Source organism: Amphiura filiformis, unplaced genomic scaffold (genome assembly GCF_039555335.1).
Source record: "Amphiura filiformis unplaced genomic scaffold, Afil_fr2py scaffold_165, whole genome shotgun sequence".
In the NCBI taxonomy this organism is placed as follows: domain Eukaryota; kingdom Metazoa; phylum Echinodermata; class Ophiuroidea; order Amphilepidida; family Amphiuridae; genus Amphiura; species Amphiura filiformis.
The window spans coordinates 3271-60250 of record NW_027305629.1 but is presented as its reverse complement, the minus strand read 5'-3'; the positions used below and the strand labels follow the sequence as shown (position 1 = coordinate 60250).

The 56980-nt window shown below is 38.4% G+C and overlaps 3 protein-coding genes across 3 annotated transcripts; 2 read left to right on the top strand and 1 right to left on the bottom strand.

Annotated features, from left to right (window-relative positions):
* The first annotated feature begins 6320 nt into the window (after nucleotides 1-6320).
* On the top strand, nucleotides 6321-9349 carry LOC140145186 (neuronal acetylcholine receptor subunit alpha-9-like). Its single transcript, XM_072166960.1, has 3 exons — nucleotides 6321-6325; nucleotides 7334-7647; nucleotides 8823-9349. The coding sequence occupies exons 1-3, from the start codon at nucleotides 6321-6323 to the stop codon at nucleotides 9347-9349; spliced, it is 846 nt and encodes a 281-aa protein (XP_072023061.1).
* Nucleotides 9350-18138: 8789 nt separating this feature from the next.
* On the top strand, nucleotides 18139-40155 carry LOC140145185 (neuronal acetylcholine receptor subunit alpha-10-like). The gene is made up of 6 exons (XM_072166959.1): nucleotides 18139-18156; nucleotides 18967-19011; nucleotides 29565-29674; nucleotides 30139-30363; nucleotides 33682-33995; nucleotides 40055-40155. Exons 1-6 carry the CDS (start codon nucleotides 18139-18141, stop codon nucleotides 40153-40155), a joined length of 813 nt encoding a protein of 270 aa, XP_072023060.1.
* Nucleotides 40156-49479: 9324 nt separating this feature from the next.
* LOC140145184 (uncharacterized) lies at nucleotides 49480-52007 on the bottom strand. Its single transcript, XM_072166958.1, has 2 exons — nucleotides 51708-52007; nucleotides 49480-51303 (listed from the first exon to the last, which is right to left on the bottom strand). Exons 1-2 carry the CDS (start codon nucleotides 52005-52007, stop codon nucleotides 49480-49482), a joined length of 2124 nt encoding a protein of 707 aa, XP_072023059.1.
* Nucleotides 52008-56980: the final 4973 nt, after the last annotated feature.

Here is a 56980-nt window from a genome sequence, read left to right as displayed (position 1 = left end):
ACACTTTCAGGACTATTAAGTTTGTGCACTGATAACATGTGGGTATAGCCATATTTTTGTGCAAATAAGGCACTCTAGTTATTATTATTATTATCATCATAATTATTATTTAATGAAAATCAAAATTGGCCAAATTTAAAGTAAGCAAAAAAGAAAAGCTCTTGGGTATAATATACAATTAAGATAATTATTACTTGTATATACAATAGGTATGAATGCAACATATGGATTATGACAAAGAAAAGTGAAGATTTATTTTATGCCTATGCATAATTTGACTTATATTGCTTCAGATAGAATTAGTCTCTTCCTAGATGAATAAATTATGAATGATGACAAAGAAATACATTGCATGATAAAAAGTTCACTTAGTGTTTAATGCATCTGCTTTTTATTGCTTCCATTAGAGTAATAAATTATTTGTTTTGGTGTTATTTCGGTTGCCATTGTCAACGGCTTCCTTTTGCTATTCTGGAAAGGTCCCTAGCGACGAGATAACTGGTGTTGAAACATTAATAACCAGGTTTCAATTTAACAGAGTTTATAATTCATACGTGAGCGATTATTTTTTAACAAATTGACTGGCTCGCTTTTTCCTCAAAATGATAAAGAAACGATCCAAATCAGGTCAGATCTCAATCGCTAAACTCTAACAACACAAGTATGAAACACATAAAAATGATGATAACTGCATGCCTATGTATACATGTATGTCATGGCTTGAAATAGTATTGCCATTCATCAGAACTATGAAGTTTGAAGGAATTCGCCGTATCCAACTAATCACAATAATTCTATTGCTGTTTTACAATGGTAGGTATTAATTTGTAATTATTTTTCTATTTTACCTAAAATTGTCTTAATTTAAATGACATTTTTTGTCTGATACTACCAAACGTAATATATCATTGTTTTAGCAAATCATAGTTAACAATCATCATCATCATCATCATCATCATCATCATCATCATCATCATCATCATCATCATCCTGATCGCATGCAGAAACTTCTCCACTGTAAATGTTTTTGACACTACATGTTTGACACATTTGTTTGCTTGAAGCATATGCTTATCAAAACCAAACGGTTGCTGTCAAAAGACTACATCAGCACCTATTTGCTGATTACAGCAACGAATTTCGTCCTGTGCACAACAGCTCCACATCAACCAAAGTCATCATACGATTGAAATTCCGCAATCTACTAACCATGGTACGTAAGTAATTTTACACAATGTACAAACAACTGAATCCACAATCCCCCTATGGAAGATTTTGGCAATATTTTCCACAGGGGGAGTATGAATAGGAAATGGAATTAACACATTGGGGAACCCTATTTGAATTTCATACACCCTCTGAGAAATTTTCAACATGAATCTTCCACAGAGGAAGGGTGAGTTTCAAATGGGGCTGCCTAATGTGTTCATTCCATTTGAAATTCATATTCCCTCTGCTGAAGATATTCCAAAATCTTCCACAGGGGTAGTGTGGATTTTAAATAAAATAGCCCAATGCCACCATGTTTGCATGTTGCTCATGATGGGCAAATACTAAGTACATCCAGATTATTTTTACCAGACGCAAGGTATACTTGGATTTATACTGTGTAGTTATCTAACAGACATATTTAGAACGTTTTCATATATATTTTGAATGCTGTAAGACTGCAACACATAAGCCATTCAATGCATTATTGAAAGAAAACACACTGGTCAAATTAACTTACTTTTTTGTGGATACGAATGCATTATTTGCATTAAAAAAGAAGAAAAAAACAAAACAAACATTAGTTTGTTTACAAATTTATCTATATCATCACGCATGGAAACATTGACAGGGTGATGACATATTCACTTCATTGCAATTGTCATAACAACTTAAATATCCGCATTTGAGTTTTGGAAAAATTGTTTCTAAAAGTTGGAAAGTGTATGACAATAATTTTCTACAGCATTTTCTAAACTAAAAATGGTTCAAGAAAAACATAACATGAGATAAAAACCACCAGGAATCTCTTCGCCTTGTTTAATTTGCTATTATGGATTGCTTCGTTTTCTCAAAATTTCAATTATATATGACCATACTTCTACATTGGTTTAATTCTTCGTGTTTAATTTCATAAACATTGTAATATAAACTGATAGCATCATATGCAACTGTAAAGTCTCTATCGTTATATTTTAGGAAATATTTTCAATGTTAATTTATTTTTTTTTTCCATTTATTTTTAAAGAATACTCGCGAACAAATATTTTCAATACAGACCTGGTCCAAACTGGTAAGGTTTTTAAAACATTCTTTGTAATATCTCAACTCGTTGTCAATAAGTAAGAATAGTTAATTAATGATAAGAAAATCTTCTTTAATATAGCAAAGGCAGCTTAAAGCAGAATAAAATAATTGAATTACATTAACTTGAGACTTTGCGAAATGCAGTTCTAAAGTACAAACTTCAACGTCTACAGGATTAACTATCAGGCTATTCATTGTTATCCTAGTTAGCTTCTCTGCAATGTTTCTCTTGTCGCTCTTGAGCTATGCAGTGCTTGTACATTAGTTCAAACCATCTTCCAGTCACCCTCCAGACTTACTTGCGACTTAGAAAAAATGACTCGGACTTGGACTTGACAAAAATGACTTGTTACCAATACAAGTCTGAGGTTACTTTCCTGTAACATGAAATGCATGGATGTACATAGAATTGATAAATATCAGTATAATTACCAGTGGAGGATTCAAGGAAAAGGGCCATGTCAGCAAAATAGCTCGGGGCCCAATATTAAGGAGTTCAATTCATTGGCGTGCCTGGACCATTTGTAGGGGGCAGAGAAAAAATGCACAGACGCTATTTTACGTGCCTCCAGACATGTTCGTGCAGTGAGATTAAAAATCCGTTCAGTGACTATTGCAAATCCGTGCTTAAAATATGCAGTTAAGATGTAGAGTCCATTTTCCGTTTTCTTGAAAACCACATTTGATTGGGGCAGATGCATATATATATATATATAGAAACGGATACCTAAGAGCAGGCGCGGACACGGGCCCCCACCCTAAAAATAGAGAATAGAAAATGGAGGATCCAGGTTTTTTGAAAGGGGAAGCAGGGTGGTAAATAACAGGTTAACTAGGTACATTATTTTACCCACCCAGTCAATTTAGCTTGCCCATTGCCCCCCAAATACCCATTCAGTAAATATTGTTGTCCAAACAAATAATAGGCACCATATAATATCGTTAAATCATATATTAGCTGGCCTGTGCCTGATACATTCTCTGAGGTATTCAACCTACGCATTTGAAGTAATCCTTTCGAGATGGAGAAGCAGAAAAAACCCATAAACATGATAAATGAACCCATAAATTTTGCTTTATTTTCTGAAATTAAGTTCAGTTCTAGGAGTCCAGGAATTTTAAACCCCATCTTTAGTGGAAAGCAAGTATAACAAACCTATGTTTTGCCTTATATTATCGGAAATTAATCCCACTTTAGAGAACATCTTATGACGCAAGCAGTTACAAAATTAAATATGAAATATAAAAAGCTTGATTACTTCTGCTAAACATCTTAATTTTAAATTAAAATGGATGACAGCTGCACCCAGTCTTCCACTTCTTCCAGGTTCCACACCATTCTCTCATGTTCTGCAAGAAAACTGAAACTGCACAAGAAACACCTTCCAAGCATAATATATAATAGAATAATGGAAGAAAAGAGCCATATTAAAATTTCAAAGAAAGTATCACCGATCCTTCTCAACAAAGTAGGCCAGAACTACTTTTCCTTTGTTTCGTCAGTAAGATGGAGCATCCTTCAACTCCTGTAAGACGTCCCGACAATCCAGGGGAGATAGCAACCTATTGAACCTGTAAACTTATCCTTTGAAAAAAATTCAATGGCGCTTTTCAGAGCCACTGATGCGTCTAAAAAGAGAATATGATGCTTTGTTTATATGCTGTTTGCATATAATTTCCATAATGTGGTTATGTAATTAAATTAAATACTTTAACTATAAATTAGTATTATTCCAGTCCCTACATAACACAACTATACTATAAACTATGCTTGGCATTGTTTCTCTGCATTCCTGTTATAGAAAAATACCAGGATTGTCTTTTATTCACATAACTTGATTTTATTCTCACTCTCCACCTATCCCATAATATTTATTATTTAGTGCAAATTCACCACACATAACGGATCCTTTCAAGTGCCTGCACTACCAATCTCTTTACATTACCCGGTTAATTTACGCTTATTAGGGCGAGTTAGCGCAGTGGTAATTCCCTCGCTTTGCACCACTGAGGTCCCGGGTTCAAGCCCCGGCGCGGCCCAAGGACTCATGTGCACTTGGTTTATCCCGATCCATCGCTCTCGCAGGTTTTCTCCGGGATCTCCGGTTTCCTCCTGCTTTCAAAATCGGTGATTAGTTGTTTCGTTATCAAAAACTTCCTTCACCCAATGGAATTTGGGGAGCTGCAGAAAATGGGTGGATGTTACAATCTAAGTGCGGATAGGTTTGCGCCGGGTTCGGCTGCAACTAGCCTAGTTGATGCGATCTGATTGTGATGATTCACCACGCAGCGAAATTACAGCGCTTTGAATCCTCTGGGAAAAGCGCTATATAAATTCCGAAATTTATTTATTATTTATTTATTATACAACAATTTGTCATGATAAAAACAAATTGCCACCACATTTATCTAATTATTTACCGTAATCTAAATTTTAATATGTCCCACTTTTATCAATGAGATAGCCACATTTACTCTGACTTTTCTACAAGACTTCATTTGATTGTACTATTTTATACTACTTTACACTGTACTATCTCTCAACTTGGAACCACCTCAATGTATCTTATGAATATAATATGAAGCTGATGTAGAAGTTTAAGTATAGTTTCAAACTGCATTTCACAATCTCTCTATCATTTTAATGGTTTATCATGAAAAGCATATATCTAAATCTGATTTGATGAAAAAAAAACATATTTACGTAAGTATAAAAGACATGAAACTGAAATATAAAATGGCAAAATTCACAAAATGCAATAAACCTTTAAAATCTATCCAAGGGCCAATAAGTTGCTGGATGTAAGGGACACGCTGTTAGATCATGTAGGATAATGCGTTGAAAAAAGTATTGCGCAGTAAGTGCGATTTATTGTAACGTTAAAGATGCAGATTGTAGAAGATAGATCCAACACGGATGTACAGAACCTTATCCTTTTTTGTTCTTGTTATTGTTCTTAACTCTTCTTCTTCCTAGACATGGACTGACGAGTTCCTTACATGGAATCCTAAGGATTACGATGGTATAAAAAGACACACTGTTCCTGTTTCAAAGATATGGGTGCCAGACATAACGTTGTATGATAGGTATGTAATATAATTTTATCTGGGTTTTGCCAATACTTTTCTTTTTCCTTTTTTCCCATTGAATTTTATTTTAATTTCTTTTATTTCAAGGAGCCTTCCACTCACTTTCCTTTCTGAAATTTTTCGCATCTCTATATTGGTAGTTAGAGTAGAATTTTTGCGTACAATGCGCGTGTGTGACTGCGTGCGTAAGGCAAAAGTGAATCCAACCATGTGATTGGTATTTAAATAACTGTACCCAAGGTCATGTGTTCGCGTTGAAGTTTGAAATACGCGATTAATGATCGCGGTTGGATCGCATACAGTTGTTGAAACCTATGTTCATTCAATTGAAAGTTTTACTGTAATTGTTTCATTTTCTCTTTTTTGACATAATCAGCTTAATTCTGTGTCTCAATTGTCGACCTCCTTCCTAATTATATACTGCGCCAAAAAGATTAAACTGCAAAAGATTCAAGTTTTTAATATCTTGCAGTACTAGTTACTTGTGCTACTTGTTTTTACCTTGTAAAAGGGATGTTTTTATACTCCCGAAACGTCGGTTGTTTTGTCTTTTTAACCCTAAATTTTGGATGTTGTTGTACATATTAAACAGTTTTTAACATTTATTTTCCTTGGTTATGTGCACTACTTGCATCTTTTAAGATCCATTCAAAGTTTCCCTGCTGGTCAGTTGGTACTGTTTTCGTTTGCTTTTTTGCTATTTATTATTATTCAGTGCTGACATCGATGTTGCCTACAAAGCTGATACTGTCGCTAATATCTATCCAGATGGTACAATAATCTGGCATGCCCTAGCGATTTACACTTCAACTTGTAAAATCCATGTTAGATGGTTTCCGTTTGACGTCCAGGTTTGCATACTTCCATTTTGTTCGTGGAATCATGACGGTTTTGAAATTGATCTGTACCCTGAACATAGCTTGGATGCTACTACAATGGGGTAAGTTTGAGACCAGAAAATAATTTGAATACATCATCAGTTTTAACATGTTTGAACTTTGAATAAACATATTTAAAAGGAATACCTTTTAGTGCACCACACTAACATGTGAATATTAGAATCATTAGCAAGTTCGGTGTGTAAGTAAAGTACTTTTATCCCGTAAGTATAGCACACAGTGTCGACGACCTGTAAATAAATATTTTTTACCTTGCACTGAATCACGTCGTAATACTCCGTTGGTGAGCGACGAGCGATTGTATTTCACCGAACGCAAGAAAAGGAGTCCTATCTGATTGGCTAAAAACCGATCGCTAGATCGCTCAGTGATGAAGTACAAACTCAGATGTAGAGATGTATTCAATGCCATTTAAACCAATATTCTATTATTGACGCAGATAAAGAAAGTTGTACAGTGTCTCAGTATGGTGCATTGCATTTTAGACTTGTGATTTTATATTCTATACAGCACGTGGATCTGAGCTGAATGGGCAACCAATTCTGCCCCCAGTCAAGACGAAATGCAAATATCTAATTATGTTGCTACCGTTTTTAATTAGGCTTTATGTGGCCCTATGCAACGTCAAAATACACTCTTTCAGATGCAAACAAAAAGATACTTCCCTACTACTGTTGTGAGCTTGTTGTTTATCCCTTGTACCGGCCTATCAAAGTTTGTGAAATTCAAATGACTTTTGTGGCCGGATTAAATCGGGGAATAAATGCCCGGGAATTAATGGGAGATAAATGGTGATTAGCTTTGATGGACCTTGTGAGCCTGAGAATAATAATACCTCAAGGTACTTAAGGTTTCCTTTGTATGAAATCTTATTCTGGTTCTGAGGTCACATACAAATATATGAAAAAGGTATCAATATACATGTACATTTGCTTCCATTTCCAATGTATAATCATGCAAAGTTTGAAGAAGCTACCACTTACAGAACCAAAGTTATAAGGGCTTAGATAGAACTTATTGAATGACCCTTGTATGTACTACGTCTACAGGTTCTTATCCAATGGAGTCTGGGACATGGTAGCAGTGCGTACCAAACGAGTGGTAACTAAATACTTATGTTGCCCAGAACCGTTCCCTGAAGTACATTACGTCCTGGTATTCAAACGCCACCCTGCCTTCTACATATACTACATGATATTACCGTGTTTCTCGCTATCATTGTTATCGCTGGTGGTATTTTATCTGCCTCCTGATTGCGGAGAGAAGCTGACATACTCTGTCACCAATTTATTGGCTTTGATACTGTTCCAACAAATTATTGCTGTGAACATACCGCCAACCTCAGATGATCCTCCTCTCATTGGTATGTATGATATGTTAACGGGGCAGTATAAAATTAATTATACAATTTTCGTATAAAGCACATTGTAAGTGCCAACTTCTTATGGTGAATATTTTGTATATTCAGTCTCAAGCCATTGAAATGAGCAAATATTGTATCTTTCAAGTAAAACTCAGAACGGTAAAGGTCCAATTGTTCTTAGATGATTTGCTGCTTATAACCGTACCTCAAATACAACCCAAAACATTTAAAAGTTTAAGAAACATGATGTTTAGAATTTAACGTACTAAATTTACAACTTGATCGGATATTATAATATCCGATATCAACCCAGCAAATAAAAAACGTTTTTAACACGTTTTAAACAGGTTATATTTTGGGTTTTGGTTTAGATAAAAACGTTTTAATAACATTAAATGTCGGGTTGTATAAAGGTCAAGAAAATGTTTTAAAACATCGTGTATGAAAACAATATATATTTTTTGAAATGTGATTGTAAAATATTTTTTCCAATCATTTTTTGCCAAATATTTTGTCAATACTTTAATAACATTATGTTAGAATATTTGCAGTTGGTTATTAACAAAATGTGTTTGAATGTTATGAAAACATTTTATACCATTTACATGTCCTTCATATAACCCGACATTTAAACGCTTTCTGGCAACCTTTTCCAACAAATTGCGAATGATGTCCAAAACGTTGTGTTTGCTGGGAAGTAGCCTGTCTGATCCAACTTGCTCGCTTCATTTACCACTTGTAGTTGACACCAGGCACTTCAAGCCCAGCCCAGGTATAATGGACATACCTGTTAAAAGGGGGTACTACACCCCTGTCCAATTTTGTGCCTATTTTTGCATTTTTCTCAAAAATTAAAGAGCATTGGTGACAAGTAAGATATGTATATTATAGGGGCAAGGACTACAACTACTGCACTGGAAATTTTATTTCAGCACAGACAACAGATGTGGAGAACCATTATTTGATCAATAAATCAATAATTACTTGCCTCGAGTTGCTGAAATTTCAGTACAGTAGTTGTAGTCCTTGCCCTATAATATACATATCTTACTTGTCACCAATGCGCTATAATTTTTGAGAAAAATGCAAAATAGGCACAAAATTGGCCAGGGATGTAAAATTCTTAAGTGGTTGTCCTATTAAAGCGTGACACATTTCTATTAATTATTTTGTAGGAACCTATTTCTTGTGTATGATAGTCATGGTGTGTGTCTCGGTGATAGCAACTGGCATCGTCATGCATGTGAGTGCTTTATCCCAGCCTGTTCCTCGATGGGTGAAATGTGTATTTCTTCACTTCTTACCCCGTGTGTTATGCCTATCGCCAGATACAATTGAAGAAAACTCGGACGGAACTAAAACGTTTCTGATTGAGAATCCAAATTCGAGGGTATCGATCGAAAATGGTGTTGAAGAACTTCGGGCAAACCAAGTATTATCTGTTGTTACTGATAATAACATCACCTCGACCTTGATAGAGCGATTAGACAAATTAGACATGAAGCTGGATTTGGCCAATAGGAACGCGCAAACATTTGAACAAATGCAATGGCGGCGTGTTTCTATCATTGTTGACCGTCTGTTGTTCAATACTTTCAGCTTGTTTATGATTGTATGTACTGTGTATATAACACTTGAGGTTGTTATAGGAAGTGAGGAAGAATATGACGCAGTAAAACGTGATCTTGAAGAAAACTGGTAGTTACCCAAATGTTACCAAGGGGTAGTTATACCAGCGCACGCCCTGTGGATTTTCCTTTTTGCGGTCAGACACTGTATCTATAATTATTGGCCTAAATTGGATGTCTGGACATATTTGGACAATAGACAAATAGTGTAGTTTTCTAGACTTTTTTTTAAAAACCAAATTGATTTTAGAAAATGCCGTAGAAAAAAATTAAAGCACTAATTTTTGGTTACAATTTTTTTTTATCCTGTTTGCTAAACAAAACATAGCCGAATCCTTTAGTTAGTTCTAACTGGCCATGAAAGTCAAATTTTAATATTGGGAAATACAGGCGAAAGACATGCGTTTTGGGGCGTTTTTTGAATGCTGTGACAATCAAGCCAAAGACTTGTTTCAAGTTATGCATTTTGATTTTTGGAAAACACATTTTCTAATCTTTTCACAACCAATTATCAAAAATAACACAAAAGATTAACCTATCAATATTTTGATTGCCTAGACTTGTGCCAAGTCTTAGAATTTTGTAAGAAAACATGCAAAATGACATGCTTTTGGGGTATTTCCCCTCGAATTGCAAAAAGTATTAAAATTTGACTTTTATTGCCAGATAGAACTAACTAAAAGATTAACATTTTTCTATGTTTCAGTAAAACAAGACAATGTTTTTAATTCCAACAAAACAGTGCTGTATTTTTCTGGGATCAGGGGTAGTCATTATATCTTACCTTAATGTGTTCTTTACAAGGTTTATTATCTGTGGACAAAAACAATAAAATAAAAAACATTATCACAAGTACAACATAAAAGGTAAAATTAAGCATGATTATCATGATTATAGGACACCATAATTATATTTGCTATCAGTGACTCACCATAGCACAAGCAGCCTTAGCCTTGTCACCAGGGCGCTAGGGCTAATATGTGGTATACGCATGGGCCCTAACCTATATAGAATGTGAATGTGCATTTTGGCCCAGAGGCCCAAATAATAAAAACAAAGAGCCAGCCGTTCCTCAGTACATAAATAATAAAGCTACAGTGCCCTGAGTTGGTATACTGATAGCATTTGAGAATTATTCGTTTTGCCTGAGGCGAATTGTGGTTAAATGTTGATCCCTCCCTACAAGAGTTATTACCGTCGATTTGGTTGAAAAATGAGGTGAGACATGATAAAATCTCTCCAGGTAATAAAACGTAATGAAAGTAAACCTATAGAAAAGTAGCTCTTGGGTATAATATACAAATAAGATTTTGATTACTTGTGTATAGTATGATACATACAGGATGATTCAAAATGAAGTAAATTCATGTTTGTGGTGCTTGTGTACAAAATCTAGTAAGAATCCAATGTAAATGAAATGTCATTAAAAAGAGCAGATTCTGAACGTCTAAATTAAAAAAAGAATTGTTGTATTTGTTTGCTGCAAACCCAAGTTATACTCATTTGAATAAAAACCACCAATTAGCTGCACACGGTTTCTTTTTACAAGCATGTAGTCATGGTAGTGTGTTGACTGGTATAGCGCAATATTCAAATGCAAATGCAAAATAAAGTTGTGTTGCAGGTTTAGATCAATAATGCCTAGCGGGCTACATTATGGCCTAAAGACGAGCCTCAACATATCAATTTCTAAGCGCAAAGAGAATTGGCCATTGCCCATTGAAATGATTCTGGTATATGCACAATATAAATGTGCTCTTTCATTTAAGGGATCTAAAATGAGCGTTTATTGCGTTTCGACAGTATTTTTTGTGGGACATGAGAGCACCTCGGACCTATCGAATTGCATTCTGAATACGAAGCATGTCTTTCTGATATCAAATAATTTTCATTTTTGAAAATCACAATATAATACAAATTTTATGACAAATTATAAAAATTTGATATTTTTCAAATTTTGATATATAACAGTCCTCGAAGTAAATTATGTAAATCTAATGATATATTTTTAAAGTGTATGTAGCAGGAGGAAAAGCCGACGGTCAATTGAAAATTTTGACCTTTCATATTGAAGATATGGATTTTTTTCCCAAAAAGACCTAATTTTTTTGGTGTTTTGGGAAAAAAATCCATATCTTCAATACGAAAGGTCAAAATTTTCAATTGATCGTCGGCTTTTCATCCCACCTACATACACTTTAAGTATAAATCATCAGATTTATAAAGTTTACTTCAAGTACTGTTAAATATCAAAAATATCAATTTTAATGATTTGCCATAAAATGTGTATTAAATTGCGAATTTCAAAAATATTTGATATCAGAATGACATTCTTCGTATTCAGAATGCAATTCGATATGTCTGATGTGCTCTGATGTCCCAAAATAAATACTGTCCAAACGTTCATACCCCAGCCCTTAATGACATAAAATTTGAAAAATATTGTAAGGATCACTCAGGGTTTTGACTTTTACAACCTACATCTTTGTCAAAATTTGTACGTGAATATGTCGTTTTCAATAGATTTACCACATTTGCCTTGCTATAAACATTGAATTGCGTCATCTGTTGACGGAATTTAAAAAAAAAAGGTTTTTAGTGGGATGTGTTAGCTATCGTTCGGCATGCTTTGCAAATACACCCAAAGATCAGAGAAGCAACATTTCCCAAGCAATTTCAGTCGGACCACCCGGAAGACTGTCAATTACACGAGTTATAAGCAGTGGCGTAGCCAGTGGTGGTGGTGGTGGTGGTGGGGGCAGGGGCAGGGGCTGGTGCCCCTGCTCGTCATGACCGTCGGTTCATGTAAGACCGTCGGTAGACTGAAGGCGTTGGTGAAAAAACATTTGGTTAACAATAGACTATTTTATACCCACGGTGAAAGAAAAAAGGGGAGAATTTAAAAAAAAATGGTGAACGAAATTGAATTTTACATAAAAATTCTGTGTTTTTATGTTGGTACCGCCTAATATCCTTTTTCTTTTTTGCTCTTCACTTTTTCAAACCATGCAAAAAAATTGGGTCAACAAATCTCAACTTCCGTCGGCAAAAAATATTTCCGTTGGTACATTTACAAGTTGTGCCCCCTCGGTTCCAAAATCCTGGCTACTCCACTGGTTATAAGAGTTATCGTGGTTATACGAAGAAGTATCCCTAAAAACAGCAGCACCGTCGTGGATTTTGCTTTTGAAATAGCATCACACCAATCAATACACTACCCGGGTACACTACGTGCATGGTAGCTGTGTGCAGCTATAAAAAATGGTTACTTTTAATTCAAATAAGTATAATTCGGGGTTGGTGAAAGCAAATACAACAATTCTTTTTTATTCTAGACGTTCAGAATCTGCTCTTTTCGATGATAGTTTCATTTACAGCGTATTTCTTCTAGATTTCCTACAAAAGCGCAACAGACATGAGTATACTTCATTTTGAATCACCCTGCATAACAATATGAATTATGACAAAGAAAGGCATGATACGGGGGAAGATTCATTTAATTTGGTCAATTTACAATACGATGCGTCTCCAGCATTTGCTTGAGGAGAGGTCAAAATACGTAGTGCATATTGGAAAATGTTGTCATCCAAAGCCCGCATAAATTAAGAATACAACACAGGATATGTCATTGTGTGTTTAAATGTATAACGATGTTACAGGCGAATGCGCAGCAAAACAGTAATTTACAATTAAATATATGTAGTAGAACCATTTTCTATAGATACACAGAATCCTTTGTGGACCTTTTTTCAACATTATTATTATCACTCTCACATGAAAATTCAATGGTGGCTAGAATGGCGATGTCGACTCTGAAGGTCATGGACTGGCAAGAGCAACCACTGGCGCCTGGCGCCGCATCGTATTGTGAATCGCCAGAATTGAATGCGTATGCTTGACTAGATTTATATTGCTTCAAATACAGTTAGTGTTTTCCTAGTTATGAATATATTATGAATAATGACTAAGAAATACATTGATGATATAAAGCTCATTTAATGTTTGATGCATCAGTTTTTTATTGCTTCCATTTAGAGTAATAAATTATTTATACTTTCTAGTAATCTTGGTTGCCATTGTCAACGGCTTCCTTTTGTTATTCTGGACGGGGGGGCACTTCCATGACAGATATGCATCATGTGCCTCAGGATAGACCCCTTTTTCAAACCGGCTTGTACCCAATGACCCCCTTTTTGTGTTATGGTCCTACCTATTACCCAATGACCCCCTTTAAAAAAATTCATGTACTCAACGACCCCCTTTTTCTATTTGCTGGTATACCCAATGACCCCCCTTTTAATTCCCAAATTTAGGTGGTATTTGTGTTCTCCTCCAGAAATAATGAGATTTTTCACATTTCCAAGGTGGCCAAGTCACATAAGTTGTTTTTACGCAGTTTGGCACTTATTTATGTGTACTTAATGATACTCTTTTGGCAATTCTGTACTCAATGACTCCCATTTTACTTTTTGTTACCCCAATGACCATCCTTTTTCAAAGTTTCATACCGAATGACCCCATTTTTTTCAGGTTGTGTACTGAATGACCCCATATTTTTGTAATTGTACATTTGACCTGAATGCCCCCTACTTTTAACATGGCTGAGGCACATCCCTGCTATTTCAGATAGGGAGTGCCCCCCGGGATTCTGGAAAGATCCCTATAGCTAGTGACGTGCTATCTAATGTGGAAACATTAATAACAGCTTTCAAGTTAACAAAATTTATCATTCATACGTGAGCAATTATTTTTTAATATTATTGACTGGCTCGCCTTTTTCCCAAAATGATAAAGAAACAATTCATTCAGAATTTCAGAACACAATTGCTATGACACACACTTACAATCAATTAAAATTATGATAACTGCATGCATATGTGAATGTGATGGTTTGAAATAATATTACCATTTGGGACTATGGAGTTTGAAGGAGGCTATCTCCAACTACTTACAGTAATTCTTCTGTTGTTTTACAATGGTAGGTATTTTACATAAAAGGTTCTAATTTAAATGACAGGTTTTTCGTCTGACACTACCATATGTAATATGGCATCGTTTTATCAAATCATAGTTACTATGATTATTATCATTATTATCGTCATATTATAATCATCACCATCATCATTATTATTAGTATCATACTATTTTTGCTCCCATTGCACTTATAATCTGTGTTTTTATTCTCCTGAGTTTTGAGGTTCGCATACAGTGCATACAGGAGCTTTTTCATGTAAATATTTTTGACACCACATGTTTGACACATTTTGTTTGGTTGTAGCATATGCCTATCAAAACCAAACGGTTGGTGTCAAAAGACTACATCAGCAACTGTTTGCTGATTACAGCAACGAATTTCGTCCTGTGCACAACAGCTCTACAGCAACAAAAGTCATCTTGCGATTGAAATTTCGTGATCTACTAACCATAACAACAACAACAACAACGCACGTATATAGCGCCCAACACCAAAAGGCCTCTGGGCGCTTTACAAAAGATAAAACTTAAAATTACAACCTTAAAAGTACATCTTAAAAACTACCAATTCAAAACCAGAAAATTATACACAAAAGCAGCAAAAATATTTACAACGGATTGTCAAACAAATAAGTCTTTAAAAGTCTCTTGAAGATGGTGAGACTGCCCGCTTTCTGGATGCGTGCAGGCAGCTTGTTCCACAAAGTTGGCGCGGCGACGGAGAATGCCCTTTCACCATAGTAGGCCGTCGAAACCTCGCGACTGGGCGGCACATTAAGAAGAAGTTTTGAGTTAGACCGAAGAGTGCGTTGGGGAACATGAACTTTGATGAGATCAGAGATGTAAGATGGTGCCATACCATGAAGAGACTTATATGTGAGGAGAAGAAGTTTGAAGACGATACGATCCTTGATTGGAAGCCAGTGAAGCTCACGGCGAAGAGAGGTGATGTTGCAGTCTTTCTTGGCACAGGTAACAAGGCGGATAGCACAGTTTTGAACACGTTGAAGTTTTGCGAGAGTTGTAGCAGGAAGTCCATAAAGAAGGCTGTTGTTGGCATCCAGACGCGAGGTCACAAAGGCATGAACAAGGCGTTCGGCTGTTGATCTGTCAATATACTTCCGAATCAGGCCAATCTTGTGGATGGCATGGCAAGCAGAGCGGCATACATTTTTAACGTGAGTTGTAAGAGTCATGTGATTGTCCATTGCGACACCAAGATTTCTGGCTTCCTTGACGATGCTAACTTCTGACTGGCCTATGGTAAGAGATGAAATCGATGGCGTATCTTTCACAAAGCGTGACGACATATGAACAATTTCTGTTTTGGTGTCATTCAACAGAAGATTATTGCACGTTGTCCAGGATTTTACATTGCGAGCGCAATTTTCTAGCCTACTCAACTGGCCAGGCATTTCTTCCAGTGTAAAGTCAACATACATCTGACTGTCATCAGCGTAGAACATCGCGTCAACATTATCATCACCGGCGATAACATCCTCTAACGGAGCAGAATATATGGTGAAGTCAAAAGGGCCGCTCACTGACCCCTGAGGAACACCACAGTGAAGGACGTGATTGGCAGAGGAACTATCACCTACAGCAACATATTGCTTGCGATCAGATAGGTAGCTTTCAAACCACTGTAGCACACTATCGCGGATGCCATAACGATCCCTCAGCCGCCTCAGAAGGATGTGATGGTCAACAGTGTCGAAGGCGGCCGAGAGATCAAGCAGAACAAGCACAACGTTTCTATGACAGTCCAGTGCACGAAGAATGTCGTTGTGCACACGGAGTAAAGCAGTTTCTGTAGAATGGCACTTCCTATACGCGGATTGCAACTTCCCATAGAGACCGTTTTCCTGCATAAAGTCTTGCACCTGTGTCACTACTGCACGCTCAACCACCTTAGAGAGAAATTTCAGGTTGGATATTGGCCTATAATTGCTGAGATCTTCCGGATCTTTGCCAACCTTCTTTATTAATGGTGTCACACGCGCAATTTTATAGGAAGATGGAAACGTTCCCGATTGCAGCGACAGATTGACGATCTTAGTGATACACGGCAGAAGCTCAGGAAGACACGCCTTTAACAGCCAGGTCGGAATACAGTCTGATTGGCAAGACGACGATGGAGCTTTCATCCCGATAGTTCGCACCTGTTCCTCAGATACCCTAGCAAATTCGCACAAGGTCGATTGATGCAGAGGTGTTTCAGGAGTGGAGTCCGTACGCGAGATGTTATCTAGCTTGTCTTTTACACGCTCAATTTTATCACGAAAGAAGTCGGCGAAGTCGTTAGCGAGTTGCTCTTCGTTATCATGAGAAGGAAGTTTCTTAGAAGTGTTGGACGAGCAAAGTTTGTCTACTTCGCGGAAGAGCTGGCGACTATCAAGGTTGGAGAGCTTAGACTTATGATAGTTAGTCTTAGCCGTATCCAAGAGATCTTTGTAGTTATTACATGCATCACGAAAAATCTGCTTATGAACTGTCAGGCCAGATTTTACATATTGACGCTCACACCGACGCTTTTCACTCTTAGCAGCACGGAGCTCGTCGGAGTACCATGGCGCATGAGGTCTTAAAGTGATGCACTTAGTTTGCTCCGGAGCATGGCGTTCTAGGAGTCCAGACATAACGGTGTCAAATTGTGTACAAAGCGAATCAATTTCGTCCTTGGGATCGGTAACCACAGTCGAAGTAACAATATCCTGTTTGAAATCTTCAAGTTGGATTTCGCGCAGCTTACGGAATGTCACAGTCCGTTTGGTGGCAGGTGGTCGTGACATATTCAGAAGACATTTCACTGCGGCGTGATCAGAAGGCAAACTCGCGTCCACCTTGATGTCAGAAGCGATTGAATCAGAAGTCTTTGTGATGAGAAGATCGAGCAAATGACCATTCTTATGAGTTGGGACCAGGACATGCTGCTCAAGAGAACTGGACTCAAGAAGATCTCTCATAGTGATTGCATCGCGATCATCGTGAACATCCATATGCACGTTAAAGTCACCACCGATCACAACGGGAGTAGTTATAGTAGACACAGATTCTACAAGCGTGGAAAACTCAGTGAAGAACAAACCAGAACTCAGTTTATTCACTTTAGATGGTGGTGGTCTGTAGATGGTCAACAGGCGAACAGCCGAAGAGTTTGAGGAAACAGTCAAATCGATATGCTCGAATGATTCGAAACTAGGTGGTGTATTGACAATGATCTTGAAGCCTTTCCGAAGCAAAACGCCAACGCCGCCTCCACCTCTGGTCAACCGTGGAATATGGTGGAATTCATGATCCGGAAGAGCGTTTTCCAGGTCTGATAACAGACGGTTAGTTTTAGCATGATCAGGTTTTAGCCAGCTCTCAACTATTGCAAGGATATCGAGCTTGTTAGATATAACAAAGTCAATAATTGATGGAGCCTTAGCAGGAGCTTTCATGGACCGAGCATTCCAAACGGCATATTTAGTAGACGGCGAACACGGGTTTTGTTTTGGAACACCCTGTAAATTGAGCAATTTGACAGTTCTAGCTTTTTGATGTGTTTTTCTGTTAATATGAGATGTTTCGATATTGCGGGACTTGTTAACACCTGCACGACAGCCGCGTCGCTTCGCAGTAATGTTAAATTCTTTCAGTTTCAAAAATGTTTCATCATTCAAACGATACAAGTTCTTATTATTTTTGATATGCTTTCCAATGTTGAACAGCACTTTCCTACTGTACGTAAATGGACGCATTGTGATACAATATAAACAAGTCATTGACCGGTGATCAACTTCGCAAAAGTTCTATACAGATGAGAGGCAAATTGAACACAAGGTAATCGATCAAAAATCGATCCAGAGACGAAAAATATAATGTGCTTTGATTAAATGGCAACGCAATGCAGTCAGTAGAACTCGTATGGAGATCCAAAAAAATGTTCAAAACGTAGATCACAAATGTTCCACTAGCAAAATTGATGAACCAAAAGTTACTTGAGTACTTACGAAATGTTCCAGTGTAAAAATTATGACAAAATTCGAAGCAAAAGATCATAAAAGAAGCAGGTTTTTGGAGAGCTATTTTCTCTCGCCAGCTGCCGTGTAGGGCGCCATCAAAACAATCCATGGTAAGTACTTTTACAGAATGTAAAAACAATATCAATTTCGCCCAAATTAATGACACTTAACAAAATCCATAACCCATAAGCCCACCGGTAAAGCCCATTCCCTGAAATAAAGTTGTTATTTTGTAAAGTTATCATCGAGGATTGTTTTATATTCATGCATGGTATATGCCCTTTTCAATCTTTGAAGTAGCCAAACCTCCTCCGTGGACAGAGTGTAAAACGAATACATTTCTTTAAAAGGGCATATCTTCAAAAGTTATGAGCCGATTGAAATAATTGTTTCGGTTTATTAAAGCTAACGGGTAAAGGCTTCTTTACATACCAACATATACTTTTCTGAAATAGGAGAAAAAGAGGGCGCAATGAGGGCCTCTTTTTGGGGGGACACCCCCGGGGGACATCCTGTATTATTTCATTTTCTTAAAATGTCAAGTACGACAATATATTTCTACATTGGTTTAATTCTTTGTGTTTAATTTCATCAACATTGTAATATAAACTGATTGTGTCATGGTGCAATCATAAAGTCTTGATCGTTATATTTTAGGCAAATTTTATGTGTCGTCTTTGCTAATTTCATTTTTTCATTTCTCTTTAAAGAATACTCGTGAACAAGTGTTTTCAATTCAGACCTGGTCCAAACTGGTAAGGTTTACCATTCTTTGTAATATCTTAATTCATTGTCAATAATTAAGAATAGTTAATTAATGATAAGAAAACAGTCCGTAAGGGTGGTCTTAACCGTGGAATTATGTAAACTTTTGGGCCTCATAACTGCTAAATTATTGGTTATTGGTCTAAAGTTTATCGAAGTATACATATTTAGAATGGCGAAGAATTGATGAATTCACCTGTGAGGTCAAATTTGGGCAAAAATGCTCATTTTAGAGAAAATCCCCCAAAACCAAACAGATTTTGTAGCCCACATTTTTTACGGACCACATGTAAACAAACAAAATTCTGGGGTTAAAAAAATTCTATTAATTTTTAAATAGTAGATAAAAAATTCAGGACCCGTTTTTAATTTTTTTTTAAATTTTGATCATCAACTTCACTCAAATTTTACGAAATTTGGGCGAAAATCAGGCTTTTCTTATGATTTGGGGGCAAAATATAGCATTTTAAAACCATTTTTGGTGCAAATGTCTCAAAGTTTGGTCAAATTAAAAAAAAAAAGGTCCTAGATATTTTTATCTAGTTTTTACAAGTTAATAAAAAAAATTGACTCAAGATAATTCGGGCAAAAAAAAATGGTTTCTTGCATTTTTTTTGCCCAAATATGACCTCACAAATGAATTTATCAAGTCCTTGCCATTCTAAATATGGCTTTTATATACTTTAGACCAACAATTAAGCAGTTATGAATCCCAAAAGTTTGGGTAATTCCAGTTAAGAACACCCTTAATACAGCAAAGGCAGCTGCATAATATGCAGAATCAAATAAATAACTGTATTATGATAAGGATAATGAACTGAGTGTATGTATTCGTCAAGATAATCGCACGCGTTGTGGAGTTATTGCATTTAGCTCGAGAGCCGATAGGCTTGAGAGCTAAATGCAATAACTCCATGGCAAGTGCGATTATCTTGACGAATGCATTTGCATGAGTACATTATGCGTCATATACTTTTAGTGTATTAAAACAATAGGCAATATTAATTGCTGCATTCATTATATTAGTTTGAATATTAGAGAAATTATCTTAAATTTTAAAAACACCGTCAGGGCACTGACCAGGTAGCATTTAACTGGTCAAGAAAATCAATCACTGTATAAGTTGGCTATCGATGGTATCGATTGCGCCTTATAGGCCAGTAAATCTAGCACTTTTGGAGGCCAACTAAGGAACTAATTGCAACAGAATTTTTTCACCAGCAATGCATTTCCTTGAGGTCCCCAAAGTACCATATTAAAAGTCCCAAAATATCCAAGTATGGGAAAGGTGCCTAATTTGCATAAATCCAAAATGGCCGCTAAAATTTCAGAAAAATCTAAATTTTGACATACCTTCACTTCTAGATGGCCTATTACAATGATTTAACATTCTAGAAAGGTTTTTTTTGGACACATCGAGTCTAATGGGATATGTTACAAAATGTTTACACAGCAGCATCATTAGCATATTTTCAAAATGGCCGCCAAAATGTAAATTATCTGTATTTTACACAGGAACACATCATTTCGCATTGTAAAATAGCTTGGAACAACTGCAACATTGTTTTTTTTTTCACCACAATAATCATTTGCGAACCCTTGAATACTATACTAATAGTACCAAAGTATCCAAGTATTATAAAAGATGATTAATTTGCATAAATCCAATATGGCTGCCTGCCAAAATTCAGAAGATGTAGATTTTGACATACCTTCACTTCTAAACATGTTAAACATGCTAAATGGACTATTATAATGATTTAACTTTCTAGGAATGTGTTTGTGGACACAACCATTCTTATGGAATAGGATATAAACTGGCCATAGAGGATGATCACTAGCAAAATAGCCACAGCTCTATTTACACAACCATATCACTATGTACAAACTTATACACTTGGAACAAATCAACAGTTTCTTTCAGCTTAATACAATGTATTTGAGCTCCCTGAACATTCTAAAAGTTCTCAAATATGTATAGAAACGTATAGGAAAGATCTATTTGCATAAATCCAATAAATGTACCCAAGATGGCCCCCGGGAGATGGCCACCAAAATTACACAATCACAAAGAACACAACCTCATTGTTGGCTCGTTACTCTTCCCACACAAGAAAATCCATAAGTTAACTTGGAATTCTCCCAATGGAAGGACAGTCAACCAAATTGACCATACCTTAATCAAACGGAAATGGCGTAACTCCTTAAAAGACGTTAGAGTGTACAGAAGAGCTGATATTGGAAGTTACCATATCCTGACAATTACTACCATCCACGTAAAATATGACACCAGTAAACTGCTAGAGAGTGATGTTTTGACACGCTTTAATGCTAAAAAGCTCTAAAATTGGTGGAAGGTTCCATGCATTGGCTGAATTAGATGCTAATACTGATGTTGATGAAGAGTGGAATGTATTTGCTGATACTGTAAATAGAGCATCAGTAGAACACCTTGGATTCAGAATGAAGAAGGCAGACTGGATCTCAACCGAGACAAAGGCGCTTATTGACAAGAGAAAGGTAGTCAAACCAGCAATGGATATTGACTACCGTGAACTCAACAGGCACACAAGAATTGCTTAAGAATTACAAAAAGACCTGGATGAGCAAGATCGCTGATGACTTGGAAGTAGCCTCAAGTAAAAACAACATGAGAGAGAGAGAGAGAGAGAGAGAGAGAGAGAGAGAGAGAGAGAGAGAGAGGGAAAAGTCTACCAGCTGAAGAATGTTCTCATTGGTAAAACCAGCAGAAAGGCCTCGCAGATACGAGATGCCAAAGGAGAAATACTTCAGGATGAGGCTGCTCGACTGCAGAGATGGGCTGAATCTGTTGAAGACCTGCTCAACGCTGAAGAGCCTAGGGAGTTATTAAACTTCTCAAGGTTCAATCCTTGCGAAGAACTGAAAATTGATATGGAACCACCAACCAGAGAAGAACTTGACAAGGCACTTAGCCTGCTCAAACGAAACAAAGCACCGGACATTGATAACATCCTCCCCCTTACTTCTCAAGGATGGTGGTGACAACATCAAAGAATGGTTGCTGATAATTTGTAAACTGATAAAGGCGATCCGAGAAAACACCAAGAGAATGGGGACAAGGCACAATCCTTCCATTACCAAAGAAGGGAGACCTTTCTCACTGTAGCAATAACTGTGGTATCACTCTACTGGACATTGCAGGCAAAGTTTTCTCCACAATCGTACTTCTAAGAGTTAATGATGACGTTGACGTAAGAATGAGGGAAAACCAAGCTGGTTTTAGGGACGCTCATGCCAGGCTACCAAGCTTTAATTAACTTCATCGACTTTAAGGCTGCCTTTGACTCACCATCCATCTCTATGGAAGATCATCAACATCATAATTAACTCTTATCATGCCACAACATGTGCGGTTAAATCAGAGGGCTCCCTTTCCAAATTCTTCAGTTTAGTCACTGGCGTAAGATAGACAGGGTGATATTTGGTCACCCCAGCTGCACTGCGTCTTGGCCTTGCCATCGACTTCGTATAGAAAGCAAGAAAAGTATAACCCTTCTACCTAGGCGAAGCTTGAGGTACCCAGAAGTAAAACTGGTTGATCTAGACTATGCTGACATACCACATAGCCCTCCTAGAAGATTCTGATGCCAAGATGACAGATACAACTGAAGCCATTACTTGGTCGTTAGAGCTCAGTTCCAATGAGAGACGAAGGCCTCATCAAGGTCATGGATCACATTAAAAGTATCTGGGAGCATACTTTAGAGCTGATGGATCATATACTAAGGAGCTCAATCATAGAAGTGGCAAAGCATCTGGTGCTTTTAAAGAACTTGAGAAGGTGTGAAAGGACCGGTATATCAAGTTAGACACCAAGATGAAATTCTATAGTGCATGCGTTCTCTCTACCCTTCTATATACTTCTGAATGCTGAACCATCACTGAAAGAGATGAGTCTAGATTAGATGCATTTGATATGAGATGCCAAAGGAAAATTCTCCGCATTAAATGGACCCAGCACATCACAAACGACTTCATAAGTTCATCAGTGACGAAACAACAGAAGCTCACTACTATCATAAGAAGTGATGCTTACAGCGGTTTGGCCATCTGCGCAGAATGGATGAGAGTCGCATCCGGCCCCAGAAAGCTCTACTCCTGGAATCACACCCATCATTGCCCATGTAAAGAGAAGACCTGGATGCCCTAGGACTTGGCACCAGGTGGTCTGTGGAAGAAGCTGAAATTGCTAAGGGCCACGTGGAAACTTTTCCTATATACGTAAGGCAGCAGGTGCAGAAATGCACAATGCTGACTGGTAGGTAGGTAGGTATTTCCAAAATTCAACACCGTCACCCATTAATAGTTTCATTACAATAGCTGAACTTTATTATAATGTAGTTTGTGGATTCAAGGAATGTCTTGGGAGACATGTCAGGTCAGAAAACGATTTTCAGATTATATCTGCCATGAAATATGAATATTTCGTAATGTAAATGCTTTACATCGCACAAGTAGGCTTTTGTCTTTACAAGTCAAAAATGTTAATGTACTGCATTTTGGAAAATTCTATCAGTCTTCTTGGCATTATTCTTTCCCCACCACTCTGCTCACACTGCTTTCTGAGAAATGCAGGAGAATTCTACATTCTACAGGCTAATACAAATATCATAATCATATACATTCTTGAAAATCAAACCATCATACTGGTCATCATGGTCATTAGGAAGTATAGATATTTCAAAGTTTAATTTTTTATTGATTTCGGCAGGTACGGTAGCCATTTTGGATTTATGCAAATTAGGCACCTTTTGCAATTAATACTTGAATATTGTGGAGCTGTTCATGATCCATTTGTGTAATCATTTTCCAACCTATCCCATAAAACCTGAATCATTGTGTTAGGTCATTTAGAAGTGAAGATATATGTCAAAGTTAACATTTTCTGAATTTTAGCAGGCAGCCATCTTGGATTTATGCAAATTAGGCATCTTTTCTATACTTGGATACTTTGGGACTTTTAGTCTGGTGTCAAGAGACCTCAAGTTAATGTGCTGTGGTGAAAAAAAATAGGTTTCAATTTGTTCCAAGAAGAATATTGCTATTCTATCATTCAAAATGATGTGTAACGTGTGTAAAAAGATTTTGGAGGCCATTTTGAAAATATAACGATGATCTGTTTATGTAATCAATTTTTAACCTATCTCATGATACTTGTTGTGTCCAAAACCCCCTTCCCAGAAAGTTAAGCCATTGTAATAGGTCATATAGAAGTGAAGATATATCAAAATCTAGATTTTTCTGAAATTTTGGCGGCCATTTTGGATTTATGCAAATTAGGCACCTTTCCCATGCTTGGATATTTTGGGACTTTTAGTATGGTACTTTGGGGACCTCAAGGAAATGCATTGTGGTGAAAAAAATTCTGTTGCAATTAGTTCCTTAGAAAATGCTAGATTTACTGGCCTATTACGTCAAACTTTAGTAACTTATTCACGCATGGTTTGTAACCAATTAACTTTATGTTGTGATCATTTTTATCGTGGTTCCGAACACAGAGAGCATGAACCAGTTGACCTGGAATTATTATCTGGAAACGATCGATTTTGGCGTCCCACTAGAATGACGGTGAATGGAGATGAGAGAATAAACGTATATATCAATATCAACTGGACTTTATTGTTCTATAATTTGAACTTTAAAATCTACTTATATTAAAACACACGACAGTGGAATTTTACAATTTGTACAGTATTATAAAGTATGATCATGATATTATGCGCTAGTGTGTATTTCCCGGGCGTGTTTATGTTATTTTAAATATAGGCCTACATGTATTTCATTTGTAAAATGCTGAATATTTTGGAATGGTGTCATCTTGTATATTGTCCATCTATTTTTAGCCATTTTTAATTAATAGAAGCTCGATTATTCTCATTTGATGTTTGATTATTTGAGTTCAGTAATCATAATTTATGGCAATGATAGTTGCAAAATAGAACACAGTTTGTAACCTATGATTTACATCGTGCGCATGAAAAATGCCATAACCTATAATTATTTTAACACCACAGAATGTATATTCGTACTTTTTCAGAGAGAGAAAGAGAGAGATATCGACAGATAAGTTTATAGTTATGTTAAAGTAGTATCAACGGGGTGACACTTCTCCCGAAGCATGTCAAAATGACCCCTCCATTGTGTTTGTTCATTTGTGTATGGAGAGCCAATATACTAGAAATACCTTTTAAAATCATTAAATTAGTATCACCCTGGCGGCCCCATGCACTGGAAAACCAGAATTTGTTGTTTAAAAAGAAACCAAAATACAAAAAAAATCCAGATCTGCCTGTGTATATATAAATGGGTTGCAAAATTGGTCTCGAATATTAATGAATTAAAAGAAACATACGGGATATAATGAACCATTGACCTGACGCCATGATGGCAGAATTTATTAGTCGTTTTATTTCATGTTTTTACCGCATATCAAAATCCCATTTCTTGTTTAAATTATAATGACTTATATTTTGCATCTTCAATGTGCAGTCCATACTGCACAAACGAATACTAGTCTTTTTGATATTGAGCTTTTTGTACAACTCATATAAACATGTCACTAAAGCAGGTCACATGTGTTGACCTTCTTCTATTGTATTTGTTCATCTGTGTATGGAGAGAGAAACGCCATTGAAACTCCATCGGTATTAAGGCGTAGTTCATTGAACTCACCGGATTGCTATTCCAAGTACTTTGATAATACAGATAATATGTACTAATGGGTCGAGGCGATTGCATTATGTGCTGACCTTCTTCTATTGTATTTGTTCATCTGTGTATGGAGAGAAGACGCCATTGAAACTCCATCGGTATTAGGGCGTAGTTCATTGAACTCACCGGATTGTTATTCCACAGTACTTTGATAATACAGATAATACGTACTAATGGGTCGAGGCGATTGCATTGAAAAACTAATAAATTATTCATAACAGTTACGTAATCAGTCGATAGTGCGGACACTCTTTACTTGCAAACCATCAAAATTCGTAATTTTTTTGCGTTGGAAAAAAACCACGTGAATAGAGTGTCCTCTCAAAGGTATTACTCTGTGGTAGTATTTCTAGTATTTGAGCGTGCACGTATTATCTAAAATATATTGTTTAGCGTGCGGGTTTTAGATAATGCATTGTAGCGTGCAGGTTTATATAATTTGGGCTATTAAGGGTTGTTCGCGAAAATAATGCACAGGAGAAGAATACATAACGATGAATAGAAACGCTATTAAAAACTTCGGTCGAAGTTTTGCCACAAGTTTAAAAAAATAACGGTTAGTTCATGAAAAAGAAGAAGTGAAATTTAGCAAAACGCGACGAGGTTTATTTGCCCGTAAGAGAGCTCTATTGTTCCGCTATTGTATCCGCTATTGTATCCACTATTGTATTCTATTCATAAAAGCTACTGCAAGAATCGCGGCAATCCCTGATATTGCAGGTGTCTACCGCCGGCGTTTCGCATTTATTAACATTCAAAATGATCCCATACTCTTACATTTATAGTCTTATTAGTGCTTTTTTATATAATATTCAGAAATTGCAATTCTGAAAACTACTAACTTTTCAAGTGAAAATATATATTCCATCGAAAATATATCATACTTAAATTCTATAGAATCTATAGATACCCAACCCAGAAGTGCCCATTTATTTTCTAAATTTTGAGTGAACACGATAATGCGATTGATCTTCTTACACGTAAAAATACGGCCAATTCAGAGAGAAAATCTTGTTTCTCGTATAGGGCCTACTATAGACAATTACTTTTTGTTGGCTGGCCGCTGAGCTACATCTTTTTACTAATTATAGATACGTCAAAACGTGTTCCCATGTTGAAAGTGTACAAGCTATTTCTACTTGCTTTATATAGAGAGCACAATTGAATGAAGACGATTTATTTGTGCCAGGATTTCATTTAATATAACTATTTTTAAAAAATAATACCCCATACCTAACAAGAACATAAGGAAATATTGTAAAGGCCATAAATATACGCACTCATGCATAGGGAGACAAACATGATAAAGTTAATCTGTTCTTTTCATTCTCGTTCATTAACCTTTGGAACATTTCACATGCATGGTGTTTAGATCAATGCCTTCTCGGCAATCTAGGGCCATAGGCCTATAGCAGAGAAGATGTAGTAAGAAAGAAAGAAAGAAAGGAAGGAAAAAGAAATGAGAAGAAAGAAACAAAGAAAGGAAAAAGAAAAGGAAAGGAAAGAATGAAAGAAACAAAAAAAATAAGAAAGAAAGAAAGAAAAAAGAAAGAAAGAAAGAAAGAAAGAAAGAAAGAAAGAGAGGAAGAAAGAAAGAAAGAAGGAGAGAAATAAACGAAGAAAGAATGAAAGAAAGGAAAAAAGAAAGGAAGGAAAAGAGACGAAAGAAATAAAGAAAAGAAAAAGAACTAAAAAGGAAAGGAATAATGAAAGTAGGCCTATGAAAGAAAAACGAAAGAAAGGAGGAAAGAAAGAGAGAAAGAAAGAAAGAAGGAGAGAAAGAAAGAAGGAAAAAAGAAAATTAGAAAAAAAGGAAATTAATACAAAAAACTGCTATAATGGAGAGAATGAAGATCTACCAAATGAAGGAAAAAAGAAAATTAGAAAAAAAGGAAATTAATACAAAAAACTGCTATAATGGAGAGAATGAAGATCTACCAAATGGGCAGGGCGTGACCAAAAGGAAATTAAAGTTTGAATGCAGAAAATTAGAAATTAAGTCCGATGCTATCAGGGCCAGCAAGGGTGCCGTAATGGTATATAGTATGTTGTTCCTTCAACCAACGCTAGTGATCTGAACCTGAGCTTTGGAGAAGGCCAGTGACTCTAAGATCAGACGGAATATGGGGAATATCGTTGTAGTGGCGCGTGATGGGACTGTCATGGTTGTTTTTGCTCACTTTGATAAAGTATTTTTGTACGAAACGTCAGTGTATAATTTTATATGAAAACATCGTTGAACAACACCATTTTGTTCAATTACTTTTCACTTTTTACCATGCGATGTTACGTGGGACTCTTAACTTTTTTCTGCACCAAATAACGAGATTGATATATTTTCTAAGTTTAATAATTTATTTAATTTAAAAAGAAAAACGTCAAGTGTTCAAACTTTAAAGCTCTTTTTCTCGAAACAGCGATTTTGATTTCAAGTTAGATCATTTTACCAAATCAGGGCCGAATTAGGCTGTTTAGCTTAATCATGTGAAGTGACCTCTTAGCTCTTGAAATGATATCACACTGATCAGACTGATCTTTATGTTATTACAGTGAGGCCCACATACAATGTTCAACACAAAGTGAACGATGTTATAACTTGGAGGGCTAACAAACCAAAACCGCCAAATTCGACTGACGTGTGTACAACGTGGGAAACTATGAGGAAATTGAACACTCGTTGTCTGATCATGCATCTGTGTCCAGATCTCGTTCCGCTTGGGTTTATTGAATACACTCTATACATAGTCATCAATATGTCGTTTCCAGTCCCTGTCTGAACTATTGGGTTCAGCTATTAATTTTTGTAATAATTCTTTTACCCCATGCAGCTGATTGGGGTGGTTACGGGTCGTTAAAACAACTAACCGCGAAATGAGGATATCGAACTAGTTTGCCCCGCAGGGCTTAAAAGAACCACAAACCGCGAAATATGGATATCCAACTAGTTTGCCCCTCGAAGCTTCAAAAAATCACTCATCGCGAAATAGTTTGCCCCGCAGGGCTACAAAGAACCATTAACCGCGAAATATGGATATCCAACTAGTTCGCCTCGCATGGCTACAAAGAACCACTTACTGCGCAATATTTTTTTACCTCAAAAAAATAATTAATATCTACCAAAAGACGTTTCAAAACGTAAAAAGGGGCCACAGTTTAAAAAATCTTTCCTGTGTGGCTTTTCACCCTTTTTTAAACTTGGTCCCATTCAGTAAAGTAGTAATAACATGAAGAACGAGTCCTAATTTCTACATGCAACAATTAGGTTTAAGACTGTTCGAAAGCGGTACAATATGACGAAGGCTATGTATTATCAAAAACATTTGAAGGTTTATATTTTATTATCTTGCGTGTTCATAAAGAGTAGTAGAGTATTATATATACTTAGCAAATTGTCTGTCTGTCAACCTGCTATATATAGGCCCTACATCTGTACATAGGCGCAGAATCGCACAAGACGATGAAGAATTTAACAAAGTGAGTATTTGCTACTTTTGCTTAAATCAAAATACATTATAACGTCTTTACGGACGAACATTAATTCATTTACTCTACAAAATGAACACTGACAACTAAGAAAAGAAACAAGTAGCCTAAAGATGACTTCGTATGGGTCTTTAGAAACTTTCATAAATGGGACCAAGTTTAAAAAGGGTGAAAAGCCACACAGGAAAGATTTTTAAACTGTGGCCCCTTTTTACGTTTTGAAACGTTTTTTGGTAGATTGATATTGACGTCCAATTCGGATGTACATGACCTTCTTCTTTCTTTTTGTTCTTCTTCTTCTTGATAGACATGGACTGACGAGTTCCTTACATGGAATCCTAAGGATTACAATGGTATAAGACGACACACTGTTCCTGTTTCAAAGATATGGGTGCCAGACATAACTTTGTATGATAGGTATGTAATAGCATTTTCCTTTTTTCCATTTGATTTTGAACAGTCCTTTTATTTCAAGGGCTTTTCACTCACCTTTCATTTCAGAAATTCTGCGCCTCTTTACATTGGTAGTTACAGTAGATATTTCAATTGAATGAATAAAGCCTGGCATAGCGTGACGATTTTTTGCGTACACTGTGCGATGAATCCAACCATCATGATTGGTATTTTAATTATTGTATCCAAGGTCGTGCGTTCATGTTGTAGTTTGAAATACCCTTATTGGATTGTTGAAACCTATGTGTTCATTCATTTTTCCCTCTTTTTTTTGACATAATCAGCTTCTGTCTCATTGTTCTTCTTCCTTATACATATAAACACACATATTTAACATTTTCGTTCAAATATCAGTCTTTCTTCATTAGTTTTTCTATATAAATGTGTGTGTGTCTAATAATCTGCCGTGTCTATTTATTATTATTCAGGGCTGACATCGATGTTGCCTACAAAGCTGATACTGTCGCCAACATCTATCCAGATGGTACAATAATGTGGTATGCCCTAGCTATTTACCGTTCAACTTGTAAAATTCATGTTAGATGGTTTCCGTTTGACGTCCAGGTTTGCATTCTTACATTTTCTTCATGGAATCATGACGGTTTGGAAATTGATCTGTACCCTGAACATAGCTTGGATGCTAATACATCGAGGTAAACTTTAGCCCAGTAGAATACATAATCTATGTTTGCACTCATAATGAAAGACAAAGATAAAGACAATTTATCGCGTCTGACGTCACCTGTTTGAGCACGGTTTGTTTACAAGTGTCGTGATGATGACTTGCTGAACGCGGATTTATAACCGGGCGTCTTATTGTTAATTTTGCACCTTTCGACATGCAAACCATCTCAAAATGTAGGTATTTATAGTAGGAAACTTTCTTTGGTGAAGGCACCATGTCCACAATACCTAGAAAAGCTGCTTTTTGCCTTGTAAAAGTACGGACTTTTTCCTTTTCTCCGATCAGCACTCGGTCTTCCTTTTACGCGCTGATTATCCTGTGTAAACCAATCAAGGATCGTAACTGACAGTGACATCAGACGCGATAAATTGTTTTTATCTCTGTCTTTAATATAGCACCCACTTAGAATAAACACAAGAAATACCTTGTAGTGCACCACACTGACATGGGAATCTTAGGCAATAGAAACATATTGCTTTAGTCGATCATTATTATTGATGTTACCAATTAAATGACTATTGTTAACTGTGATAACATATGAATCGTTGTCTGTATTAACAATATTCAATATAAATTAAGAGCTATTAAGCATTCATAAATTCTGACTAATTAGTCAAAAAAAAATTAATACACTTTCAGATGCAAATAATACTTCCCAATCTTTTGTGTACCTCATGTACAGGCCTGTTAAAGTTTGTGATATTTAAGTGACTTTTGTGACCAGATCAAATAGGGGTATAAATGGGAGATCAATGGTGATGAACTTTGATGGACCTGGTGAGTCTGAGCTACAACTCAAGACACTCAATGATTCCATTGTACGAAATCTTATTCTGGTTCCGAGGTCACATACAAATATCTGAAAAAGGTATTAAATGTGTACATTTGCCTTCATTTATAGTTAAGATTCCAATGTATAATCATGCTAAGTTTGAAGAAGCTACCATTTACAGATCTTTTAACAAGTTCATTTGGAATGTTGGATTGAACTGTAAACATGGTTCGTTTCGAACAATTCCATCTACTCGGCATTTTCAGTGACGTTTCACCATTACACTAGTGGTTTCTTCAGACTGCAACTCATCACATCTTAATTGCTTCCTTTTATAGTCAACAGGAACCGTAGAGGGCGTGATGAGTTGGTCAAAGATGTTGTTGAGTGAATATAGGCCCCCTCGTCCTTGTTTAGAGTGTCTTTTCCTTTTCGGCGTATCCAGATAGCCTATTTTAGCCATCTGGTGGTCTTGTCAGCTTCCCTGTCGATAACTTTTGAGTCCTCAGTCCCAATTGATGGAATGATTAGAAGAAGCTACGTGGTCGTAGCCTCTCTCTCGTGAGAATGAATTCCAACATGTCAGCGCCCGTGACAAGCGGAAGTTGAAAGAACTTGCGAAAAAGTAGGGGAATTCGGTGACCAACAATGTAAATAAGAACAATTCTCATGCGGAACGGAACTTGAGTGGCACTCAGCTAAAGCGATGGGTCAAAAGTAAAAAAAAAACTGTCAGAAGATCAAAATAGAGTGTTTTAATACGCGTTCTTGGATACGCGGTATGTCCCGATAATTTAAATCACTCGTCCATTGTTGATGAGCATATCGTTGCGTGTGAGAAAGCATGTTGGAAGCTTCCCAAACCTGAAGCAGCACAATTACGTGCGGAGATTGTAGGAACATTAAAATCCGCGAAATTACCTCCTCAAATATCAGTAAAGTCGCGATTAACCGGCTTCAAAAACAGGATTCTATCATGGTCCTGGGGGCTGATAAAGGACGGCCAACAGTTGTCATGGACAAAACAGAGTAACCAACAAAAAATATGCACCCTCCTCAGCGACTCAAAGACTTATGAAAAATTAGATCGTGATCCCACGCCAAAACAAAAAAGAGAACTGGTTTCAATTTCACATAGGCTAGAAAAAGAAGATAAGATCAAGAAAGCGGACAAGCAGTTTCTGTACCCAACCTCGGAAAATGTACCTCAAATTTATGGTAGCCCCAATATTCATAAAGGCGGTACTCCGCTTCGACCTATAGTAGCCTTTACAGGCTCAATCGGTTACAACGTGGCCAAGTCCCTTGCTGATATTTTGAGTCCTATTGTTGGCCAATCCGAGCACCATGTTCTGAACTCAAAAACTCTAGTGGAAGATCTGAAAGATGTAACCCTTGAGGAAGATGAGATCCTTAACTCGCACGATGTGGTGGCGCTTTTCACGAGTACCCCTATTGATCTCACTCTTCATGTGCTCAGAGAAAGACTGAATGAGGATAAAGATCTTAAAAACAGAACTCTCCTCTCCATCGACGACATAATAGAACTTACCAAATTTTGCCTTGCTACGGTCGCATATTTTAGTTACTCAGGTCAAATCTATCGCCAACGTTTCGGCATGGCCATGGGTAGTCCCCCTATAGCCCCCTCGCTTGCAACATCTATGGAGTGGCTTGATGAGCAGAAAGCTATTTCCAAAAACAAGACAGAGCTACTCTTAAGACAAAGCCTACCTCTAAGCAAAAAGATGACGGTGAAAAGTCAAAAGGCATGGTTGTAGGTCCTTATATAGAGGGCCTTACCGAGTGAGTCTCACGAGTTAAAAAAAACAACAACCTGGCTTCGCAACTGCTATGAAACCACACTGTAAAATACGTAGCAAGCTCGTTCCTCCCAAGGACAAACTCCTCCCTCAACAAAAAGCGGAGGCGATTTATGAAATCCCCTGCGGAGACTGTGCTAGTTCATATATTGGAGAAACCGGCCGTCCCTTCGCTTGAAAGAACACCAAAAAGAGGTGGAAAAATTTGAAAGCAAACCATATACTCGAGCTAGCCGAAAATCATCTATCACAGACATTCACAAGTCAGCTATCACCGACCACGTAGCTTCTTCTAATCATTCCATCAGTTGGGAGGACTCGAAAGTTATCGACAGGGAAGCTGACAAGACCACCAGATGGCTAAAAGAGGAAATCTGGATACGCCGAAAAGGAAAAGACACTCTAAACAAGGACGAGGGAGCCCTATTCACTCAACAACATCTTTGACCAACTCATCACGCCCTCTACGGCTCCTGTTGACTATAAAAGGAAGCAGTCAAGATGTGATGAGTTGCAGTCTGAAGAAACCACTAGTGTAGTGGCGAAACGTCACTGAAATTTTGAGTAGATCAACATCATTTTGGACTGGAATTGTTCAAAACGAACCACGTTTACAGTACCATTTACAGAACCAAAGTTATAAAAGCTGAGATAGAAGTTATTGAATGACCCTCGTATGTTACGTCTACAGGTTCTTATCCAATGGAGTCTGGGCCATGGTAGCAGTGCGTACCAAACAAGTGGTAACTAAATACTTATGTTGCCCAGAACCGTACCCTGAAGTACGTTACAACCTGGTATTCAAACATCACGCTGCCTTCTACATTTACTACATGATATTGCCGTGTTTGGCGCTATCAATACTATCACTGGTGGTATTTTATCTGCCTCCTGATTGCGGAGAGAAGCTGACATACTCTGTCACCAATTTATTGGCTTTGATAGTGTTCCAACAAATTATTGCTGCGAACATACCGCCAACCTCAGATGATCCTCCACTCATTGGTAAGTATGATAACGGGATAGTATAAATTATACAATAAAGCAGTAGTATATAAAAGGGGATCCTAGGACACCCTTGTATTTTCCCTGTAAACATCAAAAAAAACCTCTTAACACAAAAAATACACACAAAACTTTTTATACCCTGTAATCCCCCCTGCATTATTTTACCCTAAGCTTCCCTGTATTCTTCCCTGTAAAGTGTTCAAAAATAACAACACAGGATTACACAGAAAAACAATTTACACAGGATTACACAGAAAAACAATTTACACAGGATTACACAGAAAAACAATTTACACAGGATTACACAGAAAACCAATTTACACAGGATTACACAGAAAAACAATTTACACAGGATTACACAGAAAAACAATTTACACAGGATTACACAGAAAAACAATTTACACAGGATTACACAGAAAAATAACAACACAGGATTACACAGAAAAACAATTTACACAGGATTACACAGAAAAAACAATTTACACAGGATTACACAGAAAAACAATTTACACAGGATTACACAGAAAAACAATTTACACAGGATTACACAGAAAAACAATTTACACAGGATTACAGAAAAACAATTTACACAGGATTACACAGAAAAACAATTTACACAGGATTACACAGAAAAACAATTTACACAGGATTACACAGAAAAACAATTTACACAGGATTACACAGAAAAATAACAACACAGGATTACACAGAAAAACAATTTACACAGGATTACACAGAAAAACAATTTACACAGGATTACACAGAAAAACAATTTACACAGGATTACACAGAAAAACAATTTACACAGGATTACACAGAAAAACAATTTACACAGGATTACACAGAAAAACAATTTACACAGGATTACACAGAAAAACAATTTACACAGGATTACACAGAAAAACAATTTACACAGGATTACACAGAAAAACAATTTACACAGGATTACACAGAAAACAACCTTGCATTTTTAATTCGCCCCAATCCAAATTACACGAAAAAAATTCCCCCCTGCATTTTAATTTATCCCAAAAAAAAAATGCAGGGAAAAAAATTCCCTGCATCTTTTTAACCTCTTCATCAAAATCAAAAATTTTGATTTTTACTTTTAATATATTATTTCACAAAAGTTATCCACAAGACCAAATTTGTCTTGATAATTTTTAACATAGTCATATCTTTTTTTTTCAATCGGTGGTTCGTTCGTAACAAACTCAAGAGTCTTTTTCAAAACCTCGAACTCCTCTGTCCTTTCAGGAAAAATCCAAGGTGGTCTTAAACACAATCTCATCCTGTATCTATCCTTATACCACTTAATGTAACACATCAAAAGGTTGATTGCCTGAATTCTTACTTTGTTTCCGTTGTAACCGCTGACAGCAACAAACAGGTTTCCGAGACTAGTACCATTCCACATATAAAAATCTCCTTTGGACGAGTCTTCCAGTTTTGGAATATTTCATCATCAGCGAGCTCAAAATAAATCGAATCTGCCATCTTTTATTCAAATAAAAGATGATCGTAGCATTTTGGATTTTTACTAGTGCTCTTTTGGATTCTCCCGAGAGAAGAATCAGGATGGAAGCTAAACGCATGACAGAAATTTTAAAAGCCTACAACGATGCTAAAGAGACAGAATGAGTAGGTCGTGCAGAAATAAAAAAAAAAAAACCTCTTGTGATTAATAATCACAAGAGGTTTTTATTATGTAGTTTACCACACCCAGTTTAAAATGGTTGTAATCAAGTAGGTTACTACAAATGCGGCGTATCCAGTAACTAAAGGATCCCGTCCAGCACAAAATTCCCACGGTTCTCTAGGTACGCCGTCTTTGTATCTACCTTCTGCTTTTACTAACCCGTTTTTGTACCAACATGTTATATACACAGGATAATTGTTATCAAACACCATCTCAGCCTTCATTTTTGTTTTTTCCTCGTCATAGTACCATCTCCAAACGCCGCATGGTTTTTCTTCATCATCCCACATTTCTTTCCGATACTCTCCGTACGCTTTCAGGTTCTCAACCCAGTTGTCATCCGTTAGATTTGGAAGATCCATTTTATTTTTATTTATACAAAACAAGTTTGATTTCTAATTTTTTTTTTTTTCCGGATTCAATGTACTTCGGAGACTCTCCAAAGCTTCTTTTTTCCTCTTTCCAGTCCAGCCTGTTCTGCCTCTGTGCGAATTTCACGTTCTCTATCAGCCGTAAGTTCAATTAAATCCGCTCTGGTTCTGTGCTTGATTCCAGCCTTGTGACCTCGGTAGTTTTCCATTTCCCGCAGAATGTGATGGAAATCCTCATTGCTCACAACCCCATCTTCAAGAGCTCTAGACACCAGATCATTCACCGTGTTTAAACTGGACTCTGCGGTTCTTTTGACACTTTCGTGCTTTTCGACCTTCTTCATCGTTGCTTTTCCGAGAGCCACGCATGCTCCACTAAGAACACCTCCAAAATTGCTATTCCTCCGAGAGGAATGCTTTGAAAGCTCCAACACCCGTGGCTAGAGTTCCAACAGCTCCCGTTCCGCTTCCAACTGCGACGAGTCCTGCTACTTGAGCCGTGTTGTAAAACACATTCCAAACTGTTTTGTATTTTCTCCTTAGTTGATCTCTTTGGTCAACTTCCTTTTCGCGGATTTCGGATATCTTACTTAGTCGAAATTGAACTCCCTGATCCTCTCCCTGTGGAAGATCAGGGCATATTTGCGGTGCTGTAGGATTTTTCATCCTTTTATTTAATTAGTCAATTAGAACTTCATCATCCGTAAAGTTTAAAACGTGGTTTTCAACGAAATGCTGTATGATTTCTTGCTTGGTTAAATTTTTTTCGTAGAAGCTAAGTATTCCCGGTTGCTCAAAATTCATGTTGATTCCAAGGAGACTTACCAGGGCTTGAGTTCTGTAGACATCTGCTGAAACCCCGTTGATCCAAAAGCAAAGCTTATTTTCAACGTACTCGATCGAGACATGATGCATAATCGTAGTGTCCGTTTGAACGGATGAGGAAAAGAGGGTTTGCCGCGCGTTATTTAGCACTTTGAACGATATCGAGTCGTCGGTCCAAGTAATATTTAGGTACATGAAGAAATTCTGATTAGACTGAAACGTCAAAGAACAAGCGTTCGCTGGGGCGTTCGGCGGGTTCACTCCCGATTTTACCGAAAAAGAGAGGTTCCAAGGCTGAACAATAAAATGTGGGTTGTTGAAGAAAATTTCTAAAGGTCTAGTGAGTCGCATGGGGTCAAATCTTTTCGGGATTCGGCAAATTCGTAAACCCGGCAGTGATACCAATTTGCATAGGCCTAGCGTTGAAAGTGTTGTTCATTCCGTTTTAATTTCGATCAACTTGTCTCTCTCCAAGTCGATGTTTTTTGGCTCGGATGGAAACATAGTGCGTTCCGTCTTCGTTCATCCATACCATGAATCTCCCCAAAACATGCAAGCTGGTATCGTGCTCGTGTCCAATTTGTCGGTCTACGTACTCTTTTGTCACAGCGTCCTCGTTGTCCGTGGGAGTTCGAGACCCGTGACTCTATTGCCGCTCATAGCGAGTTCGCCGGTCATCGAGTCGCCATCCTTCGAAACTTTTCTGTCGTTTAACCATGAGGTTAGGCTGGTCACGGAACCCATAGTAGCTGCATCTTGAGGGTCGGTTGGATTCATCAACCCCGTTATTTTTTTCCTCCCATGTTAATCCTTCCGGTCATTCGCGCTCCAGTTTTTTTGACGTACGCGGAAAGATCTACATCTTCGCCAGCTATTGACGTTGATTTTTTTTTGATCGTTGGTCCCCGGATAGACATTCTTTCTTTTATTTTATCGGATTTCAAATTCCAAATCCAGCGGTTGATCGTGATTATCGAGCTTTCTCGAAGAATTTTTCCATTCTACTTTGAAGTTGAAGTCGAGCTCGTGGATGGTTCCGTTTTGCAGTTTTTTAAAACTCGGCTTTTCGTAGGTCGAAACGAAGTATTCCTCTTACGCGGCGTTTGTGAGATCGAAGGACCCAAGAACTCGACCTCCTGCAGAACGTCGTCGTTGTCTACGAGATTGTCCGTGGTTGACAGCTGATTCAGGTACACGAGAATTCTTCGAGGTAAAAATTCTATCGCCCGATCTCCCGTGTATTCACCATCCGCTAGCCACCCTTCGTCGTCCAATCCGAACATTTCTCGAACGCGGTCCGGAAACCAAATCTGATACTGCTCGTGAATTCTCATGTTGAGTTTTCCATCGCGGTCGTCGACTTCAAATTCGAAACCGTCGATTTGACTCGTGAATTCTTTTACGAGCTGGTCAAAATTATACAGCCCCGGGCTTATTTTTATCGCTTCTTCAGGTCCCTGCCCTCCTTGAGTGTACCTCCACTCTAGTTCCTCTTCGACGTTGAACCAACCTACTCGACCCGAGATCCTTTTGATTCCAATTTTTAAGTTTTGCCGTTATTGTCTATACTTTGCAACGGGCGATAAGGTTTTCCTTTGCCGGTGCCGGTAATTGTGACAAACATTTTTCTTTTATCTTTCAATAAAATGAGAACCGGAGGAGTATTCGAACCGACGCACGGTTTCAGTCTCGTAAATCAAGAAATTAAAGTAAAAAAAAAAGGAAAATTTTACGTAAGATTTCCCAGTTTGTGGCAAAAGTACAAACTTCCGAGAGTCACGGACAAAACCGTGTACGATGACTGGCTCTCCAACCAGATGCAATTCTGGCAAAACCAGCTGAACTTCGCGGACTGGTGCGCCACGTCAGGATGCGGGGTGTCCAAAGAACTTCTCAGTCACAAAGATCCGATGATTCGATCCGTGTTCAGATTTCACGCATATTATCAGATCAGAAGAATCCTGTCGGAAATGTCCTGTCCACTACCCTCGGAGGAATCCTTCAATCCTCTGAACAACGGGATCGACACCCACGCTTACGAAAGAATTTGCAACGAATTCGGAGTGTCCGCGAGAGCTAATTGGAGACAAAAGTTCGATCTTTCCAACGGAATGGGCAGTTACTTCTTCAACAAACAATTTTACGACTGGAAATTCGTGACCACCAAAAATGGTCGAAGCTTACCAACGGAGGAAACTACAGTCAGTCGATGGACTGGAAAGTTCACTTTGACGCGGACAGCTTTGGAGGTGTGGACAATCAGACTGACAAGATTCTATACATTGAACAGCTGTTCGATCACGATCCGGATATAACCGACAAAAGTATCAGAAAAGGAGATGTCATGGCTGCTATCGTTTTGTAGCAGACACTTGGAACGAGGGTTTCACACGCGCGGGAGTTTCGAGAATCAACGACTCCATCAGGACTTACACGTGGGCAATTCTCGGATCCCAAGCTCAAGCCAGATCTGGCATCCTGCGTTCCGGCAAGGCGTTCGACGCTCAGAAACAATTTCTAGCAAACGTCGAGGATGCGATCAACTCGGTCGTGGATTTTCCGGACTCGATAAACAGATACCAGAGAACTCTTCAGTACGCTCAAAGCAAACTGGATTTTGTCGTGGGTCACGGACTTTACTTGCTCCCGAGCAACATGGAAATCCTCGTGGGATCCGTAAACGGATACAACAATTTCATCAAATCGCCACGGATGACATGCAGATAGGGCTAAACTCAGACGTAAACACCGACTCTCGACCGAATGTTGAAGACAGTGCTCCTGAGGAAAGTCCGTTGTTTGAAACGGTTAAAAGCCCATCTTTGGCTGAAGGGGTTGAAAGTTCACTTATGGTAGAGGAGGTTGAAAGTCCACCCTTAACTGAAGACCTTCTACTAATGCATGATGAAAAAAAGCTTTCTTTAATTTTGGGAGCAGCCGTTATTGGATTAGCCATCGTATATTTTCGTTAAAATAAAAAGATGGATGTCCCACCAGCCGAAGAAGCAAGTGAAAGGGAGAAGCTGATAGAAGAGAGAGAGAAAGCCGCTTACAATACGAGAGTTGAACTAGCATTTACCTTTGTGTGGATGACTTGTCTCGCGGCAAAAATTTGGTGAGCTTAAGTAAAAAAATAATCCTTAGCATTTATTTTTGCTAAGGGTTATTTTTTTTGCTCGTCGTATTACTTTTTCTTTTTCTCGTATACCTCTGTTACATTTTTGTACAAAATTCCTCCGACCGCGAGAGCAAAGATCCATAGGTGTTCCGCTAGAAATCCTACCACGGATCCGGCTGATTTCATCACAAAATTTACTACGGCTCCGATAACTCCTGGAAGAGCTATCAAGGCTTTTTCTCCTAATTTTAATAGAAGATTTGCGATCTTTTGCAGTTGATCCTTAATCCAATCCGACCAGGTTTTTGGCTTTGGAGGTGGACCTGGGTCGGGCTTGGGTTTTGGACCGGGGTCTGGTTTTGGTTTTGGACCGGGGTCTGGGTTTGGCGCTGGAGTGACGGCTGATTTTGCTGCTAAAAGTATTCCTTCAACAACAGCTGCAATTGTCATGCCAATGGCTGTAAGCAAAGATGTAATGGTAACACCTTGCTCCGTGAATAAAATTCTGAGTTTTTCACCGACCGTTTTGTTTCCATACAGTACTTTGTAAATTGTTTCTCGAATTGCCACGAGTTGATTTCTAAGCGGCGGTTTCAGATCGTTCAAAAGTTCTTGCTGAGCTTTGTTTTCCTCTTCAAAATTCCCGATTTCTTCGTTTAATCGTTCTATTGTTTCTTGATCAGTTTCTGGGTTATCTCTCTCTCGTTTTCTCTTCTATTAACTCGTTGTTGGCTGTAATTTTTGCCGTTGCTATTTGAATTTGTCGTTCAAGCGTGTTAATGGATTTATGCGCTCTTTGAAGGTTTCGCGCTGTTCTCGGAGTGAACGAGGTGTCATGTTCGATAGTTTGCGGTTCAGTAAATGAAGTCTCAGCTTCTGGCGAGGCCGCCCTTGAGTCTGGATCAAACGACGTTTCACCTCCTTCTTCGACAATTGTTAATAACAATTTCTCGATACTTTCAGACACATTTTGTAATTCTATCCGTTCTCCATTGTCCATATTACTAATCTCAGCCTGCGCTCCGCGAGAAACATTCAAAGCCGCAGCCTCAGTTCTTGGTGATATATCAGGTATCAACCCTAATGCTCGAAAAAAATCTACTCCAAGTCCAGGTATCTTTTGTAGAGTTGACTTCGCATAAAAATCTCGAGAATTAGACTTGTGAGTCAATTGCACCCATTTTCCACCCCATCTCACCCATAATCGACCATTTTTGTCTCCCTCAAATTCATAGATACCAATCTCCTTTTCCACCTTATGAAATTGTTTAAACGCGTTAACACGTTCTAAAACCTCTTCTTTGGATGCTTGAGTTTCTTCAGTTAAACCAAGCGGAACTGTGTCTCTCGCCCAATTTGGTCTTTGCCCCTGATTAGGCACTTCAATTTCACTTTGATTTAGTGAAGTATCATTAAAACTGTCATCTTCTGGTAAAAGCGGAGTTTCTTCATCATCCTCGTATGCATCGTTCACAAATTCAATTTTTTCACCTTCGGCCATTTATTTTACGTATAAATAAAAGATGGCGACTGAATACGGATACAAATTGGACCCATACCGACAACTTCGCAAAGCGCGAGGAGTTAAAGGTGATAGACGTAGCATTCGGAATACGCACGTTCCGAGTACCATCGACCAAACCGGAATTCTCACGGTGAGATTTCCTGGTCTTGGAAAAGATGACGTAATATACCCTGGAACGAGTCTTCTTTGGTTCAAGATTGCTCTAAATTCCGCCTCTGGTGGAAATCAAGATCTTAACAGGACTATCGTAAATAATCTCGGAAGAGCGATAGTGTCAAAAATTGAGGTTAAATTGGAAGGACAGAGCATCTTTACTCTGAACGATGCTGATATATTCCTATGCTACCAAGATCTCTGGAAGACGAGCGAGGAAAGAGAGAACGCCGCTGATCAGGGCATCCAGTCTGCGGCAGGTCGAAAAATAAGAATCGACGCTGGTGACAAAGGTACAGATGCCAAGGATGTCGCCGAAGGAAAGTCCTTCGGCGACAACATGTTTTGCATCCCTCTGGACTTTGAGATGCTGAATTCTCATAATCCATATTTCCAGTACGAGATGAAGGACAGGCTGAGTTACGAGCTGACGTTCAACAATTACGGAAAAGTCGTGGTGTCCACGGATACAGCAGCCAGCTATTCCATCTCAGATATTACCCTTGAGTTTGATGTAGTCAATGATCCTGAGCTAGCGATGGATATCAGGAACAAGGTGAATGGAAAAAGCGTCGTCATGTACGACAGAGTCATCAGACACAGCAAAGAGTCGCTGAACAAGTCAGACACCGTCTGGAATATCGCTCTAGCACCGCGAGCAAAGTCCATGAAAGGTATTCTGATTCTCTTCGTAGACCCAGCTGCGGATGGAGGAGGAGCCAATTACGCTCGAGATACCGAAAAGTTCTACAACCCAAAGATCAAGAAAGTTTCAACAACGCTCGACGGTGTTCCAAATCAGCTGTACTCCTCTGGGATGCTGTCTCACCATCACTTCAAAGAAATTCAAAAGCACTTCGCGGATGGAAAATTCAGAACCGTTCCACACGTAATCAAGGAAGCGGGATTGGCTGATGTGAGGAGGCGAGATTATCTCACGACCAAGTATGGTCTCTGGTTGGACATGAGAACCACGGATGATGGCACGTTGCATGGATCTGGTAGGAAAATTGAAGGAGCTAGTCAGAGTATTCAGATCGAGATCGAAAAAGAAGCCGAGACGGCAGGAGCGTTGAACGCTTACGTGTACTACATACAGGATGCACGGGTGAATATCGAAGCCGGAAAATTGCAGAGCGTGAACTACTAGAATAAAAGATGTTTCCAAAACACGCGCACTCGGCTATAATCTGCGGAGCCACCGGCTGTGGCAAGACTGAATTTGTTTTGGATTTACTCGAGAGGGAATACAAGAATTTCTTTGAATACATCATAATCGTTTGCCCTACCTGGACGCGCAACAAAGCGTACTTAAACAGATCCTGGTCTTTTAAGGACGTTGATGTCATTCCAATGGATCCTAACTGGTGTCCAAAGTCCGACGATTGGCTGAACGATTGTTTGAAATTTGGCTACAAAACTTATGGAATACAAGACGGACACACACTTTTCATTATCGACGACTGCAGCTCTGACAGATCATTAACCAAAAAGAAACAGATGCTTTCTCAGCTAGCATTCTCAGGAAGACACGATAATTGCTCCGTTTGGGTGCTTACACAAAATATAACTCCATCGTTACCGATCTCAGAGAGCAGACAAAATGGACAGCCCTGTTTTACACAAAAGATCAAGATAGTTTCGACGAGACTCTAAGGGAGAACGATATAATCCCAACTCTAGAAGAGAAGAAAGAGATAAAAAAAAAGCTAGCTAAACAAAAACATTCCAAACTAATTCTAATTACCGAGCAACCGACTGAGTACTGGTGGCAAAAATAATCTTAAGATAAAAAAGCAAGATGACTGAAATTGAAGATATAGTTAACGAGGCGATGACCGTGGACGTTCTGCCCACCATAGGCGGAATGTCTACCTTAGACGGTACGGCTACACGGGAGGAACCTGTCAACACGGACTCTGCTAAAACGGAACAGCTGCGGGAACGGTTGATAGGCGTAGCAGAGTCAGGAAAAAGCAAAGAGTATTTGGGAAAGACCATAACCTCCGCTGAGATCGATAGGCTTGATCAAAAGAGTCTGATGAGACTCTACGCCAGATACGAGGCTCACATGGGTGGGATAGTGACCAGGTCAATGAAAAAGCACTTCGTTACCGCTTACGTAAATTTGGTCGGACTCTTCCTTCCAAAAAATTTGGCGATTACCGATCGCGATGCTCTGGAAGAGTCTCTGAACGAAGGGCCCTTTATTGATTTAGCTTTAAACAAATGGACCTGTGGGCTGTATCATAGTTTTGGACGTATGCTAGCTCCGTTGGAGGCTATTCTGTTAACTAGCAACGGTGTTAAAAAGTTGACTTTCCACCAGAAGCGAAGTGCACAGTAGACGACTCCCCAAGTATTGATGTGATTGATTAACCTTTGAATACTAACGGCGACTCAAAGGGTTAAAAAAATGCTCAAGAGGTACGATTCCTCTCGAGCATTTTTTTGGTTTGACTAAACTTTAAAAAAAAAAAATATTACAAAAGTTTCAAAACTAAAAAAATGTTCGAGAAAAATATCCTCGAACATTTTTTTCGACGACTTCTTTATAATTTACCGTGTACAAATTTACACCTTTTATTTTTTAAAAATTTGCAACTCTTTCCAAATCTACACTCTTGTTCAAAATCTCTGGGAGAGTGAGCGTCTTTGCATTCTTTGATGTTGGGGCACGGCTTATTTTGCTGGTAAAACTTGCACAGTCGGATTATCACCCTGGGGCGCGTCGTTTTCGCGCTCGAGCCTTTCGAGACGTTGCCGTTCTAACCTCTTTGCGCTCTCCTCCCTCCTTCTATCTTCCTCCGCGATGGTGGCTTCGGTCTTGAAGAGGTTGCTCCACGTCTTTGGGTTGCTTTTTTGGTTCACGATCGCCGGCTCGGGTTTTGGAACAACGTGCGATTTTTTCTGCAGATCCGGTCTCTTGCAGTCGCACTGTCTTTCCCAGGTTATCTCTTTTTCGTAGACCGAGTTCTTGCAACCGAACGAGAGGAAGTGAACCAGCGTCACCGGGGGTTCGTCCTCTTTGTAGGGCATTTTTTTTCTGGGAAATTTGCCCTGAGCGATCTCTTCCACCAGAAGTCGCGTCTTTAGGAGCTCGACCTCTCTTTTCTCGGCGATCCTCTCTCTGCTTCTTTTCACCCTCTGCGATATGGTGAGATGCTCCCCCCTTGGATCGCAGTACAGCGGATCGAACGCGTCGCACTCGTCGCTGAAATCTGATTCTTCGGAGAACGAATCCGTCATCTTACTGAGTTTCCGTGTCCGCTATTAAAACACCAATCTCGGTTCCGATGATCAATGCCTGATTTTTGTTTATAATTATTTATCAAAACTTTAAAATGAAGTTTCAAAGAAAATTTCAGCTTTCACTCAGGTGTTACTCAGGTACTTGAGTAATGTTACTCAGGTGTTACTCAGGTACTTGAGTAATGTTACTTAGGTGTTACTCAGGTACTTGAGTAATGTTACTCAGGTGTTACTCAGGTACTTGAGTAATGTTACTCAGGTGTTACTCAGGTACTTGAGTAATGTTACTCAGGTGTTACTCAGGTACTTGAGTAATTTGCTCAGTTTTTTCTAATAATAAAAGATGAGTGATCAAGAAACCAAATCAGTAGACATTCCGCCTAAGGTAGACGGCCACCCAAAGGTGGTCGTTCCAGCAGCGGACACGACGCCTTCGACAAAGGTGACGGCAGGAGTGAATCAAGCAAAAGTCAAAAACCCGAACCGGGTTGCCGCTGGAAAAGCATTAGCCTCAAGAAACAAAGAAAGGGTAGCAAAAATGAAAGCCTCTGAAAAAATGCAAGCAACACCATCCAAAGATACACCTGAGACCATGCCTTCAGACGTGTCAAACTGGTTGTCAGGTCCAGTTCTTGTTGGAGGAGCGGTCGTCGTCGTTGGAGGGATAGTGGCATATGGGTATTCTACCTTAAACGGTACGACTAAAAGCCCACCCACCGTGACCACAGCGGTCGATCATCAACCAAAAGTCGAACCTCTCGGCGATTATTAGTTACAATAAAGAAGATGGCAGAAACCAATCCAAACGTAAAATGATCGTAAACGGCGCGTATCACGCAACAACGATAAGCCTCGGTATATGGGCTAACTCGTTCGTTATGCAAAAGTTCCTAAAAATGAAGCCGGCTAATCTCTCGCAGCTTGATGTGGAGGATATCGTAAAGTTGACTTTGAGCGTCTATTCGGCTACGATGCTCAGAGATTGGCTCGTGAATCAAGGAATTCTTCCGGATCAAATTATGGCTTAGTCCAAGGAAACATTCTGTCAAGGTAGAGTATATTAAAAACCCTCTTAGCACTATCTGTGCTAAGAGGGTTTTTTAAATTAATAATAAAAGCATGGCACTTTTGAAAATTGAAGATCTAGAGTTGAACAAAGATTACAAAGTTACCAAGATCGATGTTGAAACCGGAATTCACTTCCTCGCCAATGGTGACCGATTAAAGGTAGATCCTCTTATTTGGGCCGATATTCCTGATGTAGAGGATGAAATTTGTTGTTATAATTGGTTGGCTCTATACATCGTAGCCGTACCGTCAGAAGTAAAAGAAGAGCCCGCTGTTTTATTTTTTCATAAGGGAAAAGGACAATTCTATGAAAAATATGAAACCGAACACTGTATGAATTGGTACGACTATTATATGGCTAATTAGTGATTTTTCAACCACTTCCTGAAATTATAACCGCGACTGCAAAACATTCATTTTTTAATTTTAAAATAAAGAGAAAATGGCGTCGATCGCATTCATGGTTGGTGGAGCCATGGTTAACGCTTTGGCATTTTCAGGGAGCAATTATCTGTTCAACTCTCTCAGTAGTTCGGAAGAACGCAAAAGACACGATCTCGCTCTCGAAAAACTTCAGCACGACCGAGATTCTTGGAATCTAGCGCGTCTTTCAAGAATAGATTACATCAACGATCAATTAAAAAAACAGGGTCACGCGGAAAGAACCTTTTCGGACGTCGATGACGCGATGAGACAGTATTATAATTTAACGGGAATTTTGATGGATTCTTTTCCACCCGAACCACAACTTTATGATGGAGAGTATCTCGACGAAGATCAAACAAAATCGATTCAGAACGGGGAATTAGCTTTGCTCGGACTGGGATTGCTCGGAACCGGTGTGGTCGCTATCAAATACTTTGGATAAAAGTATTTGGGTGGGAGCTGAGCCTCTAATCTCTGGAAAATCATCGAGAGTTACGGGATAATTTCTTCGTTTGAGTAGGTAAAAAAGAGTGTAGTGGATGTTAAAATTATTTCTCTTGGGTTTATTTTGTAAATAAATTTTCAGTATATTATCAAGATCGCATAACAAATTAATGCGATCGTGACAAAAATCAACGGGAAAATTACCCGTAATTTCGTAGTAAATCTTGTGAATGGCTTTTGGGTCTAATCTCAAGACTTTTAACAAGTCTTTTTTTACTCAGGGACTCGAACAAATTTTTTTTATTTTTTTAATTTTTTAACAAATTCGCCGATCAAAATCTCAGAAGTACTCGTAACATTTCCACTGTATTTTGAGTTACAATTTGGTATGCTTTGCACTCGCGTGGGTTCTTTAAACAACTGATTAAATTCAGTACCGTATAGACAAATCGGTTTTTTGTTCTGTTTTCGGAGGCAAGTTTTCTTTTTACACAATTTGCAAAAACAGCGCTTATATTTACTCGTACACTTCATTTTTGTAACAAACTCGTCGATCAAAATCTCAGAAGTACTCGTAACATTTCCTCGATAGATTTCGATGTATTCTTCAAACTGGTAGGTCTTGGTTTCGCAGTACTTTTTGATTGTCGAATTTGGTCGATGTTAACTCGGGGTGAGTTCTCGTTAAGAGACGCGTCATTTTCTAAACCACAATCATAACACACATCGTCTACTATGTATTCTGAGTTGCAATTTTTACATTTTGGTATGCTTTGCACTCGCGCGGGTTCTTTAAACAACTGATTAAATTCAGTACCGTATAGACAAATCGGTTTTTTGTTCTGTTTTCGAAGGCGAGTTTTCTTTTTACACAATTTGCAAAAACAACGCTTGTATTTACTCGTACACTTCATTTTTGTATCAATAAAAATCCCTTTAGACTGAATGTCTAAAGGGATTTTTTTGTTGGTATATGGTAGACTGTACGTCTAGTCTGAGTCTTCATCATATTCCAACTCTTTTACTACAAGGTCAAAACTGTGGTACATGTTCCCGGTTGTTTTGCTTTCTTTTTTGCCCGTGGGTTTAACAAAAGCTATTGATTTACCGAAGTCCAAGTCCAAGTTCTCTAGCCTTTTTGTTAAGGTAGAACAACTCCAAACTCGAGTGTTATCACTGAGAGTGATAACTCCGGATTTTCCAACCCTGGTTTCCATGATCTCAAAATTGGTAATTTTGTAAATTCCACCTTCTTCTAGTTCAACCCATTTCAAAATTGAGGATTCTTTTTGCTCTTCTAACAAGTGCTCAAATTCCACCTTCAGTATGCTTGATTGTTTTGCCATTTTGTTTGTAGCCGGGATTTTCTTAAACTGGTTTTTTTTTATTAGCCGGGATTTTCTTAAACTGTTTTTATTTTTAAATCGAGGCTAAAAATAAAAGATGGCTGAAACTAAAATATCTAAGGTTTACTACAGTCCGAGAGGGTATTGGAAGGGTGTTTCTGCGATAGACAAGCTGGCGAAAGAGGTTGGAGTGACGAAAGAAAAAGCTAGAAATTTTTTGAAAAAGCAGACTCAGTGGCAAATTTACCTACCACCTCCGAAGTACATTCCCAGAGCAAAATTTAACGTAAGTGTACCTAATGAAGTTCATCAAGCCGATTTGTTGTTTCTCCCTCACGACAGACCGAGTAAAGGAAAAAAGCTTTACAAGTACGCGTTGACTGTGGTGGATGTCGCGAGCAGATACAAGGAAGCTGAGCCTCTGAGCTCGAAGGAATCTGGAGAGGTGGCTAAGGCATTTGAAAAAATTTACTCTCGAGTTTTAAAGTGGCCGAAGCTTCTGCAGGTCGATCCTGGAAGAGAATTCATGGGCAAAGTGAACGAAGTGATGAAAAAGCACAAGGTCGATATCAGAAGAGGGTTGCCTGGTCAACATAGAGCTCAGGCAATTGTTGAAAGATTCAACAGAACTTTGGCTGAAAGACTGTTTGGGCATCAGTACTCGCAGGAAATACTGATGGAGGCTCGTGGTCAGAAAAATGTGAGGTCTACCGAGTGGGTGGGTAGGCTTCCGGATGTGATCAGAGCTTTGAACAACGAAGAGACTCGGCTGATAGGAATGAAACCGGTTGATGCTATCAAGAAGAAAAAGATTGAAACGTTGCCTTCAGCTCCACAAAAGTTGAAAAATGAGATTGAAATTCCAGGTAACGTGAGATTGAGATATCTTTACACTCCCGGAGAGTTGGAGGGAGGTGAGAGAAGACGCGCAACCGACCCCATTTGGTCTCTGGAAACTTACACGGTTAATAGTATCGTGAGAACACCGGGTGATCCAATTTTGTACTATTTGAGTGAAGGTGCACCAAAGAGAGCGTTTGTTAGACAGGAGCTTATGATAGTACCCGAGGGTACACAGTTGCCACCCGACAGAGTTTTGAAGTAAAATTTCTTATTCAAGTTTTACGGCGTAGTGTCCAATCGCGTACGTGTGTATTCCGTCTTCGAGTATAACTCTTTTGTCATCGTTAACATCTAAAGCGACTTTGTTAACGGTTTCTGTGTAGATATCGTGATTGTAACTCCTGATCACATTCATCTCTCTCGTCTGAGGTTTTTGTCAGTAAGGCATTGCTTGTAGTCGTCAAAGGTAATCCTTCTTTCGACGACCGCTTTCTTGATGCCTTTGCACCTCTTTTCATCGTTTCCCTCATACATTCTGAAAGAGTACAACTTTGGTCTCAGTCCAACAAATTCCGCTATCTGCTTTCCTCCGGCTTCGTCCTTGAACTTGCCGGGAACTTTTTTGTTCTTTCCGGTCGGAATTCCCGATGGATGATCAGCCGGGTAGTTGGAAGTGTCAAAGTAGCGGTCCACGTCTGGTGCGATGTCCTCGTAGAAATCTTCGGTCTCGATTTCATAAAGTAGCGAGTCTGTGTCCGTCATACAGAGCTTCGCTTTGTCTCCGTACTTTTTCTTGATGTAATTGTAGTGAAAGTCGTACATCATCGTCTTTGCGATATCCAGGATGCTCGCTCCGAGATATATCGGTTTGTTGAAGTACAGCGAGGTTTTCTTCATGTGAACGGCTACGAGGTTTTCGTCAAAGATGGTGAATCGGTCGTAGGTAGGTTTGGCGGTTAACTCGCGCGCTTCATCTCGGGTGGTCACGAGATGAATGACCACTCTGTTTCTGATGTTTTCTATCGTTTTTCCAAAGACGCTGTTGTTCATCAACTTGAAGAAATCCTTCTCAAACTCCGATTCAGCTTTTGTTCGAAGACTGGTATTCTTGTCGATGTACGATTTCATGAAGGCTTCCTCTCGGTATTTTATCCCTCGGTGAACCTTGGTCAGTTTGAGTCCAAGCTCCAAGCACTGCTTCAGAGCCACGTGGTGGATAACGTACTTTTCCTTGTCGTTCAGATTCGGAATTAGTTTTTCCACTTTGTTCACGATCAGTCTTTCTGGAGCTAGGGGAAAGTCGTTGTGAAGGTCGTGCAGCTCTTTGGGATATTCCAGATTCACTTCAAGGGTGCACGGGATTTTGCGCCAATTGTCTAGCTCTTTCGACGTCATCCACTCAAAGCCACCGACCGGAAGCTTTTGACTCATGGCCCATCCGTAAAGGTTGTTGTTGTCAACGTACTCGATGTACTTGGAGGGCTTGCTCGGATCGTAATCGTCGCCCATGTACTTGTTGTCGGCTTTGGCGTATCTGGTAGGTATCAAGCAAACCCCTCCCTTTTTGTTCTTTTCAAAGAACAGAATCATGTCGTAATCAGTGAGAAGTTCCAGACGTACGCCCGTCGTTTTCAGCATGGCGTCGTAAGAAAGTCCGGGAGCCGTATAGTACCAACAAGGATCCAGTTCGTAGTTTTCCAGACTAGTTTTTCTGAAATTTTCGAACACGTCGGCTAGAAGGAGAACGTCCGTCTTGAGATACAGATCGTGGTACTCCCTCATGCTTTTCATTCCGAAGGTATCCCAAACATTCCGCGCGTGCTGGTAATCTTCGTCGGAGAGTTCCACATCGTTGAGCTTGGAGTAAAACGCTTCTTTGGGAGGAAGACGGGTCTCTCGAAGTTTCTCTAGAGAGTTGACGTAATCGTAAGGGTACACTCCTTTTCTCAGAAGAAGTTGCAATTTTTCATTGTCTTTGAAAAATTTTGTGATTTCGGGAAAATCCGAAAGATTCTTCACGAGCGTATCCAAGCCGGCGGACAGAAACTTAAAGCTATCGAGAAACCTGATCTCGTATTTGACATCGACTGGTTTGATGCACTTTTGGTGAGCCGGTCCTAAAGATTCTTTCTTTGGATACGACACATCGGCTACGGTTGATTCTTCTTGTCTTTCGGTTTTAGAGGACCTTCGCAAATATGACAGACTTCGTTCGGTCGCGCGTTGATTCGATCCCTATAAGGAACGAAGGAATCTACCACCATTTTTTTGCTGAAGGAGATGAACTTTTCCTCGTTGTTCGGAATACAGTCAATTTTTCCCTTGGTCTTACCGAGATTTTTGATGAAGAGGTGAGAGTCGTATCCCGCGAGATTGTGAAAGAATACCGGAATAAAACTCGGCATTCTGTAAGAAAGATTGCACTGATTGTGAGCGGCTCCTCTGAATTTTCCAGTAAAGTGGCAGTGATCTCTAACGGTTCTGTTGTTCTTGTTTTTCGGGGTTAGAAGTTTCTTACAAATGTGACATCGCGTAGACTTCTTGTACAGCTTTCGCTCTTCGGGACTGATGATCATATTTTCCGCGAGTATGTAAGGATTGTTTTCCCGTTTCCAAAACCTGTCGTGGATCTTTCTAACATCCTCCTCGAGCTTTTTCACAAAAACTTGCGATACGTCCTCGGTTTCACTTTGCTTGGTGTACACTACAGGCTCTTGAGAGTACACGGAATCATCAAAACACTTGATGTAGTAGCTAAAGCCCGAAGGTTCGTGCTTTTGGTATTTCGTCGTCTTCTGAGAAACTTCAGGTTGACAGGTTTGTATCGGACTTGTAAAGGATTCAAAGTCAGCGTAGACGACAAATGGAACTTTCTGCGACTTGAAAAAGTGCTTAAAGAACTGAGTTGGAGGATCGCCGTCTTTCGTTGCTTTTGGCATCACAATACTCGAGGGCTCATTAAGATGGCATAGATCTTCATGCACCCTTAGTCGTTCTATGGAAGTATAACCTTTGTAGCAGTTTCTGCAGTGATCGTAATGTACTTTCTTCTTAGTTTTTATCCCCTCAAAAGTCCTCCCATGTTCTTAACCAGGGTATAGTGACTGGTTTTTTCACCTTTTGAGTTTTTTCCATTAATCAAAAGCAGATCAACTTTTTGCGGTCGATCGAGGTTCTTACTAATTAATAAGGGAACAATGGCGGGATTGTACTTCGTGTCTTTGTCCGTACCCTTTGGTTTGTACAATGCTACATTTATGGAGAATGAAGGATTGTTCTTTTCAAACTTGGGAAAATCCGAAATGGGAGTAGGAAAGGAGATACCATCCAAGTTGAGCTCTTTGTATTGTATCCTAAGGTCTCCGGTTATTCTTTCAGGATGAATATCAGTTAGATTGACACCTCGAAGGGTGCTCCACACGGCGCATCGATTGTCTTTATTTTGCATATTGATGATCGCTTTCTTGTTGGCTAGAAATTTTGGAAGCGGAAAGTACGTACCTCCATGCATCGGTTGGTAATGACCCATGTAAATTTCGAAGCTTACAATCTTCACAAACGCCCAATTACTTCCAATGTTTACAAACTTAATCAAACTCTGTAAAATTTGACCCGTCGTGGTTTGGTAAAATTCATCAAGATCCGTACCTTGTAGAAGCATCATCGTGGTAGAACGAAATGGTCTGGATATGGTAACAGTTTCATTGGTTGCCATGTCTACTTTTTCAAACGTGCACTTGAGAACCATATGAATTCTTCTCTGCCTGTTGTTGTTTAAAAGACTGATTATGCTCAGCCTGACGGTCGCAAAGAAGGTGTTGGGGTCGTAACCATCACGTCCTTCGATCGTGTACATTTCATAAAAATTCTTAAGAGTCAAAGTGGTCTTTTTGTTCTTGAACGGATGACGAGGATTTGCGGGTGGTACCACAACGTCAAAATCGTTAGAGGAAATGATGTAATTTTCCTTGAGTTTTTCATTGAGAGCATCTTTGTTCAGTCTCGAGTATCCTCGAAGACCCGCGTTTTTTGCGAGCGCGCGTAATTCTTTTACGGTGTACTCTCCTCTTTGTCGTCTTGCTTCTTTTTTTGCATTATCGATCGCCTTAATCCGGAACTGGTTCGTTGAGTACTATAAGCAAAGCTGCTTTGTTTAGTTTGGAGTATCCACGATTTCCGCGTCTTTTAGCGTTTCTGCGTAAAAATTTTAGGCTTGAAATCGATCGAAAGACCGGCATTCTAGCTTTATTCTTTATTTATAATCTTTTAAACCAAAATATTTATTTTTCTAAATTGATTTTTTCCGCTTTCTTTTAGCATAATATTTTTAGAAGCCTTTATATATGATTCTTTGTGTCTCAAATATCGCTCTTTCGAATATTTAACCGGATTACACAGTCCAAGTTCAGTACACAAAATTCCATCATATCGATTAATTATCGTAGAATAACCAAAAAATTTGTCTGGATTTTTCTTATGACTAAGCTGAATCCACTGATCCTTGTAAAATACAAACAAATGCTTGTTTTCAACTTTTGACTCGAGAGTAATTTCTTTTTCGATATTGCGATAATTTTTAAACGATTCCATTTTTTTTATTATAAGATTTTTTTATTATATCAAAATTTCTTAAATTATTTTTTTAAATTAGGAAAAAATCTAAAAATAGTGTGTGCCCTCTCCCAGCTGGTATTAACTAGTAAAAAATAACAGCGCCATCTCTGTTTAGCATTTCCACATTCCGATCCGACACAAACATTCCAAACAGTATCAAAAAAAAAAAAAAAAAAAATTTCAAAAAATTATGTCGGATCGGAATGTGTATGCCGGATCGGAATGTGTGATACCTTTAGGTATGTCGCCCAATTTGTATCAAAAATCTGGCAACTGGATAAAATCAACAACAAAAAATTCCTACAAAACTATCCTAATGTACGTAAATAGGGTTGATCAGGCAACATGCTAACAAAGGAATGTGCGTTATTAAGTTTCAACTCCACAAATGCCTTCGGGCTAGGTTTCCGCCTGGTTAGACATATCAAATCAACCGCTTTGTCTCACTGCATGTTATTGTGTGTAAGTGTGTGGGTAACAGACAATGGATCTGCGGGTTATGTCTCCTGCTGAGCTTAACCCTGTCTGACCTCCAGCTAGTAACTGTGTGTGAAATTTTGAAGTGTAATAATTTTTGTGTCATGTATTGTACTTGACTGTAAAAATTAACTGATTGAAAAAAAATTGTTTCCAGCATAAAATTGATTTTTCTACCGTTTTTGAGGGTTTATTGTGTATATCAAGTTAACAAGAGTTCCCAGTCACAGTATTGAATAGAAAGTCTGTTGTACTTTTATTGTACTGATTTGAAAAAAATTGTTTCCAGCATAAAATTGATTTTTTTTTCTCATTTCTCTGAGTGTATATTGTATTGAATATTGAAAGGGGTTAGAGGCGGATAAAATATAATCAACTATGGAAAAGGTTACCCAGTTTTTATCAAATATGGCTGCCGAATCAAAGGTGTCAAAGTGCAAAGCGCGAATAGAGTTAGCACGGAAGATGAATCAGCGAAGTAAGCTAATTCAAAAGCGAAAACTTCAAAAACAAAGGATAAAAAAGTTAATAAAAGAGCTTATTGTTTTTTTTTGTGTAATCCTGTGTAAATTGTTTTTCTGTGTAATCCTGTGTAAATTGTTTTTCTGTGTAATCCTGTGTGTTATTGTTTTTCTGTGTAATCCTGTGTTGTTATTTTTCTGTGTAATCCTGTGTAAATTGTTTTTCTGTGTAATCCTGTGTAAATTGTTTTTCTGTGTAATCCTGTGTAAATTGTTTTTTCTGTGTAATCCTGTGTAAATTGTTTTTTCTGTGTAATCCTGTGTAAATTGGTTTTTTTTTGTGTAATCCTGTGTAAATTGTTTTTCTGTGTAATCCTGTGTAAATTGTTTTTCTGTGTAATCCTGTGTAAATTGTTTTCTGTGTAATCCTGTGTTGTTATTTTTCTGTGTAATCCTGTGTAAATTGTTTTTCTGTGTAATCCTGTAAATTGTTTTTCTGTGTAATCCTGTGTAAATTGTTTTTCTGTGTAATCCTGTGTAAATTGTTTTTTCTGTGTAATCCTGTGTAAATTGTTTTTTTTTTGTGTAATCCTGTGTAAATTGTTTTTCTGTGTAATCCTGTGTAAATTGTTTTTCTGTGTAATCCTGTGTAAATTGTTTTTCTGTGTAATCCTGTGTTGTTATTTTTGAACACTTTACAGGGAAGAATACAGGAAGCTTAGGGTAAAATAATGCAGGGGGATTACAGGGTATAAAAAGTTTTGTGTGTATTTTTTGTGTTAAGAGGTTTTTTTTGATTTTTACAGGGAAAATACAAGGGTGTCCTAGGATCCCCTTTTATATACTACTAAAGCACATTGTAAAAGCCAACAAGTTATGATGAATATTTTATACAAAATGTCACTTCAGTATCAGGTCACTGAAATGAGCGAATATTGTTTCTTTCAAGAAAATCCTAGAATGGTAAAAAGGTGTAATAATTGTTCTTTACCTATTTATGTGGTGCAGACCATACCTCAAGAACAAGACATGTGAAACGTTCAAGAAACATGATTTTTAGAATTTGCCATTATAGCAAGTGCAAATGTCACTAATGTATGTATTGTTGTGATGTACTACATTTACTTACAAATTAATATCCGGTCAAGTAGCCTGTCCGAGCCAACTGTGTTTCAACTTGTCCGCTTCATTTACCACTTGTAGCGGACACCAGGCACTTCAAGCCCTGCTAACTAAGCATGCTGATGAGTAATGGAACAACTTGTCAGGTGGTCATCCTAAGAACGAATACATGTTTTTATTATTTTTGTAAGAACCTACTCTTTTATTATTTTTGTAGGAACCTATTTCTTGTGTATGATAGTCATGGTGTGTGTCTCGGTGATAGCAACTGGCATTTTCATGCATATGAGTGCTTTATCCCAGCCTGTTCCTCGATGGGTGAAACGTGTGTTTCTTCACTTCTTACCCCGTGTGTTATGCCTCTCGCCAGATGCAAATGAAGACAACTCGGACGGAACTAAAACGTTTCAGATTGCGAATCCAAATTCGAGGAAATCGATCAAAAGTGGTGTAGAAGAGCTTCATGCGAATAGTGCAAACCAAGTATCATCAAATGTCACTGTTAATAACATCACCTCTATCTTAGAAGAGCGCTTAGACAAATTAGAAAACTTCATGAAGACGGATTTGACCAATAGGAATGCCCAAACATTTGAACAAATGCAATGGCGGCGTGTTTCTATCATTGCTGACCGTCTGTTGCTCAACACTTTCAGCTTGTTTATGATTGTATGTACTGTGTGTATAACAGTTAAGGTTGTGATAGGAAGTGAGGAAGAATATGACGAAGTAAAACGTGATCTTGAAGAAAACTGGTAGTTACCCAAATGTTACCAAGGGGTAGTTATACCAGCGCACTCCCTGTGGATTTTCCTTTTTGCGGTCATTAAATGTGTTTGATACCATTATACCCGGACGTGGTCCCAATGTTAGGGGAGAGTAACCACGAATAGTTAACTACACACTCCAGTATCACAATATCATTCAATCAATCAATCAATCAATCAATATTTTATTAACATTCATCAAACAAACTGCTATAGTTAATATTAAAGATACAAGTACAAATGGTTACAAAAAGAAAGATACAATATTAATGGCGATACCCAGGTCCACGGTGCATTGAGCCCTGGAATGAAAATATAAGGGGGGTCACTGTTGTAAAAACATAAGGGGCACTTCATTATGAAGTGAAATTATTTATATCTATAAGTCAATGTTTGTACGTGAATCAAAAGCTGACTTGACGAACTTGGTTATTGGAGTACTGTCAAAATCACTTGCACTCATTAGAAGTG

Bases quoted from the DNA above. Each gene is read 5' to 3' on its own strand.
- LOC140145185 (XM_072166959.1), top strand. The intron at 19,012-29,564 runs GTAAGGTTTACC...TCTTCTTGATAG, and splicing joins TTCAGACCTGGTCCAAACTG to ACATGGACTGACGAGTTCCT. The intron at 30,364-33,681 runs GTAAACTTTAGC...TTACGTCTACAG, and splicing joins TTGGATGCTAATACATCGAG to GTTCTTATCCAATGGAGTCT.
- LOC140145184 (XM_072166958.1), bottom strand. From the start codon at position 52,007: ATGCCAAAAGCAACGAAAGACGGCGATCCTCCAACTCAGTTCTTTAAG. The intron at 51,304-51,707 runs GTTAGAAAGATC...CGTTCCTTATAG, and splicing joins TGAAAAAGCTCGAGGAGGAT to GGATCGAATCAACGCGCGAC.
- LOC140145186 (XM_072166960.1), top strand. The intron at 7,648-8,822 runs GTATGTATGATA...ATTATTTTGTAG, and splicing joins AGATGATCCTCCTCTCATTG to GAACCTATTTCTTGTGTATG.